Genomic DNA, 62,500 nt, shown 5'->3' with positions numbered 1-62,500 from the left:
AAAGCAGTCAAAAGATTAGTGTTTGGTTGTAAACTAGTTGGTCACATTTGCAGTTTGTTTTGCCCAATAATAAAATGGTGGATGATGACTGGATAATTTTCTGTCTAAGTGAGTAGATAACGTGTTTCTAAACACTACTAAATGAACCCTGATGATAACATGATTAATACAAATCATGAATGAATCATGAATAATAATGAGAGAGAAAGTTAGAGGCTACAACAAAACATGCTAACCTCTCACCATTACCAATAACAGAGGCTACAACAAAACATGCTAACCTCTCACCATTACCAATAACAGAGTCTTCAACAAAACATGCTAACCTCTCACCATTACCAATAACAGAGACTACAACAAAACATGCTAACCTCTCACCATTACCAATAACTGAGGCTACAACAAAACATGCTAACCTCTCACCATTACCAATAACAGAGGCTACAACAAACATGCTATCCTCTCACCATGACCAATAACAAAGGATACAACAAAACATGCTAACCTCTCAACATTACCAATAACAGAGACTACAACAAAACATGCTAATCTCTCACCAATACCAATAACAGAGGCTACAACAAAACATGCTAACCTCTCACCATTACCAATAACAGAGGCAACAACAAAACATGCTAACCTCTCACCATTACCAATAACAGAGGATACAACAAAACATGCTAACCTCTCACCATTACCAATAACAGAGACTACAACAAAACATGCTAACCTCTCACCATTACCATAACAGAGACTACAACAAAACATACTAACCTCTCACCATTACCAATAACAGAGGACACAACAAAACATGCTAACCTCTCACCATTACCAATAACAGAGGTTACAATAAAACATGCTAACCTCTCACCATCACCAATAACAGAGGATACAACAAAACATGCTAACCTCTCACCATTACCAATAACAGAGGCTACAACAAAACATGCTAACCTCTCACCATTACCAATAACAGAGGCTACAACAAACATGCTAACCTCTCACCATTACCAATAACAGAGGCTACAACAAAACATGCTAACCTCTCACCATTACCAATAACAGAGGCTACAACAAAACATGCTAACCTCTCACCATTACCAATAACAGAGGATACAACAAAACATGCTAACCTCTCACCATTACCAATAACAGAGGCTACAACAAAACATGCTATCCTCTCACCATGACCAATAACAAAGGATACAACAAAACATGATAACCTCTCACCATTACCAATAACAGAGGCTACAACAAAACATGCTAACCTCTCACCATTACCAATAACAGAGACTACAACAAAACATGCTAACCTCTCACCATTACCAATAACAGAGGATACAACAAAACATGCTAACCTCTCACCATTACCAATAACAGAGGCTACAACAAAACATGCTATCCTCTCACCAGGACCAATAACAAAGGATACAACAAAACATGCTAACCTCTCACCATTACCAATAACAGAGACGACAACAAAAAATGCTAACCTCTCACCATTACCAATAACAGAGGCAACAACAAAACATGCTAACCTCTCACCATTACCAATAACAGAGGATACAACAAAACATGCTAACCTCTCACCATTACCAATAACAGAGACTACAACAAAACATGCTAACCTCTCACCATTACCAATAACAGAGACTACAACAAAACATACTAACCTCTCACCATTACCAATAACAGAGGACACAACAAAACATGCTAACCTCTCACCATTACCAATAACAGAGGTTACAACAAAACATGCTAACCTCTCACCATTACCAATAACAGAGGATACAACAAAACATGCTAACCTCTCACCATTACCAATAACAGAGCCTACAACAAAACATGCTAACCTCTCACCATTACCAATAACAGAGGATACAACAAAACATACTAACCTCTCACCATTACCAATAACAGAGGCTACAACAAAACATGCTAACCTCTCACCATTACCAATAACAGAGACTACAACAAAACATGCTAACCTCTCACCATTACCAATAACAGAGACTACAACAAAACATGCTAACCTCTCACCATTACCAATAACAGAGGCTACAACAAAACATGCTAACCTCTCACCATTACCAATAACAGAGACTACAACAAAACATGCTAACCTCTCACCATTACCAATAACAGAGGCTACAACAAAACATGCTAACCTCTCACCATTACCAATAACAGAGACTACAACAAAACATGCTAACCTCTCACCATTACCAATAACAGAGGCTACAACAAAACATGCTAACCTCTCACCATTACCAATAACAGAGACTACAACAAAACATGCTAACCTCTCACCATTACCAATAACAGAGACTACAACAAAACATGCTAACCTCTCACCATTACCAATAACAGAGGCTACAACAAAACATGCTAACCTCTCACCATTACCAAAAACAGAGACAACAAAACATGCTGACCTCACCATTACCAATAACAGAGGCTACAACAAAACATGCTAACCTCTCACCATTACCAATAACAGAGACTACAACAAAACATGCTAACCTCTCACCATTACCAATAACAGAGGCTACAACAAAACATGCTAACCTCTCACCATTACCAATAACAGAGGCTACAACAAAACATGCTAACCTCTCACCATTACCAATAACAGAGGCTACAACAAAACATGCTAACCTCTCACCATTACCAATAACAGAGGCTACAACAAAACATGCTAACCTCTCACCATTACCAATAACAGAGGCTACAACAAAACATACTAACCATTACCAATAACAGAGGCTACAACTAAACATGCTAATCTCTCACCATTACCAATAACAGAGGCTACAACAAAACATGCTAACCTCTCACCATTACCAATAACAGAGGCTACAACAAAACATGCTAACCTCTCACCATTACCAATAACAGAGGATACAACAAAACATGCTAACCTCTCACCATTACCAATAACAGAGGCTACAACAAAACATGCTAACCTCTCACCATTACCAATAACAGAGGCTACAACAAAACATGCTAACCTCTCACCATTACCAATAACAGAGGATACAACAAAACATGCTAACCTCTCACCATTACCAATAACAGAGACAACAACAAAACATGCTAACCTCTCACCATTACCAATAACAGAGGCTACAACAAAACATGCTAACCTCTCACCATTACCAATAACAGAGGCTACAACAAACATGCTAACCTCTCACCATTACCAATAACAGAGGCTACAACAAAACATGCTATCCTCTCACCATTACCAATAACAGAGGCTACAACAAAACATGCTAACCTCTCACCATTACCAATTTATTCATTTATTTCACCTTTATTTAACCAGGTAGGCAAGTTGAGAACAAGTTCTCATTTACAATTGCGACCTGGCCAAGATAAAGCAAAGCAATTCGACACATATAACAACAGAGTTATACATGGAGGTAAACAAATGTAACTCTCACCAGGCTTGAATATGACTCTCACAATATTAACATATGTAGAGTATCTCAGCAGCATGGGATGTTAGGTGAGAAGGACATCTCCAATAAGAATTCCTATTGTAAACTATCTAGGGTTATGACAATAGGGTATTAACTTCAGATTAAATGATTATAGGTTTCTGTTATTGAATCAGGATAAACCATCCCATGCATTAAATTGAAAAAATTAATGACTCCACCAAGGCAACATACATAACGTTCCATATGTGTATTAAAACATTTTCAAACACAAATACATGTTCAGACACAACATCAAAATAAATAAAATAATAATAAACCCCAATGAGTCGTGCACAACCCGTGTCCAAATTAAGCCCCTCACATTGTGGTTACTCACGACTTGGTAGATATTCCCTCAGCGAAGTATGGCAGTTCCATGCAGGTTTCCTCACCAAGTCCAAGGCAGCACAGCTCCCCATGCAGACAGTCCTCCTTAGTAACCGATATCCCCATGGCAACACAGCTCCCCATGCAGACAGTCCTCCTTAGTAACCGATATCCCCATGGCAACACGAACTCGTTAAGCTTCCCAAGCAATTATCTCCCGGTGTCACACGATGCTAGGCTAACCTCTAGGCTAATACCTCCACGACGAGATGGTAGCTTCAGTCTTTACTAAGTTTTAACTAAATTATAACAACTCTTTTATTAAATAAAACATGTATTTCCCTTCATGTCTTAGTAGCTATGGGTTTTGTTGTAGTTCTGTCGTCTTCTTTTATAATTTTTCTTCACCAACCGTCCTGAGGTAAAACGACCATCCTTTCATCAACGTCTTTTTTCCCTCCCGTTAACCAGGTCAACTCCCATTGGCCACAACTTAACAAGCGACCTTATTGGTCAAAACTTAAACTTCAAAGTAAAACAAACTATTCACTTATACAGTACTCCTAAATATTTCTTCAAAAAGCATAATGCATTAACAACATTACAGTTTAGGAGCAATTCAATCATCTTTTAAATATAATACCAATTAATTATAACAAATAAACTCAATACTTGGTTCAAACAAGGGTATTACACAAACATACAGTCAATAATACAGTAGAAAAATAAGTCTATATACAATGTGAGCAAATGAGGTGAAATAAGGGAGGTAAAGGCAAAAAAAGACCATGGTGGCAAAGTAAATACAATATAGCAAGTTAAACACTGGAATGGTAGATATGCAGTGGAAGAAAGTGCAAAGTAGAAATAATGGGGTGCAAAGGAGCTAAATAAATACATACAGTAGGGGAAGAGGTAGTTGGGCTAAATTATAGATGGGCTATGTACAGGTGCAGTAATCTGTGAGCTGCTCTGACAGCTGGTGCTTAAAGACAGTGAGGGAGATAAGTGTTTCCAGTTTTAGAGATTTTTGTAGTTCGTTCCAGTCATTGGCAGCAGAGAACTGGAAGAAAAGGCGGCCGATGGAGGAATTGGCTTTGGGGGTGACCAGGGAGATATACCTGCTGGAGCGCGTGCTACAGGTGGGTGCTGCTACGGTGACCAGTGAGCGGAGATAAGGGGGGACTTTACCTAGCAGGGTCTTGTAGATGACCTGGAGCCAGTGGGTTTGGCGACGAGTATGAAGCGAGGGCCAGACAACGAGAGCGTACAGGTCGCAGTGGTGGGTAGTACAGTGGGGGAAAAAAGTATTTGATCCCCTGCTGATTTTGTACGTTTGCCCACTTACAAAGAAATGATCAGTCTATAATTTTAATGGTAGGTTTATTTGAACAGTGAGAGACAGAATAACAGCAAAAAAATCCAGAAAAACGCATGTCAAAAATGTTATACAATTATTTGCATTTTAATGAGGGAAATAAGTATTTGACCCTTCTGCAAAACATGACTTAGTACTTGGTGGCAAAACCCTTGTTGGCAATCACAGAGGTCAGACATTTCTTGTAGTTGGCCACCAGGTTTGCACACATCTCAGGAGGGATTTTGTCCCACTCCTCTTTGCAGATCTTCTCCAAGTCATTAAGGTTTCAAGGCTGACGTTTGGCAACTTGAACCTTCATCTCCCTCCACAGATTTTCTATGGGATTAAGGTCTGGAGACTGGCTAGGCCACTCCAGGACCTTAATGTGCTTCTTCTTGAGCCACTCTTTTGTTGCCTTGGCCGTGTGTTTTGGGTCATTGTCATGCTGGAATACCCATCCACAACCCATTTTCAATGCCCTGGCTGAGGGAAGGAGGTTCTTACCCAAGATTTGACGTTACATGGCCCCGTCCATCGTCCCTTTGATGCGGTGAAGTTGTCCTGTCCCCTTAGCAGAAAAACACCCCCAAAGCATAATGTTTCCACCTCCATGTTTGACGGTGGACATGGTGTTCTTGGGGTCATAGGCAGCATTCCTCCTCCTCCAAACACGGCGAGTTGAGTTGATGTCAAAGAGCTCCATTTTGGACTCATCTGACCACACCACTTTCACCAGTTGTCCTCTGAGTCATTCAGATGTTCATTGGCAAACTTCAGACGGGCATGTATATGTATTCTTGAGCAGGGGGACTTGCGGGCGCTGCAGGATTTCAGTCCTTCACGGCGTAGTGTGTTACCAATTGTTTTCTTGGTGACTATGGTCCCAGCTGCCTTGAGATCATTGACAAGATCCTCCCGTGTAGTTCTGGGCTGATTCCTCACCATTCTCATGATCATTGCAACTTCACGAGGTGAGATCTTGCATGGAGCCCCAGGCCGAGGGATATTGACATTTCTTTTGTGTTTCTTCCATTTGCGAATAATCGCACCAAATGTTGTCACCTTCTCATCAAGCTGCTTGGCGATGGTCGTGCAGCCCATTCCAGCCTTGTGTAGGTCTACAATCTTGTCCCTGTCATCCTTGGAGAGCTCTTTGGTCTTGGCCATGGTGGAGAGTTTGGAATCTGATTGATTGCTTCTGTGGACAGGTATCTTTTTTACAGGTAACAAGTTGCGGTTAGGAGCACTCCCTTTAAGAGTGTGCTCCTAATCTCAGCTCGTTACCTGTATAAAACACACCTGGGAGCCAGACATTTTTCTGATTGAGAGGGGGTCAAATACTTATTTCCCTCATTAAAATGCAAATCAATTTATAACATTTCTGACATGAGTTTTTCTGGATGTTTTGTTGTTATTCTGTCTCTCACTGTTCAAATAAACCTACCATTAAAATTATAGACTGATCCTTTCTTTGTCAGTGGGCAAACGTACAAAATCAGCAGGGGATCAAATACTTTTTTCCCACACTGTATATGGGGCTTTGGTGACAAAACGGATGGCACTGTGATAGACTGCATCCAATTTATTGAGTAGGGTGTTGGAGGCTATTTTGTAAATGGCATCGCCGAAGTCGAGGATAGGTAGGATGGTCAGTTTTACGAGGGTATGTTTGGCAGCATGAGTGAAGGATGCTATATTGCGAAATAGGAAGCCAATACTAGATTTAATTTTGGATTGGAGATGCTGTGACGCCCTGGCCATAGAGAGGGGTTTTTTGTTCTTTATTTTGTTTTTTTGTATTTCTTTGTTTTGGGCCGTGTGTGGCTCCCAATCAGGCACAGCTGTAGTTCGTTGTTGTTGATTAGGAGTCACACATAAGGAGCATGTTTTTCCTTTGGGTTTTGTGGGTAATTGTTTCTGTTTAGATATTTTCATAACAGGACTGTTTTGCTGTCGTGTTTTTGTTCATTTTTGTAGTGTTCTCTTTTGTTCTATTAAATTCCAAGATGAACACTAACTCTGCTGCACCTTGGTCTCTCTCTCACGACAGCCCTTACAGATGCTTATAGTGAGTCTGGAAGGAGAGTTTACAGTCTAACCAGACACCTAGGTATTTGTAGTTGTCCACATATTCTAAGTCAGAACCGTCCAGAGTTGTGATGCTGGACAGGCGGGCAGGTGCAGGCAGCGATCGGTTGAAGAGCATGCATTTAGTTTTACTTGTATTTAAGAGCAGTTGGAGGCCACGGAAGTAGAGCTGTATGGCATTGAAGCTCGTCTGGAGGTTAGTTAACACAGTGTCCAAAGAAGGGCCAGAAGTATACAGAATAACACCAATAACAAAGGGGGTCTGATCTTTGTGCCTCTGTAAATTTCTCATTCATCATCATTAACAATTTATTCATGATTATTCATAATCATGGTAGCATCCACATGAATGTAGAAGTGTTCAGAAACATCTTCTATTCTTACTGACAATACAAGTGAAGTGACTCCAAAATGACAGGACATTATTCACCATTCAGTTTCTATTAGGAAAAACATCCAAAACACAACCAAAACTAACTGAAAAATGAATTCAACAAGTTTGTAGAATCACAAGCTTGATGTAATCACTGCAGGCATGGAACATGGGACAAAATACTAAACTTATGTCTACTTTAATACAATATAAGTGAATTTGTCCAAATAATTAAGACGTCTTCAAATGGGAGAACTACGTACAGAAAGTGCTTTAATTTCTAAATGGTAAAACAGATATGTATGAAAATACCCTCAAATAAAAGGTGACATTCTGTACTGTCACCTAATATGAAACATCTCAAATCCAAAATGCTGGAGCATAGCACCAAATTTAAAACTGTAAGCTTCACTGTCCAAACACATATGGTGTGGACTATGTGTGCCTGGTAAACACGTGGATCTGGTGAACAGTTATCACTTGTTGACCAACTACAGGAATACTGACCTCAGAGTCTCCAGTCTGCAGTGGGGATCCTCCAGTCCAGCAGAGAGCAGCTTCACTCCTGAATCCTTCAGGTCATTGTTACTCAGGTCCAGCTCTCTCAGGTGTGAGGGGTTTGACCTCAGAGCTGAGACCAGAGAAGCACAGCCTTCCTCTGTGACTCCACAGCCTGACAGCCTGACAAAGAGATCATCATGACTTCACAAACATCCTGTTAATTTAACGAGTAGTGTAGAAGGACAATGGCAGATGCATTTGGTTTATTCTCTCAAACAACACATAGATTCTTCTTCCGTCTCCTAGAATTGTATGGTCATATTGTTATAATAGATTGAATATCTGATTCAATATGTTGTTCAATATAATATTATATACATATTATAATACATATTTTCTCTAAACTGAATATTTCTTCCTGATGATAAGTTCTTAAATGTCATTTGATGTACTCACAGAGCAGCTCTGGAGGCTTTGACCACTGACAGCAGCCTCAGAAGACCTTCCTCTGATCTGGAGAATTTCTTCAGGTCAAACACATCCAGCTCCTTTTCTGAAGTCAGCAACACAAAGACCAGAGCTGACCACTGTGCAGGTGACAGGTTGGGTTCTGAGAGACTTCCTGAGCTCAGGAAGCTTTGGACCTCCTCCACTAGAGAATGGTCATTCAGTTCATTCAGACAGTGGAACAGATTGATGCACCTCTCTGGAGAAGGATTCTCCCTGATCTTCTTCTTGATGTACTTGACTGTTTCTTCATGGCTCTGTGAGCTGCTTCTTGTCTTTGTCAGTAGACCACGTAAGTGCTTCTGATTGGACTCCAGTGAGAGGCCCAGAAGGAAGCGGAGGAACAGGTCCAGGTTTCCCGTCTCACTTTGTAAGGCTTTATCCACAGCACTCTTGTAGACAGTAACTTCAGGCTTGTCTCTGAACAGCAAAGAAAATATACTGGACTTTGTTTGCTGTTTGTCCATTAGATTCTCATTGTTGTTGATGAATGAGAGGAACACATATACAGCAGCCAGAAACTCCTGAATGCTCAGATGCACGAAGCAGTACACCTTGTCCTGGTACAGCCCACAATCCTCTTTAAAGATCTGTGTGCACAATCCTGAGTACACTGAGGCTTCATTGACATCAATGCCAGCCTCTTTCAGGTCTTCTTCATAGAAAATCAGATTGCCATTCACAAGCTGTTGAAAAGCCAGTTTTCCCAGTGACAGAATGCTCTCTTTATTCCAGTATGGACCTGTCTCTTCTTTCCCAAGATACTTTTCATTCTTCTGTTTGGTATGAAACACCACAAGGTGTGTGTACATCTCAGTCAGAGTCTTGGGCATCTCTTCTCTCTTATGTTTCAGCATGTGTTCGAGGACTGTTGCAGAAATCCAACAGAAGACTGGAATGTGGCACATGATGTGGAGGCTCCTTGATGTCTTTATGTGTGAGATGATTCTGTTGGCCAGGTCCTCATCCCTGAATCTCTTCCTGAAGTACTCGTCTTTCTGTGGGTCATTGAACCCTCGTACCTCTGTTACCTGGTCAACACACCCTGAAGGGATCTTATTGGCTGCTGCAGGTCGGGTAGTTATCCAGAGGAGAGCAGAGGGAAGCAGATTTCCCTCGATGAGATTTGTCAGCAGAACATCCACTGAGGTTGACTCTGTGACGTCACAACAGATCTTGTTCTTCTGGAAGTCTAGGGGCAGTCGGCACTCATCCAGACCATCAAAGATGAACAGAACTTTGTACTTGTCGTAGTTGGAGATTCTTGATTGTTTGGTTTCCATTGAGAAGTGATTAAGAAGTTCAATCAAAGTGTGTTTGTCCCCTTTCATCAAATTCAGCTCCCGGAAAGGGAATGAAAACACAAATTGAACATCCTGATTGGCTTTTCCTTCAGCCCAGTCCAGAATGAACTTCTGCACAGAGACTGTTTTTCCAATGCCAGCGACTCCCTTTGTCAGCACAGTTCTGATAGGTTTGTCTTGTCCAGTTAAGGGTTTGAAGATGTCGTTACATTTGACTGCAGTCTCTGGTCTTGCTTGTTTCCTGCTTGTTGTCTCAATCTGTCTCAGCTCATGTTCATTATTGACCTCTCCTGTTCCTCCCTCTGTGATGTAGAGCTCTGTGTAGATCTTATTGAGAAGTGTTGGGTTTCCTTGTTTAGCGATCCCCTCAAATACACATTGAAACTTCTTCTTTAGATTAGATTTGAGTTCACGTTGGCAAATCACAGCAAGCTCATCTGAATGAAGAAATAACACAGAGGATATTAATATTACGTCTGTTTTAATAACTACAGTATTGTAGGACTGTTATAAAGTTTTAAATTATAATAATTTATTCTCTTAACTGTCTGTATAAATGTGTAAATGTTTTCATAATGCATTACAGACTGGTGTGACTGATTATATTATTATTGGTATTATTGATGGTATTATTAATGTTTTCTCTCTCTCTCTCTGTCTCTCTCTCTAAATTAATCAACACAACACATCCCTGCTGCTACTTGACGAGGTCACTAGGTGTTGTGTTAAGGCTGCTTCAATATCATTGAGTTACACAGCTACTTTAGCTGTACTTAAGCTACAGCTTTTAAATGTTATAAAACAGCATTCAACATGAGGCAGACAGATCTTACATTTCTCCAGTGTGTCAGCGAGCTCCTTCTGGTTCATTTTCCTCAGGACGTGCAGTGTGATCTTCAGAGCCCCCTCTCTGGCACTGCTCTCCTGCTTCTCATCTTCAGCATCCACCACTTCCTCATCCTGCTTCTGACTCTCAAAGCCTTCTGGGAGTTCAGGACTAAGAATCCTCTTGAACATCTTCAGCTCGTTCTTCACAAATGTCATAATTTTCTCTTCAAGCAACTGAAATAAATAAAGTAAATAATTTAAGCAAGAGAAGAAATGCTTTCTCATCAACACATTAATGAATGATTGACAGATCAACTTTACTTGAGGTAAACAAAAACAAATGTTCATAACAGGACCACATACGCTGTATATAGAGTCCAGGTCTGTTTGATGACTCTGGGAAGACTGACCACTGAGAATCTCTGACTCTGATCTCTCCTGTTGGTTTCTGTGGACAAAACATGAGATTACATCTCCTCATCCAGGGAGCACACACACACACACACACACACACACACACACACACACACACACACACACACACACACACACACACACACACACACACACACACACACACACACACACACACAGGGAGGGAACGTTGTGTTTGTTTAATATTGTTTTAGGACTATATAAATGGACTAAAGGATTAGCCTATGGATTATGAAAACAACAAAAAGAAATGTGAAAATGGGAGAGGAGAAATGACTAGAGACAGTGTTGTTTAACTCACTGACCATGACCCATGAGTTCTTCTTACCTTTGTTCAGTAGAAAAGTCTCCCTCTCTAAAGTCTATAAGACGACCCATAGACCAGTCACTCTTCATGGACACACAGCTGGGAACAGGGGAGGCTGGTCTCTCCTGCTTGATTGGTCTTCAACACAACAGAGACAAACATTACATCTCTCATCTACTCTGATCTCAGATGGGAAACATATGAAGAGTTCCAAAACGCAACATATCACTTTCCAGAAATGTTGGTAAATTAGCTTTTTTTGTTTAAAGAAATTATTATAGAGGTGTGGTTTTTCCCTATCTAATCATGGCATGGTGTTGTTCAATGACAGACATGTATTTGTTTAAAATCTATCACTTCATGGTATCATTTCAAAGACACATAATCATATTTCTTTACAAAATGCTATATATCTGCCTCACTGTCAAATGTTACCGACCGTTTCGATCTTATGTAGCAAAATTGTGTTTTTTACATTGGATAAAAGTGGACACTCAGAGCTAGAAAATTGTATATCATACACTACAGTTGAGGAACAATGGGAAAGATGATAAACTTGTAACCTCACTTTTGAGAAAAAGGGCCTTTGAATGTTTTGGTACCTACTGGAGAGCTCTTCTTTGTCTACAGAGCAGATAATGTCACCCATCTAAATAAATAGTTTTTATATATATAATTAACTAAATGTATGGTGTTTTTGTTTTATGTCAGTTTAATTGTTTGTTATGCTATAAACATTTTATTTTATTATAAGTGGTAAAAGGAACAAATTGTTTTTATATTTTGCAATTCTGAGTAATTACTACTTTAGTAAGGAATTACACATTTTTCAGCACTACTGCAGTTGTTACATAATTCCAATAGATGGGAACATAAAACCACAAATGAAATTTCAGAAGATTAGTTTAGTTCTCCCTGGATACACCACCACTCCCCACGCTACTTTCTGTCCCTTTACACACTGCTAACGCAAGAGGAAGGACTGAAAAAGCATTTAACAGATTACTGTGAACTAATATAATGATGATTCATGTTTATTATTACCTGTTTTTATGCTCATGTTTTACACTTCATTAATATAACGATTATCAATAAGCCTGAACATTAATTCAGTCATCTCTGGTCTAGAAAAACGTATTTTCCCAGTACATTCATCAACCAGCATCCACCTGCTCTGCCTTCTCGCACATGAAGTCAACTCAGCCCCGCTAAACAGCTGGTGTCTTCACTTCACTCTCACTCGCCTTCTCAAGGGGCATGTCGAGGTAAATTTACTAACCGGGAGGGTTGAATGATGTCATTTATTGGTGGGCTGGAAGACGCTCTCTTGTCTTTTCTATTCCGAGGTTGTTTACTCACAATATCAAATATTAAGATGATTTTTTATAATAATCATGTATACTGAGGTTGAGGTTCTGATAAGTGATTATTTACCCGGGGTTCAATACCTGCTATAGTCACTATTATTTTCTCTCCCAAAAACAACACAGCCCTAATATGAGATATATAGCTAACTAAAGTCATGTTAATGAGTGACCATTTTAGAAAATCATGGGACATATAGTCTGTGGTTGCAGAACCCCTGCAGTACCTCCGCAGACCCCGGATTGAGAACCCCTGATTTAGCAGATGCTCTTATCCAGAGAGATTTACAGTAAGTGCATTCACCTTAAGATAGCTATTTATTTAGGAAATAAACTAAATCAATTCTTCATAAAATTGTCATCTTCCCTCTTAGCTTTGGTGTCATGTCCCCCAGAGAGATGCATTTTGGAAGCAGGGGCCCCCTCCTCTCTCTCCCCAGAGAGACTCATTTTAGAGGCAGGGCCCCCCTCCTTCCTCTCCCCAGAGAGACTCATTTTAGAGCACTGACCCCTGTAAACAGAGATCCAGCATGTTGGTTGTGGTTAACACACTGACAACTAAACAGAGATCCAACATGTTGGTTGTGGTCAACACAGTGACAACTAAACAGAGATCCAACATGTTGGTTGTGGTTAACACAGTGACAACTAAACAGAGATCCAGCATATTGGTTGTGGTTAACACAGTGACAACTAAACAGAGATCCAGCATGTTGGTTGTGGTTAACACAGTGACAACTAAACAGAGATCCAGCATGTTAGTTGTGGTTAACACAGTGACAACTAAACAGAGATCCAGCATGTTGGTTGTGGTCAACACAGTGACAACTAAACAGAGATCCAGCATGTTGGTTGTGGTTAACACAGTAACAACTAAACAGAGATCCAGCATGTTGGTTGTGGTCAACACAGTAACAACTAAACAGAGATCCAGCATGTTGGTTGTGGTTAACACAGTGACAACTAAACAGAGATCCAGCATGTTGGTTGTGGTCAACACAGTGACAACTAAACAGAGATCCAGCATGTTGGTTGTGGTTAACACAGTGACAACTAAACAGAGATCCAGCATGTTGGTTGTGGTTAACACAGTGACAACTAAACAGAGATCCAGCATGTTGGTTGTGGTTAACACAGTGACAACTAAACAGAGATCCAGCATGTTGGTTGTGGTTAACACAGTGACAACTAAACAGAGATCCAGCATGTTAGTTGTGGTTAACACAGTGACAACTAAACAGAGATCCAGCATGTTGGTTGTGGTCAACACAGTGACAACTAAACAGAGATCCAGCATGTTGGTTGTGGTTAACACAGTGACAACTAAACAGAGATCCAGCATGTTGGTTGTGGTTAACACAGTGACAACTAAACAGAGATCCAGCATGTTGGTTGTGGTTAACACAGTAACAACTAAACATGTATATAAATATATTTTTAACAACTTTCTCTTTTACTTCACTACATTCATGAAGAAAATGATGTACTTTTTACTCCGTACATTTTCCCTGACACCCAAAAGTACTCGTTACATGTTGAATGCTTAGCAGGACAGAAAACGGTCCAATATGAACACTTATCAAGACTGCCTTTGATCTGGAGGACTCACTAAACAGAGAACATCCCTGGTCATCCCTACTGCCTCTGATCTGGAGGACTCACTAAACAGAGAACATCCCTGGTCATCCCTACTGCCTCTGATCTGGTGGACTCACTAAACAGAGAACATCCCTGGTCATCCCTACTGCCTCTGATCTGGAGGACTCACTAAACAGAGAACATCCCTGGTCATCCCTACTGCCTCTGATCTGGAGGACTCACTAAACAGAGAACATCCCTGGTCATCCCTACTGCCTCTGATCTGGAGGACTCACTAAACAGAGAACATCCCTGGTCATCCCTACTGCCTCTGATCTGGAGGACTCACTAAACAGAGAACATCCCTGGTCATCCCTACTGCCTCTGATCTGGAGGACTCACTAACCAGAGAACATCCCTGGTCATCCCTACTGCCTCTGATCTGGAGGACTCACTAAACAGAGAACATCCCTGGTCATCTCTACTGCCTCTGATCTAACAGACTCACTAAACACAAATGCTTCATTTTTAAATGATGTCTGAGTGTTGGAGTGTGACCCTGGCTATCCGTAAATTAAAATAACAAGAAAATTGTGCCGTCTGGTTTGCTTAATAAAAGGAATTTTAAATTATCACTACTTTACTTTTACTATTAATGCTTAAGTATATTTTAGCAATTAAATGTACTTTTGATACTTATTTATATTTAAAACCAAATACTTTGACTTTTACTGATGTAGTATTTTACTGGGTGACTTTCACTTTTAATTGAGTCATTTTCTATTAAGGAATCTTTACTTTTACTCCAGTATGAGAATTAAGAACTTTCCCACCACTGTTCTAACGTTCTAGAGACATATGAGCCACAGTTTCAACAGACATTTTGTAACTGCGTGGGCTACAAAGTTACATTCAATTTCATATCAAGAAATAAAGCAACGGTCACTGGGTGAATTCGTTTTGCGTTGCCCGGCTCCCCGGGTGAGCAGAGTTTACGCATTTTAGACCATCCCATTGTTCCTTAAAATAAAACTCCACTCACCTGTAGCACCGGGCCATGCAAAACGAACTTCCCACTGTCGCAGGGCACTGAGACACAGAGTTCTAAACCCAGACGCGTTTCTTCAAGACATCTCTCTTACATTATTTTAGCTAAACATATAATTTACTGGAAACCAAGTTTAGCTGTGTTTTTTTTCCTCCAAAATGTGAGTTACTGTAGGACTATAATAATTGTTAACAGGCCTACAAACCCAAAAGGTTTTAATTTGAGAATGTTCGTTTGTATGTTTCAAATATTAAACTGTCTTAAAATATTTAATGATTAGTTGAATCAGGTGTGTAAGTGCTGGTAAGAACAAAAGTATTGAGAAACCCTGAGATAAACATAAAACCATATAATGTAAAAGCTCCTCCACCATCTTTACCAGACGTTTTACTGATAACATGTAGACCTACTGATTAGTTTCCACTTTGAAAACTGCTGTCTGTCAGCAACTCAGCTCAAGTAGCAGTTCTACTAACTAGTAATATCTCATTCCAGGTATTTATTCTCTTACTCTGTCCATTAGAATAAATTAATATTCAGAAATACTTACTTTATTATTTAATTTAATAATTTTTATTTTATACTTTACTTTACCCTCAAAACACCAGTCTCAACGTCAACAGTGAAGAGGCAACTCCGGGATGCTGGCCTTGTAGGCAGAGTTGTAATGAAAAAGTCATATCTCAGACTGGCCAATAAAAATAAAATATTAAGATGGGCAAAAGAACACAGACACTGGACAGAGGAACTCTGCCTAGAAGGCGAGACGTTGAGACTGGTGGTTTGTGGTTATTATTCAATGAAGCTACCAGTTGAGGACTTGTGAGGCGTCTGTTTCTCAAACTAGACACTCTGATGTACTTGTCCTCATGCTCAGTTGTGCATCGGGGCCTCCCACTCCTCTTTCTATTCTGGTTAGAGCCAGTTTGCGCTGTTCTGTGAAGGGAGTAGTACACAGTGTTGTATGAGATCTTCAGAAGGAGTCAAGCACTCCTCCAGAATCTTTTCATTTTTTCTGCATCTCACGAATGTTCTTGTTTGTGATCCAAATACCTCAAACTTAGATTAGTCTGTCCATAACACTTTTTTCCAATCTTCCTCTGCCCAATGTCTGTGTTATTTTGCCCATCTTAATCTTTTCTTTTTTAAACGGTCTTTACTGTTGACATTGAGACTGGTGTTTTCCGGGTATTATTTGATAAAGCTTCCAGTTGAAAACTTGTAAGGCGTCTGTTTCTCAAATTAGACACTAATGTACTTGTCCTCTTGCTCAGTTGTGCACTGGGGCCTCCTATTCTGGTTAGAGCCAGTTTGCACTGTTCTGTGAAGGGAGTAGTACACAACATTGTACGAGATCTTCAGTTTCTTGGCAATTACTCGCATGGAATAGCCTTATTTTCTAAGAACAACAATAGATTGATGAGTTTCAAAAGAAAGTACTTTGTTTCTGGCCATTTTGAGCCTGTAAACAAACCCACAAATGCTAATGTTCTAGATACTCAATTAGTCTAAAGAAGGCCAGTTTTATTGCTTCTTTAATCAGAACAACAGTTTTCAGCTGTGCTAACATAATTGCAAAAGGATTTTCTAATGATCAATTACCCTTTTAAAATTATAAACTTGGATTAGCGAACACAACGTGCCATTGGAACACAGGAGTGATGGTTGCTGATAATGGGCCTCTGTACGCCTATGTAGATATTCCATAAAAAATCTGTTTTCCAGCTACAATAGTCATTAACCTCTTGGGTATGTGGGACGTGACTGTCTCAACTGCGGGACACACTATTCAACAGCCAGTGAAATAGCAGGGCGCCAAACTCAAAACAACAAAAATCTCATAACTCAAATTTCTCAAACATACAACTACACTGCTCAAAAAAATAAAGGGAACACTTAAACAACACAATGTAACTCTAAGTTAAGCACACTTCTGTGAAATCAAACTGTCCACTTAGGAAGCAACACTGATTGACAATAAATTTCACTAGACAACAGGTGGAAATTATAGGCAATTAGCAAGACACCCCCAATAAAGGAGTGGTTCTGCAGGTGAGGACCACAGATCACTTCTCAGTTCCTATGCTTCCTGGTTGATGTTTTGGTCACTTTTGAATGCTGGCGGTGCTTTCACTCTAGTGGTAGTATGAGACGGAGTCTACAACCCACACAAGTGGCTCAGGTAGTGCAGCTCATCCAGGATGGCACATCAATGCGAGCTGTGGCAAGAAGGTTTACTGTGTCTGTCAGCGTAGTGTCCAGAGCATGGAGGCGCTACCAGGAGACAGGCCAGTACATCATGAGACGTGGAGGAGGCCATAGGAGGGCAACAACCCAGCAGCAGGACCGCTACCTCCGCCTTTGTGCAAGGAGGAGCAGGAGAAGCACTGCCAGAGCCCTGCAAAATGACCTCCAGCAGGCCACAAATGTGCATGTCTGCTCAAACGGTCAGAAACAGACACCATGAGGGTGGTATGAGGGCTCGATGTCCACAGGTGGGGGTTGTGCTTATAGCCCAACACTGTGCAAGACGTTTGGCATTTGCCAGAGAACACCAAGATTGGTAAATTCGCCACTGGCGCCCTGTGCTCTTCACAGATGAAAGCAGGTTCACACTGAGCACGTGACAGACGTGACAGAGTCTGGAGACACCGTGGAGAACATTCTGCTGCCTGCAACATCCTCCAGCATGACCGGTTAGGCGGTGGGTCCGTCATGGTGTGTTGTGGCATTTCTTTGGGGGGCCGCACAGCCCTCCATGTGCTCGCCAGAGGTAGCCTGACTGCCATTAGTTACCGAGATGAGATCCTCAGACCCCTTGTGAGACCATATGCTGGTGCGGTTGGCCCTGGGTTCCTCCTAATGCAAGACAATGCTAGACCTCATGTGGCTGGAGTGTGTTAGCAGTTCCTGCAAGAGGAAGGCATTGATGCTATGTACTGGCCTGCCCGTTCCCCAGACCTGAATCCAATTGAGCACATCTGGGACATCATGTCTCGCTCCATCCACCAACGCCACGTTGCACCACAGACTGTGCAGGAGTTGGCGGATGCTTTAGTCCAGGTCTGGGAGGAGATCCCTCAGGAGACCATCCGCCACCTCATCAGGAGCATGCCCAGGCATTGTAGGGAGGTCATACAGGCACGTGGAGGCCACACACACTACTGAGCCTCATTTTGACTTGTTTTAAGGACATTACATCAAAGTTGGATCAGCCTGTAGTGTGGTTTTCCACTTTAATTTTGAGTGTGACTCCAAATCCAGACCTCCATGGGTTGTCAGCACATTCAACTATGTAAAGAAAAAAGTATTTAATAAGATTATTTCTTTCATTCAGATCTAGGATGTGTTGTTTAAGTGTTCCCTTTATTTTTTTGAGCAGTATATTATATCCCATTTTAAAGACAAACTTCTCGTTAATCCAACCACAGTGTCCGATTTCAAAAAGGCTTTACGGCGAAAGCATAGCATTAGATTATGTTAGGACAGCACCTAGACAAGAAAAACCACACAGCCATTTTCCAAGCAAGGAGAGGTGTCACAAAAACCAGAAATACAGCAAAAAGTAATCACTAACCTTTGATGATCTTCATCAGATGGCACTCATAGGACTTCATGTTACACAAGACATGTATGTTTTCCTCGATAAAGTTCATATTTATATCCAAAACCCCCATATTACATTGGCGTGTAATGTTCAGAAATGTCCCAAAACTTCTGGTGAATGAGCACATCAATTTACAGAAATACTCATCATAAACGTTGATAAAATATTAAACTGTTATTCAAAGAATTATAGATACACCTCTCCTTAATGCAACCGCTGTGTTAGATTTTTAAAAAAACTTTACAGCGAATGCACACTTTGCAATAATCTGAGTACAGCGTTCAGACACGAAACCAAACCCGCCATTTTGTTGAGTCAATAAACTCAGAAATAATAGTATAAATATTCACTTACCTTTGATGATCTTCATCAGAATGCACTACCAGGAATCCCAGGTCCACAATAAATGTTTGTTTTGTTCGATAAAGTCCTTAATTTATGTCCAAATACCTCCTTTTTGTTCGCGCGATCAGTCCACTCCTCCAAATGCAGGAAGCAAAAAAGTCACGCCGAAAAGTAAAAAGAAGTTCTATTTACGTTCGTAGAAATATGTCAAATGATGTATAGCATCAATCTTTAGGATGTTTTTAACATAAATCTTCAGTAATATTCCAACCGGACAATCCAATGTCTTCAGAAAAGAAAAGGAACACAGCTCACACTCACTTGAGGGCGCACCTCTGAGCTCATGTCATTTCGTCACTCATCTGACACTTGTTCACTCAATATTCACAGTAGAAGCATGAAACAACATTCTAAAGACTGATGACATCTAGTGGAAGCCTTAGGAAGTGCAAAATGAACCCTAAGTCACTGTGTAGGCAATAGGCAATCACTTGAAAAAACTACAACCCTCAGATTTCCCACATCCTGGGTGGATTTTTCTCAGGTTTTTGCCTGCCATATGAGTTCTGTTATACTCACAGACATCATTCAAACAGGTTTAGAAACTTCAGAGTGTTTTCTATCCAAATCTACTAATACTATGCATTTCCTACCTTCTGAGCCTGAGTAGCAGGCAGTTTAATTTGGGCATGCCTTTCATCCAGACGTCAAAATACTGCCCCCTACCCTAGAGAAGTTAACAATGTCTACACTGTATTTCTGATCAATTTGATGTTATTTTAATGGACACATTTTTTTACTTTTCTTTCGAAAATATGGACATTACTAAGTGACTCCAAACTTTTGAACGGTATATATATCTGCCTCACTCTCAGTGAAATCAGTAGTACTGCTAGGTTTTACACAGTAATAATATATATCTGCCTCACTCTCAGAGAAATCAGTAGTACTGCTAGGTTTAATACAGTAATAATATATATCTGCCTCACTCTCAGAGAAATCAGTAGTACTGCTAGGTTTTATACAGTAATAATATATATCTGCCTCACTCTCAGAGAAATAAGTAGTACTGCTAGGTTTTACAAAGTCAAATGTAACAAATAACTACATTTTTAATAAAGAACTGTACAAATGATACACTTGTGACATCAATATTAAAACATTTAAATATAATAATTCAATACAGAAATATGAGATCAGTTTGTAAAACATTTACATTTGACATTTTAGTCATTTAGCAGATGTTTTTATTCAGGGTCTGGTTTCCCAAAGGAAAAGTTAATCATTCGAATATTCGCAGGAGCATCGTTAAATCTCTGAGCTGTTTCAAAAAACATTGTTATTAACGTTGAAAGCGCTCGTAATCTAACACCTAACTCAGACCATTAGAACAGCTTTTGATACAGACATGATACCTTGTCGTGCTGCTGATCCAGTTTCTACCGGTCTGCCTGTGGATATGGATCTCTGCCCTGTTCACCAGATGTGCTACATTGCCCTTGTACCTTGTAAATAACAAAAAGGAAATAGTAACACAAAATAACAATAATGAGACTATAAGGAGTACCAGTACTGAGTCAATGTGCAGGGGTACCAGGTAGTTGAGGTAATAATGAGACTATAAGGAGTACCAGTACTGAGTCAATGTGCAGGGGTACCAGGTAGTTGAGGTAATAATGAGACTATAAGGAGTACCAGTACTGAGTCAATGTGCAGGGGTACCAGGTAGTTGAGGTAATAATGAGACTATAAGGAGTACCAGTACTGAGTCAATGTGCAGGGGTACCAGGTAGTTGAGGTAATAATGAGACTATAAGGAGTACCAGTACTGAGTCAATGTGCAGGGGTACCAGGTAGTTGAGGTAATAATGAGACTATAAGGAGTACCAGTACTGAGTCAATATGCAGGGGTACCAGGTAGTTGAGGTATTAATGAGGCTATAAGGAGTACCAGTACTGAGTCAATGTGCAGGGGTACCAGGTAGTTGAGGTAATAATGAGACTATAAGGAGTACCAGTACTGAGTCAATGTGCAGGGGTACCAGGTAGTTGAGGTAATAATGAGACTATAAGGAGTACCAGTACTGAGTCAATGTGCAGGGGTACCAGGTAGTTGAGGTAATAATGAGACTATAAGGAGAACCAGTACTGAGTCAATGTCCAGGGGTACCAGGTAGTTGAGGTAATAATGAGACTATAAGGAGTACCAGTACTGAGTCAATGTGCAGGGGTACCAGGTAGTTGAGGTAATAATGAGACTATAAGGAGTACCAGTACTGAGTCAATGTGCAGGGGTACCAGGTAGTTGAGGTAATAATGAGACTATAAGGAGTACCAGTACTGAGTCAATGTGCAGGGGTACCAGGTAGTTGAGGTAATAATGAGACTATAAGGAGTACCAGTACTGAGTCAATGTGCAGGGGTACCAGGTAGTTGAGGTAATAATGAGACTATAAGGAGTACCAGTACTGAGTCAATGTGCAGGGGTACCAGGTAGTTGAGGTAATAATGAGGCTATAAGGAGTACCAGTACTGAGTCAATGTGCAGGGGTACCAGGTAGTTGAGGTAATAATGAGACTATAAGGAGTACCAGTACTGAGTCAATGTGCAGGGGTACCAGGTAGCTGAGGTAATAATGAGACTATAAGGAGTACCAGTACTGAGTCAATGTGCAGGGGTACCAGGTAGTTGAGGTAATAATGAGACTATAAGGAGTACCAGTACTGAGTCAATGTGCAGGGGTACCAGATAGTTGAGGTAATAATGAGACTATAAGGAGTACCAGTACTGAGTCAATGTGCAGGGGTACCAGGTAGTTGAGGTAATAACGAGACTATAAGGAGTACCAGTACTGAGTCAATGTGCAGGGGTACCAGGTAGTTGAGGTAATAATGAGACTATAAGGAGTACCAGTACTGAGTCAATGTGCAGGGGTACCAGGTAGTTGAGGTAATAATGAGACTATAAGGAGTACCAGTACTGAGTCAATGTGCAGGGGTACCAGGTAGTTGAGGTATTAATGAGACTATAAGGAGTACCAGTACTGAGTCAATGTGCAGGGGTACCAGGTAGTTGAGGTAATAATGAGACTATAAGGAGTACCAGTACTGAGTCAATGTGCAGGGGTACCAGGTAGTTGAGGTAATAATGAGACTATAAGGAGTACCAGTACTGAGTCAATGTGCAGGGGTACCAGGTAGTTGAGGTAATAATGAGACTATAAGGAGTACCAGTACTGAGTCAATGTGCAGGGGTACCAGGTAGTTGAGGTAATAATGAGACTATAAGGAGTACCAGTACTGAGTCAATGTGCAGGGGTACCAGGTAGTTGAGGTAATAATGAGGCTATAAGGAGTACCAGTACTGAGTCAATGTGCAGGGGTACTAGGTAGTTGAGGTAATAATGAGGCTATAAGGAGTACCAGTACTGAGTCAATGTCCAGGGGTACCAGGTAGTTGAGGTAATAATGCCACTATAAGGAGTACCAGTACTGAGTCAATGTGCAGGGGTACCAGGTAGTTGAGGTAATAATGAGACTATAAGGAGTACCAGTACTGAGTCAATGTGCAGGGGTACCAGGTAGTTGAGGTAATAATGAGACTATAAGGAGTACCAGTACTGAGTCAATGTGCAGGGGTACCAGGTAGTTGGGGTAATAATTAGACTATAAGGAGTACCAGTACTGAGTCAATGTGCAGGGGTACCAGGTAGCTGAGGTAATAATGAGACTATAAGGAGTACCAGTACTGAGTCAATGTGCAGGGGTACCAGGTAGTTGAGGTAATAATGAGACTATAAGGAGTACCAGTACTGAGTCAATGTGCAGGGGTACCAGGTAGTTGAGGTAATAATGAGGCTATAAGGAGTACCAGTACTGAGTCAATGTGCAGGGGTACCAGGTAGTTGAGGTAATAATGAGACTATAAGGAGTACCAGTACTGAGTCAATGTGCAGGGGTACCAAGTAGTTGAGGTAATAATGAGACTATAAGGAGTACCAGTACTGAGTCAATGTGCAGGGGTACCAGGTAGTTGAGGTAATAATGAGACTATAAGGAGTACCAGTACTGAGTCAATGTGCAGGGGTACCAGGTAGTTGAGGTAATAATGAGACTATAAGGAGAACCAGTACTGAGTCAATGTGCAGGGGTACCAGGTAGTTGAGGTAATAATGAGACTATAAGGAGTACCAGTACTGAGTCAATGTGCAGGGGTACCAGGTAGGTGAGGTAATAATGAGACTATAAGGAGTACCAGTACTGAGTCAATGTGCAGGGGTACCAGGTAGTTGAGGTAATAATGAGACTATAAGGAGTACCAGTACTGAGTCAATGTGCAGGGGTACCAGGTAGTTGAGGTAATAATGAGACTATAAGGAGTACCAGTACTGAGTCAATGTGCAGGGGTACCAGGTAGTTGAGGTAATAATGAGACTATAAGGAGTACCAGTACTGAGTCAATGTGCAGGGGTACCAGGTAGTTGAGGTAATAATGAGACTATAAGGATTACCAGTACTGAGTCAATGTGCAGGGGTACCAGGTAGTTGAGGTAATAATGAGACTATAAGGAGTACCAGTACTGAGTCAATGTGCAGGGGTACCAGGTAGTTGAGGTAATAATGAGACTATAAGGAGTACCAGTACTGAGTCAATGTGCAGGGGTACCAGGTAGTTGAGGTAATAATGAGACTATAAGGAGTACCAGTACTGAGTCAATGTGCAGGGGTACCAGGTAGTTGAGGTAATAATGAGGCTATAAGGAGTACCAGTACTGAGTCAATGTGCAGGGGTACTAGGTAGTTGAGGTAATAATGAGGCTATAAGGATTACCAGTACTGAGTCAATGTCCAGGGGTACCAGGTAGTTGAGGTAATAATGACACTATAAGGAGTACCAGTACTGAGTCAATGTGCAGGGGTACCAGGTAGTTGAGGTAATAATGAGACTATAAGGAGTACCAGTACTGAGTCAATGTGCAGGGGTACCAGGTAGTTGAGGTAATAATGAGACTATAAGGAGTACCAGTACTGAGTCAATGTGCAGGGGTACCAGGTAGTTGAGGTAATAATGAGACTATACGGAGTACCAGTACTGAGTCAATGTGCAGGGGTACCAGGTAGTTGAGGTAATAATGAGACTATAAGGAGTACCAGTACTGAGTCAATGTGCAGGGGTACCAGGTAGCTGAGGTAATAATGAGACTATAAGGAGTACCAGTACTGAGTCAATGTGCAGGGGTACCAGGTAGTTGAGGTAATAATGAGACTATAAGGAGTACCAGTACTGAGTCAATGTGCAGGGGTACCAGGTAGTTGAGGTAATAATGAGGCTATAAGGAGTACCAGTACTGAGTCAATGTGCAGGGGTACCAGGTAGTTGAGGTAATAATTAGACTATAAGGAGTACCAGTACTGAGTCAATGTGCAGGGGTACCAAGTAGTTGAGGTAATAATGAGACTATAAGGAGTACCAGTACTGAGTCAATGTGCAGGGGTACCAGGTAGTTGAGGTAATAATGAGACTATAAGGAGTACCAGTACTGAGTCAATGTGCAGGGGTACCAGGTAGTTGATGTAATAATGAGACTATAAGGAGAACCAGTACTGAGTCAATGTGCAGGGGTACCAGGTAGTTGAGGTAATAATGAGACTATAAGGAGTACCAGTACTGAGTCAATGTGCAGGGGTACCAGGTAGGTGAGGTAATAATGAGACTATAAGGAGTACCAGTACTGAGTCAATGTGCAGGGGTACCAGGTAGTTGAGGTAATAATGAGACTATAAGGAGTACCAGTACTGAGTCAATGTGCAGGGGTACCAGGTAGTTGAGGTAATAATGAGACTATAAGGAGTACCAGTACTGAGTCAATGTGCAGGGGTACCAGGTAGTTGAGGTAATAATGAGACTATAAGGAGTACCAGTACTGAGTCAATGTGCAGGGGTACCAGGTAGTTGAGGAAAGTTGAGGTAATATGTAAATGTAGGTAGATGTAAATGTGATTAGGCAATCAGGATAGAGATTACATGTCCTCATCCAGGGATTGCACACACACACACACACACACACACACACACACGCACACACGCACGCACGCACGCACGCACGCACGCACGCACGCACGCACACACACACACACACACACACACACACACACACACACACACACACACACACAGGGAGGGAATGTTGTGTTTGTTTAATATTGTTTAAGGACTATGAAAATTGAAAAAAGAAATGTGAAAATCAGAGAGGAGAAATGACTAGAGACAGTGTTGTTTAACTCACTGACCATGACCCATGAGTTCTTCTTACCTTTGTTCAGTAGAAAAGTCTCCCTCTCTAAACACTATAGGTTGACCCATAGACCGGTCACTCTTCATGGACACACAGCTGGGGACAGGGGAGGCTGGTCTCTCCTGCTTGATTGGTCTTCAACACAACAGAGACAAACATTACATCTCTCATCTACTCTGATCTCAGATGGGAAACATAAGAAGAGTTTCATTCCAAAACGCTATATATCACTTTACAGAAATGAGCTTTTATTGTTTAAAGAAATGATGTATTAATTATTACATCTCTCACAGACAAGGATTTGTTTAAAATCTATCACTTGATGGTTTCATTTCAGAGAGACAAAAATCATGTTTTTTTGCAAAATGCAATATATCTCCCTCACTCTCAAATGTGACCGACCGGCTCAATTTGGTAATTAACTAAATAACTACATATATAGTGATTTTGGTTTATGTCAGTTTAATTGTTTGTTATGGTATAAGTGGTTATGATTGTAAGTGATAAAATTAACTAGTAATTCTGAGTAATTACTACTTTAGTAAGGAATAACACATGTTTTCAGCACTACTGCAGTTGCTAAATAATTCCAATAGATGGGAACATAAGACCACAATGATATTTCAGAATATTAGTTTAGTTTTCTCCCTGGATACAGCACCACTCCCCACGCTTCTTTCTGTCCCTTTCCACACTGCTAACGCAAGAGGAAGGACTGAAAAAGCATTTAACAGATTACTGTGAAGTAATATTATTATGATTCATGTTTATTATTACCTGTTTTTATGCTCATGTTTTACAGTTCATTAATATAATGATAATCATTAAGCCTGAATATTAATTCAGTCACCTCTGGTCGAGAAAAACGTATTTTCCCAGTACATTCATTCTCTAATTCATCAACCAGCATCGACCCGCTCTGCCTTCTCGAGCAAGCCAGGGGCATGTTGAGGTAAATTTAATTTAAAGGTAAAATGTTGAGGTTAATTTACTAACCGGAGGGTTGAATTATGTCATTTATTGGCGGGCTGGAAGACGCACTCTTGTCTTTTCTATTCCGAGGTTGTTTACTCGCAATATCAAATATTAAGATAATTTTTTATTATGCATGTATACTGAGGTTGACGTTCTGAGTAGTGATCATTTACCAGGGGTTCAATACCTGCTATAGTCACTATTTATTTGCTTTCCCAAAAGCAACACAGCCCTAATACGAGATATATAGCTAACTAAAGTAATGCGTTACTATTTTAGAAAATCATGGGACATATAGTCTGTGGTTGCATGCTATTTTATGTCAATTATATTGCTGCATGTAACGTTAGCAAATAACTGATATTTCGTGGTCTTATGCTGCCATCTATTGGAAATATTTTGCAATTAAAAGTTATTAATTCACATAAAGACGTAGGTGAGGCAGCTGAGAATTAAAATAAACGGAATGTGTCCAGCCTACTGAGGAGCCCCGAAAATAATATTCAAAAGATTAGTCCTTGGACACAGAGGGGTTAAACACTAAAGTTACTGTCCATCTAGTGAAGAGAGGAGAACCTGACAGAGGTAGCCAGCATCCGTCAATGAGAGAGAAGGAGAACTACGATGCTACTAATTAGTAACTAGCTAGCTTACCGAGCTGTACCGACTAGCTAAGATAACTAGGATGCTGCTGGTAGAGTAGCCATCATTTAGCAGACGCTCTTATCCAGAGCGCCTTCCAGTAGTGAATGCATACATTTCATACAATTTCATACATATTTTTTCCTGTGCTGGCCCCCCGTGGGAATCGAACCCACAACCCTGGCATTGCAAACACCATGCTCTACCAACTGAGCTACAGGGAATGTGAAAATGGGAGAGGAGAAATGACTAGAGACAGTGTTGTTTAACTCACTGACCATGACCCATGAGTTCTTCTTACCTTTGTTCAGTAGAAAAGTCTCCCTCTCTAAACACAATAGGTTGAACCATAGACCGGTCACTCTTCATGGACACACAGCTGGGTACAGGGGAGGCTGGTCTCTCCTGCTTGATTGGTCTTCAACACAACAGAGACAAACATTACATCTCTCATCTACTCTGATCTCAGATGGGAAAACATAAGAAGGGAAACAAGTGTTTCATTCCAAAACGCTATATATCCATTTTCAGAAATGTTGGGAAAATGTAATTTTATTGTTTAAAGAAATTATTAAACCACTACAAGGCTTTATAAAGGCTTCTAACGTTTGTAATTTCCACTTCCAAATGTCAGACATGATTTCATGAAAAAAATGGATCAACCCCCACAAAAAATGTCCCTTAATTTACAATCCACATGAACAAACACATTTGCTGCTGTTTTCCTGCTGTGATAAACTGGGTCAAATTAAGAGATGGCATCTGTAAGTGCATTCATCTAAAGACATCTAGGTGAGACAACCACATATCACAGTCAGATATACAGTATACCAACATTCCATTCCTGTTAAACATATATACAGCATTTAGCAACAAAACACATTTTCACACACACATCTAACATCTAGAACAGTTATATAGAATGTACCCCTAAGAAATACCTTCTGATTAACAAACGTTTTAGAATATAAATTCTTAAACAAAATAGTCAGCTCACCTCTTAGCTTTGGTATCATGTCCCCCAGAGACACTCATTTTAGAGACAGGACCCCTCTCCTCTCTCTCCCCAGCGAGTCTCATTTTAGAAGCAGGGCCCCCCTCCTCTCTCTCCCCAGAGAGACTCATTTTAGAGACAGGACCCCTAAACAGAGATCCAACATGTTGGTTGTGGTTAACACAGTGATGTCCTAAACAGAGATCCAGCATGTTGGTTGTGATCAACACAGTGACAACTAAACATAGATCCAGCATGTTGATTGTGGTTAACACAGTGACAACTAAACAGAGATCCAGCATGTTGGTTGTGGTTAACACAGTGACAACTAAACAGAGATCCAGCATGTTGGTTGTGGTTAACACAGTGACAACTAAACAGAGATCCAGCATGTTGGTTGTGGTTAACACAGTGACAACTAAACAGAGATCCAGCATGTTGGTTGTGGTTAACACAGTGACAACTAAACCGAGATCCAGCATGTTGGTTGTGGTTAACACAGTGACAACTAAACAGAGATCCAGCATGTTGGTTGTGGTTAACACAGTGACAACTAAACAGAGATCCAGCATGTTGGTTGTGGTTAACACAGTGACAACTAAACAGAGATCCAGCATGTTGGTTGTGGTTAACACAGTAACAACTAAACAGAGATCCAGCATGTTGGTTGTGGTTAACACAGTAACAACTAAACAGAGATCCAGCATGTTGGTTGTGGTTAACACAGTGACAACTAAACAGAGATCCAGCATGTTGGTTGTGGTTAACACAGTGACAACTAAACAGAGATCCAACATGTTGGTTGTGGTTAACACAGTGACAACTAGTTATTGACTGTCAATTGTTCTCATGTATTCATTATCTCTTAGAAATAAAACATTTACTAACAGACATAGAAACAGTCAGTTGATTTAATGCATCACATGAACATGTAATCATGACTGATATTTGTCACCTCATCTCCATGTTTAGTGTCAATAATAATAATAATAACAATAATATAATGTGTCACTCTTCGTTAAGGCAGGGGTTCCCAAATGTGCTTGGTGACCCACCAACGGAGGTGTTCTTTGAGTTGGGTTGAACGGTGAAAACCAAACCATTTGACATGGATAATCCTGTGTTCTGATGCTCTAACATTATAACAACATCAGTGGGGGCCTAATTGTCTAGCTTTTATTTAGCTGATTGAAAATTATCAAAGATTATATGCTATAATTGAAAAAGTCCATTATCTTTTCTACATACTTTCTATTTGGTTTTAGTCGTTTAATTAGTTAATACTGAAAACATTTGTTTTTGGCAATGTCATCCCTCGACCCACCTGTACCCCTGCCGTGATCCACAAGTGGTCCTGACAGAGATCACATAGGCTACCAGTAGCAGGACTCATCACCTTCAAATCAGTTTCAATCTAAATAACTGAGCATGTAGCAATATTATCTAAACATTTCCTACAGAGACCATCAGGTCGTTCATCAATATAAAGGATATTTAAAAACATTTCCTACAGAGACCATCAGGTCATCATCAATATAAAGGATATTTAAAAACATTTCCTACAGAGACCATCAGGTCGTTCAGCAATATAAAGGATCATATCTCAAGTCTACTCTCTCTATTGAATGTTTGATGACTTAACTTCATAATAATTAGCCTAGACTTACCAGAGTCTGTCTGTCTTTCCTTCAAATCAACTCATTTATCCGACTTCTAATTGTACAGAGAAATATGTGCCACAGTTTCTACAGCCATTTTGTAACTGCGTGGGCTACAAACTTATTTATAATTTCATGTGAGGAAATCACATATTTTCTGATGCTCTTGCAGAGGAAGTAGTCTATATTACAAACTTCAAAATCCTTTTTATAATAATCTCAAATACACAACAATTTTTATATTCACTACATTGCAGGAAAGTTCTCATGCAAAAGGTTATACAATTCAGATCCTGTACAGAGTTTGTCTTTGGTTTCGGGAAGGCTGAAAGATAACATTGAAATCCCCCCAAGTATTGCAAACAGGATGTTAACTTAGTCACAAGGTTGCGCTAACTACAGTAGTGTTGCAAAATCCTTTACACCCCACTCTTCCCCATCAGTCTTAAGAACAAAACATGTGGTTTAATGTAGATACATTTAGATACAACAGAAACAACATGTGGTATTCTCAACTTCTCTTTTAACAGAACAGAGACATTTCAGAGGAGGCTGGTGGGAAGTGTTATAGGAGGACGGGTTCCTTTTTATGGCTGAAATGGAATAACTAAATGAATTCCATTTATTCCATTCCAGTCTTTACACTGAGCCTGTCCTCATATTGCTCCTCCACCAGCCTCCTCTGGTTTGTATGTGAAACTTTTAACACTAGAATCAGTCCTGCTCCCTGACTTTTAACACTAGAATCAGTCCTGCTCCCTGACTTTTAACACTAGAATCAGTCCTGCTCCCTGACTTTTCCTAAATGTTTGTATTTTACACTGCTCATTTGTCCGAATTTTGAAATCAAGAACAGAAAAGAGACTTTTGACCAGTTTTTTTCCCACCTACTACCTTAGCCCACCAAGACAATGTGCTGTTGAACCTTGGTACCCAGCCAGCCACTAATGAGTCTCCCTTTCCTCACTGAATAAATTGGCCATAATTGTACACCTTATATGATAATATAAGTTTTTACCTTTATTTAACTAGGCAAATCAGTTAAGAACAAATTCTTATTTTCAATGACGGCCTAGGAACAGTGGGTTAACTGCCTTGTTCAGGGGCAGAACGACTTTTACCTTCTCAGCTCAGGGATTCGATCCAGCAACCTTTCAAGTACTGGCTCAACACTCTAACCACTAGGCTACCTGCCGCCTCTACACTCTAACCACTAGGCTACCTGCCGTCCCTCCACTCTAACCACTAGGCTACCTGCCTCCCCTCCACTCTAACCACTAGGCTACCTGCCTCCCCTACACTCTAACCACTAGGCTACCTGCCGCCTCCACACTCTAACCACTAGGCTACCTGCCGCCTCTACACTCTAACCACTAGGCTACCTGCCGCCTCTACACTCTAACCACTAGGCTACCTGCCGTCCCTCCACTCTAACCACTAGGCTACCTGCCGCCTCTCCACTCTAACCACTAGGCTACCTGCCGCCCCTCCACTCAAACCACTAGGCTACCTGCCTCCACTCCACTCTAACCACTAGGCTACCTGCCGCCCCTCCACTCTAACCACTAGGCTACCTGCCTCCCCTCCACTCTAACCACTAGGCTACCTGCCGCCCCTCCACTCTAACCACTAGGCTACCTACCTCCCCTCCACTCTAACCACTAGGCTACCTGCCGCCCCTCCACTCTAACCGCTAGGCTACCTGCCACCCCTCCACTCTAACCACTAGGCTACCTGCCGCCCCTCCACTCTAACCACTAGGCTACCTGCCTCCCCTCCACTCTAACCACTAGGCTACCTGCCGCCCCTCCACTCTAACCGCTAGGCTACCTGCCACCCCTCCACTCTAACCTCTAGGCTACCTGCCGCCCCTCCACTCTAACCGCTAGGCTACCTGCCGCCCTTCCACTCTAACCACTAGGCTACCTGCCTCCCCTCCACTCTAACCACTAGGCTACCTGCCGCCCCTCCACTCTAACCACTAGGCTACCTGCCTCCCCTCCACTCTAACCACTAGGCTACCTGCCGCCCCTCCACTCTAACCACTAGGCTACCTGCCGCCCCTCCACTCTAACCACTAGGCTACCTGCCGCCTCTACACTCTAACCACTAGGCTACCTGCCGTCCCTCCACTCTAACCACTAGGCTACCTGCCGCCTCTACACTCTAACCACTAGGCTACCTGCCTCCCCTCCACTCTAACCACTAGGCTACCTGCCTCCCCTCCACTCTAACCACTAGGCTACCTGCCGTCCCTCCACTCTAACCACTAGGCTACCTGCCTCCTCTACACTCTAACCACTAGGCTACCTGCCTCCTCTACACTCTAACCACTAGGCTACCTGCCTCCTCTACACTCTAACCACTAGGCTACCTGCCGCCTCTACACTCTAACCACTAGGCTACCTGCTGCCCCTCCACTCTAACCACTAGGCTACCTGCCGTCCCTCCACTCTAACCACTAGGCTACCTGCCGCCTCTACACTCTAACCACTAGGCTACCTGCCTCCTCTACACTCTAACCACTAGGCTACCTGCCGCCTCTACACTCTAACCACTAGGCTATCTGCCTCCCCTCCACTCTAACCACTAGGCTACCTGCCTCCTCTACACTCTAACCACTAGGCTACCTGCCGCCTCTACACTCTAACCACTAGGCTACCTGCCGCCCCTCCACTCTAACCACTAGGCTACCTGCCGTCCCTCCAATCTAACCACTAGGTTACCTGCCGCCTCTACACTCTAACCACTAGGCTACCTGCCTCCTCTACACTCTAACCACTAGGCTACCTGCCTCCTCTACACTCTAACCACTAGGCTACCTGCATCCTCTACACTCTAACCACTAGGCTACCTGCCTCCTCTACACTCTAACCAGTAGGCTACCTGCTGCCCCTCCACTCTAACCACTAGGTTACCTGCCGCCCCAACACTCTAACCACTAGGCTACCTGCCGTCCCTCCACTCTAACCACTAGGCTACCTGCCGCCTCTACACTCTAACCAATAGGCTACCTGCCGCCTCTACACTCTAACCACTAGGCTACCTGCCTCCTCTACACTCTAACCACTAGGTTACCTGTCTCCTCTACACTCTAACCAATAGGCTACCTGCCGCCTCTATACTCTAACCACTAGGCTACGCTGCCTCCTCTACACTCTAAACACTAGGCTACCTGCCTCCTCTACACTCTGACCACTAGGCTACCTGCCTCCTCTACACTCTAACCAATAGGCTACCTGCCGCCTCTACACTCTAACCACTAGGCTACGCTGCCTCCTCTACACTCTAACCACTTGGCTACCTGCCTCCTCTACACTCGAACCACTAGGCTACCTGCCTCCTCTACACTCTAACCACTAGGCTACCTGCCGCCTCTACACTCTAACCACTAGGCTACCTGCCTCCTCTACACTCTAACCACTAGGCTACCTGCCGTCCCTCCACTCTAACCACTAGGCTACCTGCCGTCCCTCCACTCTAACCACTAGGCTACCTGCCTCCCCTCCACTCTAACCACTAGGCTACCTGCCGTCCCTCCACTCTAACCACTAGGCTACCTGCCTCCTCTACACTCTAACCACTAGGCTACCTGCCGTCCCTCCACTCTAACCACTAGGCTACCTGCCTCCCCTCCACTCTAACCAGTAGGCTACCTGCCGTCCCTCCACTCTAACCACTAGGCTACCTGCCTCCCCTCCACTCTAACCACTAGGCTACCTGCCACCCCTCCACTCTAACCACTAGGCTACCTGCCGTCCCTCCACTCTAACCACTAGGCTACCTGCCGCCCCTCCACTCTAACCACTAGGCTACCTGCCGCCCATCCACTCTAACCACTAGGCTACCTGCCGCCCCTCCACTCTAACCACTAGGCTACCTGCCTCCCCTCCACTCTAACCACTAGGCTACCTGCCTCCCCTCCACTCTAACCACTAGGCTACCTGCCTCCCCTCCACTCTAACCACTAGGCTACCTGCCGCCCCTCCACTCTAACCACTAGTCTACCTGCCTCCCCCTCCACTCTAACCACTAGGCTACCTGCCACCCCTCCACTCTAACCACTAGGCTACCTGCCTCCCCTCCACTCTAACCACTAGGCTACCTGCCTCCCCTCCACTCTAACCACTAGGCTACCTGCCGCCCCCAAATGAGGCCTAACTGAATGATAAGGAGGGTGTAGAGGTTGATTTAATGTAGAACAATAGTGTATTGATGAAGTGTAGAGGTTGATTTAATGTAGAACAATAGTGTATTGATGAGGTGTAGAGGTTGATTTAATGTAGAACAATAGTGTAGTGATGAGGTGTAGAGGTTGATTTAATGTAGAACAATAGTGTATTGATGAGGTGTAGAGGTTGATTTAATGTAGAACAATAGTGTAGTGATGAGGTGTAGAGGTTGATTTAATGTAGAACAATAGTGTAGTGATGAGGTGTAGAGGTTGATTTAATGTAGAACAATAGTGTAGTGATGAGGTGTAGAGGTTGATTTAATGTAGAACAATAGTGTAGTGATGAGGTGTAGAGGTTGATTTAATGTAGAACAATAGTGTATTGATGAGGTGTAGAGGTTGATTTAATGTAGAACAATAGTGTATTGATGAGGTGTAGAGGTTGATTTAATGTAGAACAATAGTGTAGTGATGAGGTGTAGAGGTTGATTTAATGTAGAACAATAGTGTAGTGATGAGGTGTAGAGATTGATTTAATGTAGAACAATAGTGTATTGATGAGGTGTAGAGGTTGATTTAATGTAGAACAATAGTGTATTGATGAGGTTGTAGAGGTTGATTTAATGTAGAACAATAGTGTATTGATGAGGTGTAGAGGTTGATTTAATGTAGAACAATAGTGTATTGATGAGGTGTAGAGGTTGATTTAATGTAGAACAATAGTGTAGTGATGAGGTGTAGAGGTTGATTTAATGTAGAACAATAGTGTATTGATGAGGTGTAGAGGTTGATTTAATGTAGAACAATAGTGTATTGATGAGGTGTAGAGATTGATTTAATGTAGAACAATAGTGTATTGATGAGGTGTAGAGGTTGATTTAATGTAGAACAATAGTGTATTGATGAGGTGTAGAGGTTGATTTAATGTAGAACAATAGTGTATTGATGAGGTGTAGAGGTTGATTTAATGTAGAAAGACAACAGTGTGATGAGGTGTAGAGGTTGATTTAATGTAGAAAGACAACAGTGTGATGAGGTGTAGAGGTTGATTTAATGTAGAACAATAGTGTGTTGATGAGGTGTAGAGGTTGATTTAATGTAGAAAGACAACAGTGTATTGATGAGGTGTAGAGGTTGATTTAATGTAGAACAATAGTGTATTGATGAGGTGTAGAGGTTGATTTAATGTAGAACAATAGTGTATTGATGAGGTGTAGAGGTTGATTTAATGTAGAACAATAGTGTATTGATGAGGTGTAGAGGTTGATTTAATGTAGAACAATAGTGTAGTGATGAGGTGTAGAGGTTGATTTAATGTAGAACAATAGTGTAGTGATGAGGTGTAGAGGTTGATTTAATGTAGAACAATAGTGTATTGATGAGGTGTAGAGGTTGATTTAATGTAGAACAATAGTGTATTGATGAGGTGTAGAGGTTGATTTAATGTAGAACAATAGTGTATTGATGAGGTGTAGAGGTTGATTTAATGTAGAACAATAGTGTATTGATGAGGTGTAGAGGTTGATTTAATGTAGAACAATAGTGTAGTGATGAGGTGTAGAGGTTGATTTAATGTAGAACAATAGTGTATTGATGAGGTGTAGAGGTTGATTTAATGTAGAACAATAGTGTATTGATGAGGTGTAGAGTTGATTTAATGTAGAACAATAGTGTATTGATGAGGTGTAGAGATTGATTTAATGTAGAACAATAGTGTATTGATGAGGTGTAGAGGTTGATTTAATGTAGAACAATAGTGTATTGAGGTGTAGAGGTTGATTTAATGTAGAACAATAGTGTATTGATGAGGTGTAGAGGTTGATTTAATGTAGAAAGACAACAGTGTGATGAGGTGTAGAGGTTGATTTAATGTAGAAAGACAACAGTGTGATGAGGTGTAGAGGTTGATTTAATGTAGAACAATAGTGTGTTGATGAGGTGTAGAGGTTGATTTAATGTAGAAAGACAACAGTGTATTGATGAGGTGTAGAGGTTGATTTAATGTAGAACAATAGTGTATTGATGAGGTGTAGAGGTTGATTTAATGTAGAACAATAGTGTAGTGATGAGGTGTAGAGGTTGATTTAATGTAGAACAATAGTGTAGTGATGAGGTGTAGAGGTTGATTTAATGTAGAACAATAGTGTATTGATGAGGTGTAGAGGTTGATTTAATGTAGAACAATAGTGTATTGATGAGGTGTAGAGGTTGATTTAATGTAGAACAATAGTGTATTGATGAGGTGTAGAGGTTGATTTAATGTAGAACAATAGTGTATTGATGAGGTGTAGAGGTTGATTTAATGTAGAACAATAGTGTATTGATGAGGTGTAGAGGTTGATTTAATGTAGAACAATAGTGTATTGATGAGGTGTAGAGGTTGATTTAATGTAGAAAGACAATAGTGTATTGATGAGGTGTAGAGGTTGATTTAATGTAGAACAATAGTGTATTGATGAGGTGTAGAGGTGATTTAATGTAGAACAATAGTGTAGTGATGAGGTGTAGAGGTTGATTTAATGTAGAACAATAGTGTATTGATGAGGTGAAGAGGTTGATTTAATGTAGAAAGACAATAGTGTATTGATGAGGTGTAGAGGTTGATTTAATGTAGAACAATAGTGTATTGATGAGGTGTAGAGGTTGATTTAATGTAGAACAATAGTGTAGTGATGAGGTGTAGAGGTTGATTTAATGTAGAACAATAGTGTATTGATGAGGTGAAGAGGTTGATTTAATGTAGAAAGACAATAGTGTATTGATGAGGTGTAGAGGTTGATTTAATGTAGAACAATAGTGTATTGATGAGGTGTAGAGGTTGATTTAATGTAGAACAATAGTGTAGTGATGAGGTGTAGAGGTTGATTTAATGTAGAACAATAGTGTATTGATGAGGTGTAGAGGTTGATTTAATGTAGAACAATAGTGTAGTGATGAGGTGAAGAGGTTGATTTAATGTAGAACAATAGTGTAGTGATGAGGTGTAGAGGTTGATTTAATGTAGAACAATAGTGTAGTGATGAGGTGTAGAGGTTGATTTAATGTAGAACAATAGTGTATTGATGAGGTGAAGAGGTTGATTTAATGTAGAACAATAGTGTAGTGATGAGGTGTAGAGGTTGATTTAATGTAGAACAATAGTGTATTGATGAGGTGTAGAGGTTGATTTAATGTAGAACAATAGTGTATTGATGAGGTGTAGAGGTTGATTTAATGTAGAAAGACAACAGTGTAGTGATGAGTTTGTGTTATGCCTATTTATCAGCAGCAAATCATTTGACCACACCCCTTGTGGGTTAATAATATTCTCTTTTATGTTTTACTTTCCACAAATAAACTGTTGTGGGTCTGTTTTATTGACTGTAACTCTAACACTAATCACATGTATTGTAAGGAAATGAACATATGCTATGAGTTACAGTAGGCCTTTAGAGTAATGTATAACATGTCCTGGACTCTGTCCAAGTTGATGAGGGGGAAACAAACGATACCAGTCAACCTTCACAGCTGGCCCATCGACACTACTCCTAAACTATACCAAAACTAATTTCACACATGATAAGAGTTATCCTGATCAGCCGGCCCATCGACACTACTCCTAAACTGTACCAAAACTATCTAGTGTAGTATGTGCACCTTACTGGACTGTTTTTCATCGTTTGTTTTGTTTAAGTGTTATTTCTTTAATAAATCAAGAAGATGAGCACTTTACCCGCTGCGTTTTGGTCCCCGTTTTTCGAGGTATGTGACAAAATGAGCATCTATTTACCAAATCCTCCTTCAGAGTCACATGCAGGTAAAATACTTTTATTTCTATATAGTACTGTATCTGAAAGAGCAGATTCTGCAGGTTAAACATTGTGATTTCTATACTGTATCTGAAAGAGCAGATTCTGCAGGTTAAACATTGTGATTTCTATATAATACTGTATCTGAAAGAGCAGATTCTGCAGGTTAAACATTGTGATTTCTATATAGTACTGTATCTGAAAGAGCATATTCAGCAGGTTAAACATTGTGATTTCTATATAATACTGTATCTGAAAGAGCAGATTCTGCAGGTAAAACATTTTGATTTCTATATAGTACTGTATCTGAAAGAGCAGATTCTGCAGGTAAAACATTGTGATTTCTATATAGTACTGTATCTGAAAGAGCAGATTCTGCAGGTTAAACATTGTGATTTCTATATAGTACTGTATCTGAAAGAGCATATTCAGCAGGTTAAACATTGTGATTTCTATATAATACTGTATCTGAAAGAGCAGATTCTGCAGGTAAAACATTTTGATTTCTATATAGTACTGTATCTGAAAGAGCAGATTCTGCAGGTAAAAAATTGTGTTTCTATATAGTACTGTATCTGAAAGAGCATATTCTGCAGGTTAAACATTGTGATTTCTATATAGTACTGTATCTGAAAGAGCATATTCAGCAGGTAAAACATTGTGTTTCTATATAGTACTGTATCTGAAAGAGCAGATTCTGCAGGTAAAACATTGTGATTTCTATATAATACTGTATCTGAAAGAGCAGATTCTGCAGGTTAAACATTGTGATTTCTATATAGTACTGTATCTGAAAGAGCATATTCTGCAGGTTAAACATTGTGATTTCTATATAATACTGTATCTGAAAGAGCATATTCAGCAGGTAAAACATTGTGATTTCTATATAATACTGTATCTGAAAGAGCAGATTCAGCAGGTAAAACATTGTGATTTCTATATAGTACTGTATCTGAAAGAGCAGATTCTGCAGGTTAAACATTGTGTTTCTATATAGTACTGTATCTGAAAGAGCAGATTCTGCAGGTTAAACATTGTGATTTCTATATAGTACTGTATCTGAAAGAGCATATTCAGCAGGTAAAACATTGTGTTTCTATATAGTACTGTATCTGAAAGAGCAGATTCTGCAGGTTAAACATTGTGATTTCTATATAGTACTGTATCTGAAAGAGCAGATTCTGCAGGTAAAACATTGTGATTTCTATATAGTACTGTATCTGAAAGAGCAGATTCTGCAGGTAAAACATTGTGATTTCTATATAGTACTGTATCTGAAAGAGCAGATTCTGCAGTTTCTATGACACTTACCTTTATCAAATAACTCTCAACATTCAAGAGGTGCAGCTTTATTTCCAAAGTTCAATTTTTCTTCAACAATATCCGTGTTGTCCATGTATTTATCACATGACCAATCCAGCAGCAGCATTGATCTGGCAACTAAGCAAAAACTATTAACATAATCAAATTAAAATCTGCTATTCTGTCGTCAGTGGATGAACGGCCAATAGAAACCAGATAGAAACTGATCGTGGTGCATGTGACTTCAGGTCTGGTTAGCCGCAGATGTCGAAACCAACTTGCTCAATGTTTTTCCATGTCTGGGGAAAGATGAAACCAGGCCAGCGAGTGAGTGACTGTCTGAGACTGTCTGAGACTGTGGTTTTGAGTCATGTGGAGCCTTACATGGGCAAAAGGCAGAAATGTGACTGTGGAAAGCTTCTTCACATCAGTTTCCCTGTCAGACAAGTCGATTGCAAAGAACACCAGCCTGCTAGGAATAGTGAACAAACAAAGGGGGCGCTGCCCTCCTCTGCACAAAACAAAATATCTGCTGAGAGAGGTAAAGCAACACTCACAGTGTGATGGAGAGTGGTAAAGCAACACTCACAGTGTGATGGAGAGTGGTAAAGCAACACTCACAGTGTGATGGAGAGTGGTAAAGCAACACCCACAGTGTGATGGAGAGTGGTAAAGCAACACTCACAGTGTGATGGAGAGTGGTAAAGCAACACTCACAGTGTGATGGAGAGTGGTAAAGCAACACTCACAGTGTGATGGAGAGTGGTAAAGCAACACTCACAGTGTGATGGAGAGTGGTAAAGCAACAATCACAGTGTGATGGAGAGAGGTAAAGCAACACTCACGGTGTGATGGAGAGTGGTAAAGCAACAATCACGGTGTGATGGAGAGAGGTAAAGCAACACTCACAGTGTGATGGAGAGTGGTAAAGCAACACTCACAGTGTGATGGAGAGTGGTAAAGCAACACTCACAGTGTGATGGAGAGAGGTAAAGCAACACTCACAGTGTGTAGAGAGTGGTAAAGCAACACTCACAGTGTGTAGAGAGTGGTAAAGCAACACTCACAGTGTGATGGAGAGTTGTAAAGTAACACTCACAGTGTGATGGAGAGTGGTAAAGCAACACTCACAGTGTGATGGAGAGTGGTAAAGCAACACTCACAGTGTGATGGAGAGAGGTAAAGCAACACTCACAGTGTGATGGAGAGTGGTAAAGCAACACTCACGGTGTGATGGAGAGTGGTAAAGCAACACTCACAGTGTGATGGAGAGTGGTAAAGCAACACTCACAGTGTGATGGAGAGTGGTAAAGCAACACTCACAGTGTGTAGAGAGAGGTAAAGCAACACTCACAGTGTGATGGAGAGTGGTAAAGCAACACTCACAGTGTGTAGAGAGAGGTAAAGCAACACTCACAGTGTGATGGAGAGAGGTAAAGCAACACTCACAGTGTGATGGAGAGAGGTAAAGCAACACTCACAGTGTGATGGAGAGTGGTAAAGCAACACTCACAGTGTGATGGAGAGTGGTAAAGCAACACTCACAGTTTGATGGAGAGAGGTAAAGCAACACTCACAGTGTGATGTAGAGTGGTAAAGCAACACTCACAGTGTGTAGAGAGTGGTAAAGCAACACTCACAGTGTGATGGAGAGTGGTAAAGCAACGCTCACAGTGTGATGGAGAGTGGTAAAGCAACACTCACAGTGTGATGGAGAGTGGTAAAGCAACACTCACAGTGTGATGGAGAGTGGTAAAGCAACACTCACGGTGTGATGGAGAGAGGTAAAGCAACACTCACAGTGTGATGGAGAGAGGTAAAGCAACACTCACAGTGTGTTGGAGAGAGGTAAAGCAACACTCACAGTGTGATGTAGAGTGGTAAAGCAACACTCACAGTGTGATGGAGAGTGGTAAAGCAACACTCACAGTGTGTAGAGAGTGGTAAAGCAACACTCACGGTGTGATGGAGAGTGGTAAAGCAACACTCACAGTGTGATGGAGAGAGGTAAAGCAACACTCACAGTGTGATGGAGAGTGGTAAAGCAACACTCACAGTGTGATGGAGAGTGGTAAAGCAACACTCACAGTGTGTAGAGAGTGGTAAAGCAACACTCACGGTGTGATGGAGAGTGGTAAAGCAACACTCACAGTGTGATGGAGAGAGGTAAAGCAACACTCACAGTGTGTAGAGAGTGGTAAAGCAACACTCACAGTGTGATGGACAGTGGTAAAGCAACACTCACAGTGTGATGGAGAGAGGTAAAGCAACACTCACAGTGTGATGGAGAGTGGTAAAGCAACACTCACAGTGTGATGGAGAGTGGTAAAGCAACACTCACAGTGTGTAGAGAGTGGTAAAGCAACACTCACAGTGTGATGGAGAGTGGTAAAGCAACACTCACAGTGTGATGGAGAGTGGTAAAGCAACACTCACAGTGTGATGGAGAGTGGTAAAGCAACAATCACAGTGTGATGGAGAGAGGTAAAGCAACACTCACGGTGTGATGGAGAGTGGTAAAGCAACAATCACGGTGTGATGGAGAGAGGTAAAGCAACACTCACAGTGTGATGGAGAGTGGTAAAGCAACACTCACAGTGTGATGGAGAGAGGTAAAGCAACACTCACAGTGTGATGGAGGGTGGTAAAGCAACACTCACAGTGTGATGGAGAGAGGTAAAGCAACACTCACGGTGTGATGGAGAGAGGTAAAGCAACACTCACAGTGTGATGGAGGGTGGTAAAGCAACACTCACAGTGTGATGGAGAGAGGTAAAGCAACAATCACGGTGTGATGGAGAGAGGTAAAGCAACACTCACAGTGTGATGGAGGGTGGTAAAGCAACACTCACAGTGTGATGGAGAGAGGTAAAGCAACACTCACAGTGTGTAGAGAGAGGTAAAGCAACACTCACAGTGTGATGGAGAGTGGTAAAGCAACACTCACAGTGTGATGGAGAGGGGTAAAGCAACACTCACAGTGTGATGGAGAGAGGTAAAGCAACACTCACGGTGTGATGGAGAGAGGTAAAGCAACACTCACAGTGTGTAGAGAGTGGTAAAGCAACACTCACAGTGTGTAGAGAGTGGTAAAGCAACACTCACAGTGTGATGGAGAGTGGTAAAGCAACACTCACGGTGTGATAGAGAGAGGTAAAGCAACACTCACAGTGTGATGGAGAGTGGTAAAGCAACACTCACGGTGTACAGATGTAAAATAAATAAATGTTTGCATCCTCAGCACCACTGGATCTGGCATGTGAGCTTCATGAGAACCACATGAATGCCAAGAAAGAAACTACATCCGCCAAGCAGGCAGCAAGTCCTGCTCTCCCTCTTCCCTAAACACCACAGCTCCAAGCAGGCAGCAGGTCCTGGTCTCCCTCTTCCCCAAGCACCACAGCTCCAAGCAGGCAGCAGGTCCTGATCTCTCTCTCTTCCCCAAGCACCACAGCTCCAAGCAGGCAGCAGGTCCTGCTCTCTCTCTTCCCCAAGCACCACAGCTCCAAGCAGGAAGCAGGTCCTGCTCTCTCTCTTCCCCAAGCACCACAGCTCCAAGCAGGAAGCAGGTCCTGCTCTCCCTCTTTCCCAAGCACCACAGCTCCAAGCAGGAAGCAGGTCCTGCTCTCCCTCTTCCCCAAGCACCACAGCTCCAAGCAGGAAGCAGGTCCTGCTCTCCCTCTTTCCCAAGCACCACAGCTCCAAGCAGGAAGCAGGTCCTGCTCTCCCTCTTTCCCAAGCAACACAGCTTCCACTTGGGAAAAATAAGACATAATGTCCAGTTGGCAGGTGCACAGGAAACAAGGCCCATGAAAACTGTTTGCAGTTCAACTGATTTGTTTGTGGGGCTTGCTCACACAAATCCCCGAAGCTGACTGTGGACCCAAAACGTAAAGAGAAGACGTGATTGGTTAATGTGTAAAGGTACAATACAGTGTCTGATTCAATCAACAAGTTACTGTTTTTATTTCTTGTCATGAATATATTTACACAAATATTTCTTTATGCAATTCATCCTTTACAATTGTTCACTGGTGCTTTTGTTCAGGAATACAGCAAATAAATTCACCTGCGCACCTGACTGGTTTTTGTCACGACTTCCGCCGAAGTCGGTCCCTCTCCTTGTTCGATCGGCGTCCGGCGGTCGACGTCACCGGCCTTCTAGCCATCGCCGATCCACTTTTCATTTTCCATTTGTTTTGACCTTGTCTTACACACCTGGTTTCATTCCCCCAATTATTCATTCATTATTTAACCCTCTGTTCCCCCATGTTTGTTTGTGAATGATTGTTTGTTTGTAATACGGTCCGTTATTGTGGGCTCGAATTATTGTGTTGTATTTGTGAATATTTGAGTAAATTACGTTTATTACTCATATCTGCTGTCCTGCGCCTGACTCTTCAACACCAGCTAAACACAGGCAATATTACAGTTATAGTATTATTATTATTATTATTATCTGTTAGTTTCTGTTAGAAGCTGTAACTGGACTTTATTAATGACTATAACTCTATTACTAATCACCTGGCTGGTTATAGTATTATTATTATTATCTGTTAGTTTCTGTTAGAAGCTGTAACTGGACTTTATTAATGACTATAACTCTATTACTAATCACCTGGCTGGTTATAGTATTATTATTATTATCTGTTAGTTTCTGTTAGAAGCTGTAACTGGACTTTATTAATGACTATAACTCTATTACTAATCACCTGGCTGGTTATAGTATTATTATTATTATTATTATCTGTTAGTTTCTGTTAGAAGCTGTAACTGGACTTTATTAATGACTATAACTCTATTAATAATCACCTGGCTGGTTATAGTATTATTATTATTATTATTATTATTATCTGTTAGTTTCTGTTAGAAGCTGTAACTAGACTTTATTAATGACTATAACTCTATTACTAATCACCTGGCTGGTTAAAGTATTATTATTATTATTATCTGTTAGTTTCTGTTAGAAGCTGTAACTGGACTTTATTAATGACTATAACTCTATTACTAATCACCTGGCTGGTTATAGTATTATTATTATTATCTGTTCGTTTCTGTTAGAAGCTGTAACTGGACTTTATTAATGACTATAACTCTATTACTAATCACCTGGCTGGTTATAGTATTATTATTATTATTATTATCTGTTAGTTTCTGTTAGAAGCTGTAACTGGACTTTATTAATGACTATAACTCTATTACTAATCACCTGGCTGGTTATAGTATTATTATTATTATCTGTTAGTTTCTGTTAGAAGCTGTAACTGGACTTTATTAATGACTATAACTCTATTACTAATCAACTGGCTGGTTATAGTATTATTATTATTATTATCTGTTAGTTTCTGTTAGAAGCTGTAACTGGACTTTATTAAGGACTATAACTCTATTACTAATCACCTGGCTGGTTATAGTATTATTATTATTATTATTATCTGTTAGTTTCTGTTAGAAGCTGTAACTGGACTTTATTAATGACTATAACTCTATTACTAATCACCTGGCTGGTTATAGTATTATTATTATTATTATTATTATCTGTTAGTTTCTGTTAGAAGCTGTAACTGGACTTTATTAATGACTATAACTCTATTACTAATCACCTGGCTGGTTATAGTATTATTATTATTATCTGTTAGTTTCTGTTAGAAGCTGTAACTGGACTTTATTAATGACTATAACTCTATTACTAATCACCTGGCTGGTTATAGTATTATTATTATTATTATTATCTGTTAGTTTCTGTTAGAAGCTGTAACTGGACTTTATTAATGACTATAACTCTATTACTAATCACCTGGCTGGTTATAGTATTATTATTATTATTATTATCTGTTAGTTTCTGTTAGAAGCTGTAACTGGACTTTATTAATGACTATAACTCTATTACTAATCACCTGGCTGGTTATAGTATTATTATTATTATTATCTGTTAGTTTCTGTTAGAAGCTGTAACTGGACTTTATTAATGACTATAACTCTATTACTAATCACCTGGCTGGTTATAGTATTAGTATTATTATTATTATCTGTTAGTTTCTGTTAGAAGCTGTAACTAGACTTTATTAATGACTATAACTCTATTACTAATCACCTGGCTGGTTATAGTATTATTATTATTATTATTATCTGTTAGTTTCTGTTAGAAGCTGTAACTGGACTTTATTAATGACTATAACTCTATTACTAATCACCTGGCTGGTTATAGTATTATTATTATTATTATTATCTGTTAGTTTCTGTTAGAAGCTGTAACTGGACTTTATTAATGACTATAACTCTATTACTAATCACCTGGCTGGTTATAGTATTATTATTATTATCTGTTAGTTTCTGTTAGAAGCTGTAACTAGACTTTATTAATGACTATAACTCTATTACTAATCACCTGGCTGGTTATAGTATTATTATTATTATTATTATCTGTTAATTTCTGTTAGAAGCTGTAACTGGACTTTATTAATGACTATAACTCTATTACTAATCACCAAGCTGGTTATAGTATTATTATTATTATCTGTTAGTTTCTGTTAGAAGCTGTAACTGGACTTTATTAATGACTATAACTCTATTACTAATCACCTGGCTGGTTATAGTATTATTATTATTATCTGTTAGTTTCTGTTAGAAGCTGTAACTAGACTTTATTAATGACTATAACTCTATTACTAATCACCTGGCTGGTTATAGTATTATTATTATTATCTGTTCGTTTCTGTTAGAAGCTGTAACTGGACTTTATTAATGACTATAACTCTATTACTAATCACCTGGCTGGTTATAGTATTATTATTATTATCTGTTAGTTTCTGTTAGAAGCTGTAACTGGACTTTATTAATGACTATAACTCTATTACTAATCACCTGGCTGGTTATAGTATTATTATTATTATTATCTGTTAGTTTCTGTTAGAAGCTGTAACTGGACTTTATTAATGACTATAACTCTATTACTAATCACCTGGCTGGTTATAGTATTATTATTATTATCTGTTAGTTACTGTTAGAAGCTGTAACTGGACTTTATTAATGACTATAACTCTATTACTAATCACCTGGCTGGTTATAGTATTAGTATTATTATTATTATCTGTTAGTTTCTGTTAGAAGCTGTAACTGGACTTTATTAATGACTATAACTCTATTACTAATCACCTGGCTGGTTATAGTATTATTATTATTATTATTATCTGTTAGTTTATGTTAGAAGCTGTAACTGGACTTTATTAATGACTATAACTCTATTACTAATCACCTGGCTGGTTATAGTATTATTATTATTATTATTATTATCTGTTAGTTTCTGTTAGAAGCTGTAACTGGACTTTATTAATGACTATAACTCTATTACTAATCACCTGGCTGGTTATAGTATTATTATTATTATTATCTGTTAGTTTCTGTTAGAAGCTGTAACTGGACTTTATTAATGACTATAACTCTATTACTAATCACCTGGCTGGTTATAGTATTAGTATTATTATTATTATCTGTTAGTTTCTGTTAGAAGCTGTAACTAGACTTTATTAATGACTATAACTCTATTACTAATCACCTGGCTGGTTATAGTATTATTATTATTATTATTATCTGTTAGTTTCTGTTAGAAGCTGTAACTGGACTTTATTAATGACTATAACTCTATTACTAATCACCTGGCTGGTTATAGTATTATTATTATTATTATTATCTGTTAGTTTCTGTTAGAAGCTGTAACTGGACTTTATTAATGACTATAACTCTATTACTAATCACCTGGCTGGTTATAGTATTATTATTATTATCTGTTAGTTTCTGTTAGAAGCTGTAACTAGACTTTATTAATGACTATAACTCTATTACTAATCACCTGGCTGGTTATAGTATTATTATTATTATTATTATCTGTTAATTTCTGTTAGAAGCTGTAACTGGACTTTATTAATGACTATAACTCTATTACTAATCACCAAGCTGGTTATAGTATTATTATTATTATCTGTTAGTTTCTGTTAGAAGCTGTAACTGGACTTTATTAATGACTATAACTCTATTACTAATCACCTGGCTGGTTATAGTATTATTATTATTATCTGTTAGTTTCTGTTAGAAGCTGTAACTAGACTTTATTAATGACTATAACTCTATTACTAATCACCTGGCTGGTTATAGTATTATTATTATTATCTGTTCGTTTCTGTTAGAAGCTGTAACTGGACTTTATTAATGACTATAACTCTATTACTAATCACCTGGCTGGTTATAGTATTATTATTATTATCTGTTAGTTTCTGTTAGAAGCTGTAACTGGACTTTATTAATGACTATAACTCTATTACTAATCACCTGGCTGGTTATAGTATTATTATTATTATTATCTGTTAGTTTCTGTTAGAAGCTGTAACTGGACTTTATTAATGACTATAACTCTATTACTAATCACCTGGCTGGTTATAGTATTATTATTATTATCTGTTAGTTACTGTTAGAAGCTGTAACTGGACTTTATTAATGACTATAACTCTATTACTAATCACCTGGCTGGTTATAGTATTAGTATTATTATTATTATCTGTTAGTTTCTGTTAGAAGCTGTAACTGGACTTTATTAATGACTATAACTCTATTACTAATCACCTGGCTGGTTATAGTATTATTATTATTATTATCTGTTAGTTTATGTTAGAAGCTGTAACTGGACTTTATTAATGACTATAACTCTATTACTAATCACCTGGCTGGTTATAGTATTATTATTATTATTATTATCTGTTAGTTTCTGTTAGAAGCTGTAACTAGACTTTATTAATGACTATAACTCTATTACTAATCACCTGGCTGGTTATAGTATTATTATTATTATTATCTGTTAGTTTCTGTTAGAAGCTGTAACTGGACTTTATTAATGACTATAACTCTATTACTAATCACCTGGCTGGTTATAGTATTATTATTATTATCTGTTAGTTTCTGTTAGAAGCTGTAACTGGACTTTATTAATGACTATAACTCTATTACTAATCACCTGGCTGGTTATAGTATTATTATTATTATTATCTGTTAGTTTCTGTTAGAAGCTGTAACTGGACTTTATTAATGACTATAACTCTATTACTAATCACCTGGCTGGTTATAGTATTATTATTATTATTATTATTATCTGTTAGTTTCTGTTAGAAGCTGTAACTGGACTTTATTAATGACTATAACTCTATTACTAATCACCTGGCTGGTTATAGTATTATTATTATTATTATCTGTTAGTTTCTGTTAGAAGCTGTAACTAGACTTTATTAATGACTATAACTCTATTACTAATCACCTGGCTGGTTATAGTATTATTATTATTATTATCTGTTAGTTTCTGTTAGAAGCTGTAACTAGACTTTATTAATGACTATAACTCTATTACTAATCACCTGGCTGGTTATAGTATTATTATTATTATCTGTTAGTTTCTGTTAGAAGCTGTAACTGGACTTTATTAATGATTATAACTCTATTACTAATCACCTGGCTGGTTATAGTATTATTATTATTATTATTATTATTATCTGTTAGTTTCTGTTAGAAGCTGTAACTGGACTTTATTAAGGACTATAACTCTATTACTAATCACCTGGCTGGTTATAGTATTATTATTATTATTATTATCTGTTAGTTTCTGTTAGAAGCTGTAACTGGACTTTATTAATGACTATAACTCTATTACTAATCACCTGGCTTGTTATGGTATTATTATTATTATTATCTGTTAGTTTCTGTTAGAAGCTGTAACTGGACTTTATTAATGACTATAACTCTATTACTAATCACCTGGCTGGTTATAGTATTATTATTATTATTATTATCTGTTAGTTTCTGTTAGAAGCTGTAACTGGACTTTATTAATGACTATAACTCTATTACTAATCACCTGGCTGGTTATAGTATTATTATTATTATTATTATCTGTTAGTTTCTGTTAGAAGCTGTAACTGGACTTTATTAATGACTATAACTCTATTACTAATCACCTGGCTGGTTATAGTATTATTATTATTATTATTATCTGTTAGTTTCTGTTAGAAGCTGTAACTGGACTTTATTAATGACTATAACTCTATTACTAATCACCTGGCTGGTTATAGTATAGTATTATTATTATTATCTGTTAGTTTCTGTTAGAAGCTTTAACTAGACTTTATTAATGACTATAACTCTATTACTAATCACCTGGCTGGTTATAGTATTATTATTATTATTATTATCTGTTAGTTTCTGTTAGAAGCTGTAACTGGACTTTATTAATGACTATAACTCTATTACTAATCACCTGGCTGGTTATAGTATTATTATTATTATCTGTTAGTTTCTGTTAGAAGCTGTAACTGGACTTTATTAATGACTATAACTCTATTACTAATCACCTGGCTGGTTATAGTATTATTATTATTATCTGTTAGTTTCTGTTAGAAGCTGTAACTGGACTTTATTAATGACTATAACTCTATTACTAATCACCTGGCTGGTTATAGTATTATTATTATTATTATCTGTTAGTTTCTGTTAGAAGCTGTAACTGGACTTTATTAATGACTATAACTCTGTTACTAATCACCTGGCTGGTTAAAGTATTATTATTATTATTATCTGTTAGTTTCTGTTAGAAGCTGTAACTGGACTTTATTAATGACTATAACTCTATTACTAATCACCTGGCTGGTTATAGTATTATTATTATTATCTGTTAGTTTCTGTTAGAAGCTGTAACTGGACTTTATTAATGACTATAACTCTATTACTAATCACCTGGCTGGTTATAGTATTATTATTATTATTATTATCTGTTAGTTTCTGTTAGAAGCTGTAACTGGACTTTATTAATGACTATAACTCTATTACTAATCACCTGGCTGGTTATAGTAATAGTATTATTATTATTATCTGTTAGTTTCTGTTAGAAGCTGTAACTAGACTTTATTAATGACTATAACTCTATTACTAATCACCTGGCTGGTTATAGTATTATTATTATTATTATTATCTGTTAGTTTCTGTTAGAAGCTGTAACTGGACTTTATTAATGACTATAACTCTATTACTAATCACCTGGCTGGTTATAGTATTATTATTATTATCTGTTAGTTTCTGTTAGAAGCTGTAACTAGACTTTATTAATGACTATAACTCTATTACTAATCACCTGGCTGGTTATAGTATTATTATTATTATCTGTTAGTTTCTGTTAGAAGCTGTAACTGGACTTTATTAATGACTATAACTCTATTACTAATCACCTGGCTGGTTATAGTATTATTATTATTATTATCTGTTAGTTTCTGTTAGAAGCTGTAACTGGACTTTATTAATGACTATAACTCTGTTACTAATCACCTGGCTGGTTAAAGTATTATTATTATTATTATCTGTTAGTTTCTGTTAGAAGCTGTAACTGGACTTTATTAATGACTATAACTCTATTACTAATCACCTGGCTGGTTATAGTATTATTATTATTATTATCTGTTAGTTTCTGTTAGAAGCTGTAACTGGACTTTATTAATGACTATAACTCTATTACTAATCACCTGGCTGGTTATAGTATTATTATATTATTATCTGTTAGTTTCTGTTAGAAGCTGTAACTAGACTTTATTAATGACTATAACTCTATTACTAATCACCTGGCTGGTTATAGTATTATTATTATTATCTGTTAGTTTCTGTTAGAAGCTGTAACTGGACTTTATTAATGACTATAACTCTATTACTAATCACCTGGCTGGTTATAGTATTATTATTATTATCTGTTAGTTTCTGTTAGAAGCTGTAACTGGACTTTATTAATGACTATAACTCTATTACTAATCACCTGGCTGGTTATAGTATTATTATTATTATTATCTGTTAGTTTCTGTTAGAAGCTGTAACTGGACTTTATTAATGACTATAACTCTATTACTAATCACCTGGCTGGTTATAGTATTATTATTATTATTATCTGTTAGTTTCTGTTAGAAGCTGTAACTGGACTTTATTAATGACTATAACTCTATTACTAATCACCTGGCTGGTTATAGTATTAGTATTATTATTATTATCTGTTAGTTTCTGTTAGAAGCTGTAAATAGACTTTATTAATGACTATAACTCTATTACTAATCACCTGGCTGGTTATAGTATTATTATTATTATTATTATCTGTTAGTTTCTGTTAGAAGCTGTATCTGGACTTTATTAATGACTATAACTCTATTACTAATCACCTGGCTGGTTATAGTATTATTATTATTATTATTATCTGTTAGTTTCTGTTAGAAGCTGTAACTTGACTTTATTAATGAATATAACTCTATTACTAATCACCTGGCTGGTTATAGTATTATTATTATTATTATTATCTGTTAGTTTCTGTTAGAAGCTGTAACTGGACTTTATTAATGACTATAACTCTATTACTAATCACCTGGCTGGTTATAGTATTATTATTATTATTATTATCTGTTAGTTTCTGTTAGAAGCTGTAACTGGACTTTATTAATGACTATAACTCTATTACTAATCACCTGGCTGGTTATAGTATTATTATTATTATTATTATCTGTTAGTTTCTGTTAGAAGCTGTAACTGGACTTTATTAATGACTATAACTCTATTACTAATCACCTGGCTGGTTATAGTATTATTATTATTATCTGTTAGTTTCTGTTAGAAGCTGTAACTAGACTTTATTAATGACTATAACTCTATTACTAATCACCTGGCTGGTTATAGTATTATTATTATTATCTGTTAGTTTCTGTTAGAAGCTGTAACTAGACTTTATTAATGACTATAACTCTATTACTAATCACCTGGCTGGTTATAGTATTATTATTATTATCTGTTAGTTTCTGTTAGAAGCTGTAACTGGACTTTATTAATGACTATAACTCTATTACTAATCACCTGGCTGGTTATAGTATTATTATTATTATTATCTGTTAGTTTCTGTTAGAAGCTGTAACTGGACTTTATTAATGACTATAACTCTATTACTAATCACCTGGCTGGTTATAGTATTATTATTATTATTATCTGTTAGTTTCTGTTAGAAGCTGTAACTGGACTTTATTAATGACTATAACTCTATTACTAATCACCTGGCTGGTTATAGTATTATTATTATTATTATCTGTTAGTTTCTGTTAGAAGCTGTAACTGGACTTTATTAATGACTATAACTCTATTACTAATCACCTGGCTGGTTATAGTATTATTATTATTATTATTATCTGTTAGTTTCTGTTAGAAGCTGTAACTGGACTTTATTAATGACTATAACTATATTACTAATTACCTGGCTGGTTATAGTATTATTATTATTATTATTATTATCTGTTAGTTTCTGTTAGAAGCTGTAACTGGACTTTATTAATGACTATAACTCTATTACTAATCACCTGGCTGGTTATAGTATTATTATTATTATTATCTGTTAGTTTCTGTTAGAAGCTGTAACTGGACTTTATTAATGACTATAACTCTATTACTAATCACCTGGCTGGTTATAGTATTATTATTATTATTATCTGTTAGTTTCTGTTAGAAGCTGTAACTGGACTTTATTAATGACTATAACTCTATTACTAATCACCTGGCTGGTTATAGTATTATTATTATTATTATTATCTGTTAGTTTCTGTTAGAAGCTGTAACTGGACTTTATTAATGACTATAACTCTATTACTAATCACCTGGCTGGTTATAGTATTATTAATATTATTATCTGTTAGTTTCTGTTAGAAGCTGTAACTGGACTTTATTAATGACTATAACTCTATTACTAATCACCTGGCTGGTTATAGTATTATTATTATTATCTGTTAGTTTCTGTTAGAAGCTGTAACTGGACTTTATTAATGACTATAACTCTATTACTAATCACCTGGCTGGTTATAGTATTATTATTATTATCTGTTAGTTTCTGTTAGAAGCTGTAACTGGACTTTATTAATGACTATAACTCTATTACTAATCACCTGGCTGGTTATAGTATTATTATTATTATTATTATCTGTTAGTTTCTGTTAGAAGCTGTAACTGGACTTTATTAATGACTATAACTCTATTACTAATCACCTGGCTGGTTATAGTATTATTATTATTATCTGTTAGTTTCTGTTAGAAGCTGTAACTGGACTTTATTAATGACTATAACTCTATTACTAATCACCTGGCTGGTTATAGTATTATTATTATTATCTGTTAGTTTCTGTTAGAAGCTGTAACTAGACTTTATTAATGACTATAACTCTATTACTAATCACCAAGCTGGTTATAGTATTATTATTATTATCTGTTAGTTTCTGTTAGAAGCTGTAACTGGACTTTATTAATGACTATAACTCTATTACTAATCACCTGGCTGGTTATAGTATTATTATTATTATCTGTTAGTTTCTGTTAGAAGCTGTAACTAGACTTTATTAATGACTATAACTCTATTACTAATCACCTGGCTGGTTATAGTATTATTATTATTATCTGTTCGTTTCTGTTAGAAGCTGTAACTGGACTTTATTAATGACTATAACTCTATTACTAATCACCTGGCTGGTTATAGTATTATTATTATTATCTGTTAGTTTCTGTTAGAAGCTGTAACTGGACTTTATTAATGACTATAACTCTATTACTAATCACCTGGCTGGTTATAGTATTATTATTATTATTATCTGTTAGTTTCTGTTAGAAGCTGTAAGTGGACTTTATTAATGACTATAACTCTATTACTAATCACCTGGCTGGTTATAGTATTATTATTATTATCTGTTAGTTACTGTTAGAAGCTGTAACTGGACTTTATTAATGACTATAACTCTATTACTAATCACCTGGCTGGTTATAGTATTAGTATTATTATTATTATCTGTTAGTTTCTGTTAGAAGCTGTAACTGGACTTTATTAATGACTATAACTCTATTACTAATCACCTGGCTGGTTATAGTATTATTATTATTTTATCTGTTAGTTTATGTTAGAAGCTGTAACTGGACTTTATTAATGACTATAACTCTATTACTAATCACCTGGCTGGTTATAGTATTATTATTATTATTATTATCTGTTAGTTTCTGTTAGAAGCTGTAACTAGACTTTATTAATGACTATAACTCTATTACTAATCACCTGGATGGTTATAGTATTATTATTATTATTATCTGTTAGTTTCTGTTAGAAGCTGTAACTGGACTTTATTAATGACTATAACTCTATTACTAATCACCTGGCTGGTTATAGTATTATTATTATTATCTGTTAGTTTCTGTTAGAAGCTGTAACTGGACTTTATTAATGACTATAACTCTATTACTAATCACCTGGCTGGTTATAGTATTATTATTATTATTATCTGTTAGTTTCTGTTAGAAGCTGTAACTGGACTTTATTAATGACTATAACTCTATTACTAATCACCTGGCTGGTTATAGTATTATTATTATTATTATTATTATCTGTTAGTTTCTGTTAGAAGCTGTAACTGGACTTTATTAATGACTATAACTCTATTACTAATCACCTGGCTGGTTATAGTATTATTATTATTATCTGTTAGTTTCTGTTAGAAGCTGTAACTGGACTTTATTAATGATTATAACTCTATTACTAATCACCTGGCTGGTTATAGTATTATTATTATTATTATTATTATTATCTGTTAGTTTCTGTTAGAAGCTGTAACTAGACTTTATTAATGACTATAACTCTATTACTAATCACCTGGCTGGTTATAGTATTATTATTATTATCTGTTAGTTTCTGTTAGAAGCTGTAACTGGACTTTATTAATGATTATAACTCTATTACTAATCACCTGGCTGGTTATAGTATTATTATTATTATCTGTTATTATTATCTGTTAGTTTCTGTTAGAAGCTGTAACTGGACTTTATTAAGGTCTATAACTCTATTACTAATCACCTGGCTGGTTATAGTATTATTATTATTATTATTATCTGTTAGTTTCTGTTAGAAGCTGTAACTGGACTTTATTAATGACTATAACTCTATTACTAATCACCTGGCTGGTTATGGTATTATTATTATTATTATCTGTTAGTTTCTGTTAGAAGCTGTAACTGGACTTTATTAATGACTATAACTCTATTACTAATCACCTGGCTGGTTATAGTATTATTATTATTATTATTATCTGTTAGTTTCTGTTAGAAGCTGTAACTGGACTTTATTAATGACTATAACTCTATTACTAATCACCTGGCTGGTTATAGTATTATTATTATTATTATTATCTGTTAGTTTCTGTTAGAAGCTGTAACTGGACTTTATTAATGACTATAACTCTATTACTAATCACCTGGCTGGTTATAGTATTATTATTATTATTATTATCTGTTAGTTTCTGTTAGAAGCTGTAACTGGACTTTATTAATGACTATAACTCTATTACTAATCACCTGGCTGGTTATAGTAATAGTATTATTATTATTATCTGTTAGTTTCTGTTAGAAGCTTTAACTAGACTTTATTAATGACTATAACTCTATTACTAATCACCTGGCTGGTTATAGTATTATTATTATTATTATTATCTGTTAGTTTCTGTTAGAAGCTGTAACTGGACTTTATTAATGACTATAACTCTATTACTAATCACCTGGCTGGTTATAGTATTATTATTATTATCTGTTAGTTTCTGTTAGAAGCTGTAACTAGACTTTATTAATGACTATAACTCTATTACTAATCACCTGGCTGGTTATAGTATTATTATTATTATCTGTTAGTTTCTGTTAGAAGCTGTAACTGGACTTTATTAATGACTATAACTCTATTACTAATCACCTGGCTGGTTATAGTATTATTATTATTATTATCTGTTAGTTTCTGTTAGAAGCTGTAACTGGACTTTATTAATGACTATAACTCTATTACTAATCACCTGGCTGGTTAAAGTATTATTATTATTATTATCTGTTAGTTTCTGTTAGAAGCTGTAACTGGACTTTATTAATGACTATAACTCTATTACTAATCACCTGGCTGGTTATAGTATTATTATTATTATTATCTGTTAGTTTCTGTTAGAAGCTGTAACTGGACTTTATTAATGACTATAACTCTATTACTAATCACCTGGCTGGTTATAGTATTATTATTATTATTATTATTATCTGTTAGTTTCAATTAGAAGCTGTAACTGGACTTTATTAATGACTATAACTCTATTACTAATCACCTGGCTGGTTATAGTATTATTATTATTATTATTATTATCTGTTAGTTTCTGTTAGAAGCTGTAACTGGACTTTATTAATGACTATAACTCTATTACTAATCACCTGGCTGGTTATAGTATTATTATTATTATTATCTGTTAGTTTCTGTTAGAAGCTGTAACTGGACTTTATTAATGACTATAACTCTATTACTAATCACCTGGCTGGTTATAGTATTATTATTATTATTATCTGTTAGTTTCTGTTAGAAGCTGTAACTGGACTTTATTAATGACTATAACTCTATTACTAATCACCTGGCTGGTTATAGTATTATTAATATTATTATCTGTTAGTTTCTGTTAGAAGCTGTAACTGGACTTTATTAATGACTATAACTCTATTACTAATCACCTGGCTGGTTATAGTATTATTATATTATTATCTGTTAGTTTCTGTTAGAAGCTGTAACTGGACTTTATTAATGACTATAACTCTATTACTAATCACCTGGCTGGTTATAGTATTATTATTATTATCTGTTAGTTTCTGTTAGAAGCTGTAACTGGACTTTATTAATGACTATAACTCTATTACTAATCACCTGGCTGGTTATAGTATTATTATTATTATCTGTTAGTTTCTGTTAGAAGCTGTAACTGGACTTTATTAATGACTATAACTCTATTACTAATCACCTGGCTGGTTAAAGTATTATTATTATTATTATCTGTTAGTTTCTGTTAGAAGCTGTAACTAGACTTTATTAATGACTATAACTCTATTACTAATCACCTGGCTGGTTATAGTATTATTATTATTATTATTATCTGTTAGTTTCTGTTAGAAGCTGTAACTGGACTTTATTAATGACTATAACTCTATTACTAATCACCTGGCTGGTTATAGTATTATTATTATTATCTGTTAGTTTCTGTTAGAAGCGGTAACTGGACTTTATTAATGACTATAACTCTATTACTAATCACCTGGCTGGTTATAGTATTATTATTATTATATGTTAGTTACTGTTAGAAGCTGTAACTGGACTTTATTAATGACTATAACTCTATTACTAATCACCTGGATGGTTATAGTATTATTATTATTATCTGTTAGTTTCTGTTAGAAGCTGTAACTGGACTTTATTAATGACTATAACTCTATTACTAATCACCTGGCTGGTTAAAGTATTATTATTATTATTATCTGTTAGTTTCTGTTAGAAGCTGTAACTAGACTTTATTAATGACTATAACTCTATTACTAATCACCTGGCTGGTTATAGTATTATTATTATTATCTGTTAGTTTCTGTTAGAAGCTGTAACTGGACTTTATTAATGACTATAACTCTATTACTAATCACCTGGCTGGTTATAGTATTATTATTATTATTATTATTATTATCTGTTAGTTTCTGTTAGAAGCTGTAACTGGACTTTATTAATGACTATAACTCTATTACTAATCACCTGGCTGGTTATAGTATTATTATTATTGTTATTATCTGATAGTTTCTGTTAGAAGCTGTAACTGGACTTTATTAATGACTATAACTCTATTACTAATCACCTGGCTGGTTAAAGTATTATTATTATTATCTGTTAGTTTCTGTTAGAAGCTGTAACTGGACTTTATTAATGACTATAACTCTATTACTAATCACCTGGCTGGTTATAGTATTATTATTATTATTATTATCTGTTAGTTTCTGTTAGAAGCTGTAACTGGACTTTATTAATGACTATAACTCTATTACTAATCACCTGGCTGGTTATAGTATTATTATTATTATCTGTTAGTTTCTGTTAGAAGCGGTAACTGGACTTTATTAATGACTATAACTCTATTACTAATCACCTGGCTGGTTATAGTATTATTATTATTATATGTTAGTTACTGTTAGAAGCTGTAACTGGACTTTATTAATGACTATAACTCTATTACTAATCACCTGGATGGTTATAGTATTATTATTATTATCTGTTAGTTACTGTTAGAAGCTGTAACTGGACTTTATTAATGACTATAACTCTATTACTAATCACCTGGCTGGTTATAGTATTATTATTATTATCTGTTAGTTTCTGTTAGAAGCTGTAACTGGACTTTATTAATGACTATAACTCTATTACTAATCACCTGGCTGGTTATAGTATTATTATTATTATTATCTGTTAGTTTCTGTTAGAAGCTGTAACTGGACTTTATTAATGACTATAACTCTATTACTAATCACCTGGCTGGTTATAGTATTATTATTATTATTATCTGTTAGTTTCTGTTAGAAGCTGTAACTGGACTTTATTAATGACTATAACTCTATTACTAATCACCTGGCTGGTTATAGTATTATTATTATTATATCTGTTAGTTTCTGTTAGAAGCTGTAACTGGACTTTATTAATGACTATAACTCTATTACTAATCACCTGGCTGGTTATAGTATTATTATTATTATCTGTTAGTTTCTGTTAGAAGCTGTAACTGGACTTATTAATGACTATAACTCTATTACTAATCACCTGGCTGGTTATAGTATTATTATATTATTATCTGTTAGTTTCTGTTAGAAGCTGTAACTGGACTTTATTAATGACTATAACTCTATTACTAATCACCTGGCTGGTTATAGTATTATTATTATTATCTGTTAGTTTCTGTTAGAAGCTGTAACTGGACTTTATTAATGACTATAACTCTATTACTAATCACCTGGCTGGTTAAAGTATTATTATTATTATTATCTGTTAGTTTCTGTTAGAAGCTGTAACTGGACTTTATTAATGACTATAACTCTATTACTAATCACCTGGCTGGTTATAGTAGTATTATTATTATTATCTGTTAGTTTCTGTTAGAAGCTGTAACTGGACTTTATTAATGACTATAACTCTATTACTAATCACCTGGCTGGTTATAGTATTATTATTATTATTATCTGTTAGTTTCTGTTAGAAGCTGTAACTGGACTTTATTAATGACTATAACTCTATTACTAATCACCTGGCTGGTTATAGTATTATTATTATTATTATCTGTTAGTTTCTGTTAGAAGCTGTAACTGGACTTTATTAATGACTATAACTCTATTACTAATCACCTGGCTGGTTATAGTATTATTATTATTATTATTATCTGTTGGTTTCTGTTAGAAGCTGTAACTGGACTTTATTAATGACTATAACTCTATTACTAATCACCTGGCTGGTTATAGTATTATTATTATTATTATCTGTTAGTTTCTGTTAGAAGCTGTAACTGGACTTTATTAATGACTATAACTCTAATACTAATCACCTGGCTGGTTATAGTATTAGTATTACTATTATTATCTGTTAGTTACTGTTAGAAGCTGTAACTGGACTTTATTAATGACTATAACTCTATTACTAATCACCTGGCTGGTTATAGTATTATTATTATTATTATCTGTTAGTTTCTGTTAGAAGCTGTAACTGGACTTTATTAATGACTATAACTCTATTACTAATCACCTGGCTGGTTATAGTATTATTATTATTATTATCTGTTAGTTTCTGTTAGAAGCTGTAACTGGACTTTATTAATGACTATAACTCTATTACTAATCACCTGGCTGGTTATAGTATTATTATTATTATCTGTTAGTTTCTGTTAGAAGCTGTAACTAGACTTTATTAATGACTATAACTCTATTACTAATCACCTGGCTGGTTATAGTATTATTATTATTATCTGTTAGTTTCTGTTAGAAGCTGTAACTGGACTTTATTAATGACTATAACTCTATTACTAATCACCTGGCTGGTTATAGTATTATTATTATTATTATCTGTTAGTTTCTGTTAGAAGCTGTAACTGGACTTTATTAATGACTATAACTCTATTACTAATCACCTGGCTGGTTAAAGTATTATTATTATTATTATCTGTTAGTTTCTGTTAGAAGCTGTAACTGGACTTTATTAATGACTATAACTCTATTACTAATCACCTGGCTGGTTATAGTATTATTATTATTATTATCTGTTAGTTTCTGTTAGAAGCTGTAACTGGACTTTATTAATGACTATAACTCTATTACTAATCACCTGGCTGGTTATAGTATTATTATTATTATTATTATCTGTTAGTTTCTGTTAGAAGCTGTAACTGGACTTTATTAATGACTATAACTCTATTACTAATCACCTGGCTGGTTATAGTATTATTATTATTATTATTATCTGTTAGTTTCTGTTAGAAGCTGTAACTGGACTTTATTAATGACTATAACTCTATTACTAATCACCTGGCTGGTTATAGTATTATTATTATTATTATCTGTTAGTTTCTGTTAGAAGCTGTAACTGGACTTTATTAATGACTATAACTCTATTACTAATCACCTGGCTGGTTATAGTATTATTATTATTATTATCTGTTAGTTTCTGTTAGAAGCTGTAACTGGACTTTATTAATGACTATAACTCTATTACTAATCACCTGGCTGGTTATAGTATTATTATTATTATTATTATCTGTTAGTTTCTGTTAGAAGCTGTAACTGGACTTTATTAATGACTATAACTCTATTACTAATCACCTGGCTGGTTATAGTATTATTATTTATTATCTGTTAGTTTCTGTTAGAAGCTGTAACTGACTTTATTAATGACTATAACTCTATTACTAATCACCTGGCTGGTTATAGTATTATTATTATTATCTGTTAGTTTCTGTTAGAAGCTGTAACTGGACTTTATTAATGACTATAACTCTATTACTAATCACCTGGCTGGTTATAGTATTATTATTATTATCTGTTAGTTTCTGTTAGAAGCTGTAACTGGACTTTATAATGACTATACTCTATTACTAATCACCTGGCTGGTTATAGTATTATTATTATTATATCTGTTAGTTTCTGTTAGAAGCTGTACTAGACTTTATTAATGACTATAACTCTATTACTAATCACCTGGCTGGTTATAGTATTATTATTATTATCTGTTAGTTTCTGTTAGAAGCTGTAACTGGACTTTTAATGACTATAACTCTATTACTAATCACCTGGCTGTTGTATATTATTATTATTATTATTATTATCTGTTAGTTTCTGTTAGAAGCTGTAACTGGACTTTATTAATGACTATAACTCTATTACTAATCACCTGGCTGGTTTATAGTATTTATTATTATTATCTGTTAGTTTCTGTTAGAAGCTGTAACTGGACTTTATTAATGACTATAACTCTATTACTAATCACCTGGCTGGTTAGTATTATTATTATTATCTGTTAGTTTCTGTTAGAAGCTGTAACTGGAACTTATTAATGACTATAACTCTATTACTATCACCTGGCTGGTTATAGTATTATTATTATTATCTGTTAGTTACTGTTAGAAGCTGTAACTGGACTTTATTAATGACTATAACTCTATTACTAATCACCTGGCTGGTTATAGTATTATATTATTATTATCTGTTAGTTTCTGTTAGAAGCTGTACTGGACTTTATTAATGACTATAACTCTATTACTAATCACCTGGCTGGTTATAGTAGTATTATTATTATTATTATTATCTGTTAGTTTCTGTTAGAAGCTGTAACTGGACTTTATTAATGACATAACTCTATTACTAATCACCTGGCTGGTTATAGTATTATTATTATTATTATTATCTGTTAGTTTCTGTTAGAAGCTGTAACTGGACTTTATTAAGACTATAACTCTATTACTAATCACCTGGCTGGTTATATATTATTAATTATTATTTCTGTTGTTTCTGTTAGAAGCTGTAACTGGACTTATTAATGACTATAACTCTATTACTAATCACCTGGCTGGTTATAGTATTATTATTATATTATTATCTGTTAGTTTCTGTTAGAAGCTGTAACTGGACTTTATTAATGACTATAACTCTATTACTAATCACCTGGCTGGTTAGTATTATTATTATATTATCTGTTAGTTTCTGTTAGAAGCTGTAACTGGACTTTATTAATGACTATAACTCTATACTAATCACCTGGCTGGTTTATAGTATTATTATTATATT

The 62,500-nt window shown here is 37.3% G+C and overlaps 1 long non-coding RNA gene across 1 annotated transcript; it reads right to left on the bottom strand.

Annotated features, from left to right (window-relative positions):
* Nucleotides 1-27,748: 27,748 nt before the first annotated feature.
* LOC115148390 (uncharacterized) lies at nucleotides 27,749-39,551 on the bottom strand. The gene is made up of 3 exons (XR_003866651.1): nucleotides 39,296-39,551; nucleotides 28,368-28,511; nucleotides 27,749-27,788 (listed from the first exon to the last, which is right to left on the bottom strand). It is a non-coding gene; the product is annotated as an uncharacterized LOC115148390 (long non-coding RNA).
* Nucleotides 39,552-62,500: the final 22,949 nt, after the last annotated feature.

Source organism: Salmo trutta, chromosome 15 (genome assembly GCF_901001165.1).
Source record: "Salmo trutta chromosome 15, fSalTru1.1, whole genome shotgun sequence".
Classification (NCBI taxonomy): domain Eukaryota; kingdom Metazoa; phylum Chordata; class Actinopteri; order Salmoniformes; family Salmonidae; genus Salmo; species Salmo trutta.
Note: the sequence above shows the minus strand (reverse complement) of the source record. Positions and strands in the feature narration are given on the sequence as shown.